This window comes from Chenopodium album, chromosome 16, assembly GCF_948465745.1.
Source record: "Chenopodium album chromosome 16, dcCheAlbu1.1, whole genome shotgun sequence".
In the NCBI taxonomy this organism is placed as follows: Eukaryota; Viridiplantae; Streptophyta; class Magnoliopsida; order Caryophyllales; family Amaranthaceae; genus Chenopodium; species Chenopodium album.
The window spans coordinates 49,763,966-49,836,054 of record NC_137849.1 but is presented as its reverse complement, the minus strand read 5'-3'; the positions used below and the strand labels follow the sequence as shown (position 1 = coordinate 49,836,054).

At 35.5% G+C, this 72,089-nt stretch overlaps 6 protein-coding genes across 6 annotated transcripts; 3 read left to right on the top strand and 3 right to left on the bottom strand.

Annotated features, from left to right (window-relative positions):
- Positions 1-5,978: 5,978 nt before the first annotated feature.
- LOC145586886 (protein IQ-DOMAIN 18-like) lies at positions 5,979-8,501 on the top strand. Its single transcript, XM_081643844.1, has 5 exons — positions 5,979-6,187; positions 6,328-6,666; positions 6,756-7,001; positions 7,090-7,233; positions 7,333-8,501. The coding sequence occupies exons 1-5, from the start codon at positions 6,038-6,040 to the stop codon at positions 8,212-8,214; spliced, it is 1,761 nt and encodes a 586-aa protein (XP_081499970.1). The 5' UTR covers positions 5,979-6,037; the 3' UTR covers positions 8,215-8,501.
- A 24,677-nt stretch (positions 8,502-33,178) lies between these two features.
- Positions 33,179-36,226, top strand: LOC145585826 (putative L-gulonolactone oxidase 6). The gene is made up of 5 exons (XM_081642540.1): positions 33,179-33,484; positions 34,281-34,703; positions 34,784-35,039; positions 35,118-35,219; positions 35,327-36,226. The coding sequence occupies exons 1-5, from the start codon at positions 33,209-33,211 to the stop codon at positions 36,037-36,039; spliced, it is 1,770 nt and encodes a 589-aa protein (XP_081498666.1). The 5' UTR covers positions 33,179-33,208; the 3' UTR covers positions 36,040-36,226.
- A 558-nt stretch (positions 36,227-36,784) lies between these two features.
- Positions 36,785-40,839, top strand: LOC145586885 (putative L-gulonolactone oxidase 4). The gene is made up of 5 exons (XM_081643843.1): positions 36,785-37,115; positions 38,550-38,975; positions 39,082-39,340; positions 39,528-39,629; positions 39,792-40,839. Exons 1-5 carry the CDS (start codon positions 36,846-36,848, stop codon positions 40,517-40,519), a joined length of 1,785 nt encoding a protein of 594 aa, XP_081499969.1. The 5' UTR covers positions 36,785-36,845; the 3' UTR covers positions 40,520-40,839.
- Positions 40,840-40,993: 154 nt separating this feature from the next.
- Positions 40,994-41,497, bottom strand: LOC145584509 (death domain associated protein). The gene has a single exon (XM_081641335.1). It carries the CDS (start codon positions 41,495-41,497, stop codon positions 40,994-40,996), a length of 504 nt encoding a protein of 167 aa, XP_081497461.1.
- A 3,268-nt stretch (positions 41,498-44,765) lies between these two features.
- On the bottom strand, positions 44,766-47,096 carry LOC145586884 (3-ketoacyl-CoA synthase 1-like). The gene has a single exon (XM_081643842.1). It carries the CDS (start codon positions 46,715-46,717, stop codon positions 45,140-45,142), a length of 1,578 nt encoding a protein of 525 aa, XP_081499968.1. The 5' UTR covers positions 46,718-47,096; the 3' UTR covers positions 44,766-45,139.
- Positions 47,097-60,046: 12,950 nt separating this feature from the next.
- Positions 60,047-65,686, bottom strand: LOC145585824 (CBL-interacting serine/threonine-protein kinase 9-like). Its single transcript, XM_081642539.1, has 14 exons — positions 65,245-65,686; positions 64,503-64,565; positions 63,518-63,589; positions 63,260-63,367; positions 63,027-63,107; positions 62,840-62,893; positions 62,631-62,756; positions 62,459-62,548; positions 62,247-62,369; positions 61,671-61,778; positions 61,006-61,122; positions 60,841-60,897; positions 60,612-60,686; positions 60,047-60,497 (listed from the first exon to the last, which is right to left on the bottom strand). Exons 1-14 carry the CDS (start codon positions 65,419-65,421, stop codon positions 60,420-60,422), a joined length of 1,329 nt encoding a protein of 442 aa, XP_081498665.1. The 5' UTR covers positions 65,422-65,686; the 3' UTR covers positions 60,047-60,419.
- Positions 65,687-72,089: the final 6,403 nt, after the last annotated feature.

Sequence of the window (72,089 nt, the reverse complement as noted above, 5' to 3'; positions counted from 1 at the left end):
CTCCATGCGATTCTCTTACACCATTTTTTTTTTTTTTTTTTTTTAAGTTGGGCCTAATATTAGGGCTGAAGACTTTTAGCGAACTACACAATCGTAAATTAAGGGCCATTTTGACTTTTGAGTCCAACATTAACTCGCGAGCCATTTTTGCATTTGTCATAATCTGCTAAATCAAACCCTTCAACTTCAACTTTCAACTTCAACTTCAACTTCAACTTCAAATTCGACTTCGAGAGCAAACGACCAAAAGCGACGCCGTTTTTGCTACTACCCCTAATTTTCTTCGCTCAACTCACAGCTTATTCTGGGTGAATTCTTCATACCCTGGCATTTTTTATAACTTCAACCTTTCAATTATCTTCTTTAATTTCATTTTTTGGTAATTTTTATAGTGAAAATATTACCTTAGGTTTAATATTGATCACAAATTATGCTTAATTATCTTGTGTTTTTCTTGATTGCATGATTGTTCCTCAAAAACTAATTTTTTTTTTTTTGCGTTATTGAGATGTTTTTCCCGCCTCAATTTGCAATTTAAATCGTATAGGGTTTGGCTAAAATGTGCAAAATCACTTGCAAGGAGTAATCAATTTCAATTGAGAAATTTGTTATAATCTGCTAAACCAAACCCTAATTTTTACCATCTTTATGCTGGACATTACGAAGTAGCCAATTTTTTATTTTTGTGTGGCCCTTTTCAACTTTTTTGTAGGTTTTAATTTGGCAGTTTATTAGACTAGTTGTTAGGTGACTAACATGTTAATCGTACTTGTATTTCCTGTAAGAATTTAGGCTGTGAGTTACCGACTAGTCTTATAGAAAATCATCAGTTGTCCGAGGAACGACGTAGGAGGTATTAAGATGAGGCATTATGAGAGAATATGCTTCATGTTGGGTTCAATGATGTGCAGTTTAGCGATGTTTGCTATAAGTGACATAGCTACATCAACTGACTGGGTAGATAATTCACTACTAATAGACTATATTTGAAAGTGATGAGTTAGATTCCACTATCACTAATCTCTAATAAAGGTGCGTGCACTCAAATGATTATAAGATGTGATCATATGTGATGTTTAGGATAAATATGGAAAGGGTTGTGCACGTTATGTAACAAATGGATTGAGTAATCTATGAACTCGTATACACTTGAGAGAATAGATATTATATATGATGCATTGATATTGTGATCATGTCCTTACACTTGATTTTTGGATACATAAATTAGCTCTGCTTTGTAGACGGAGAATGAGTACTAAGAAAATGAGAACCTCTGCTTAGGACCCGATCAACATTGAGATTCAGGAGCACAGGGTTGTCTTTAGAATGAGCTACGAGTTCTAGTGTAAAATGTGGTTATCTGTATGAAAGTCGTTGCATTTTAAAGTAGTCGAGGGAAGCAATCTAAATGTATTATGTAATGGATGTAGCTAGGTGAGACTTCAAAAATCAGTATTTTCTGTTGGTATATAAGGGACAATTAAGAGGTCGGTCAGTAGAGGTATGATTTGGTTGATTCAGCTGTACTCGCTGATGTTGAACTTTGTTTTGTTGCTTTTGCATTGAGTCTGGGAAGAGAAATTTTGAGCTTTGTTTCATGTTATGTTACAATCCAGGTGGGAATTAGGGATGTGTTATTGTAATGTGGTCCTCTAGAATACATTATTGTTGGAAAATTACGAGGCAACTTTTTATGTTCATTTAGAGGCCTTATGCATCTACCCATGCATGAGGCCATGAGGGTATTTAATTGTTTACAGCAATGTTGACTTTATATTGATTCTGACTTAATTTTGTTTCTGTCTTTAATATTGACTACAACAACCTATGATATCTAGACAAGATATATTTTACATTAAAATTTATTTTATCATCTTTTTGTGTTGGGGGAGAACCAAGCTTGTGATTGACTGATTGTTGTACAAGAGCAGTGTATGTGACCAAACCACAATGAAAAGTGTTGACATTGCGTTATTATGCTAGCACCTGTTGGGTTATGTATGTTCTCGTATAATTTATGAAAAATATCCTCAGATTCTGCTGTAGTATTTTTTTTTTTTTTTGGTTTTGTTGATATTAGTGTCTTGCCAAGTTAATATCTTGAATTTTTTGGACAATTTATGAATCGAAGTTTCTAATGTGTTCTACAATGCAGCTGGATCACTTTTGTTCTGCATCGTGAAGCTACTCTCCAATCTCTTTTTATCTTAAGATTATGATTGCCTCATTCCTCAAGGTTAAATTCAATTTTGTTTTCCGTCTTGCAACTCTGCTCTGAGTTAACTGTTTTCTATCTTGTTAATACACTCAACTTACATCTTGCAGATCCTAATTACTTAATTAGGCAAGTTCTTCTCACCTTATGGATCCTGTATGTATGACAGCTCTTATCTCTGGGAAATCAATTTTTACAATGAAGTATGCAGAAGGCCCCCCAAGTCTACACTAAACAAGATATATAAGTATGAGCTTGCAGCACAGTTTCTCAGAACCAGTCCTTGTATTGTTCCATTTCTTGAATTTTAAAAGATGTGCATCTCTTATCTAAGTTCTTGATCAGGAAAAACCCTGATATTCAGACGTGGAACACTGGCCCAGAGAACCTTTAAACTTGGTCCGTGAAAGTTCTTTTTCTACAAAGCAGTTAAGCACATTTGAATAATTGGAAAATTATGTGCGCTATAGCTTGACATAATTCAGAGCTTTGGCTGGCACCGGATGAGGCAGAGGCGGCAACTTTATTCTGAAACCTAAGAGTACTGTAAGTTTTTCTCTTAGAAATAAGCATCTCCATCTATTATGTGTTCTTAAGTCTTTGTTTGTGTGACTAAAGTGTTATTTGCAAGAGTAAAGATTTTTCACATTCATGAAATTCAAGATTGTGGTTCAAGACTAGAAATATAATCATGTAATTGTAAATGATTGAAATTGATCTCGCTGCGTATGGTGGATTGGTGGTTGGATGTTGCAGTGATTGATCTTGGCTTAGCAAAAAAGATAGGAAAAGCTGATATTCACTAAAAAGTTTGATGTACAAGATTGCATGTGCTCAGATTTTAGTAGGGAAAGCTTGGAGGCTTGGATATGTTAGCCTCGTATTATTATTGTAAAAGAGGAAACAAAGAAAGCTTCAATAGATTGGTAAAGTTTTAAGCCCTTAAAAAGTACCATTGCAGCATACGTTAGGTGCTCCTTAATATCTACTATCTCCATCTCTGGAAGTGTTCTCCATTCCTGTAATGTGACTCTAATAGGAGTTCTATTGAGTTAGTTTGTGATTTTGTTCTTTAGTGTGTTAGTTTTGTGGTAAAGACAGTAGAGATCGTGTTATAACTGTTATCTATAAAAGGAATTGAGACGATCTTTTAAAAACAATCCAAAATGAAATTAAGGGCATATCTTTTAGCAATTGAGAGAGTATTCCGTATAAACTATATAATACGAAGTATTTCATATAGGACTTGTGACAAATCGTACACTATAATGATGCTTGAACTTAGATATGACTCATATGAGTGCTAGATTCACTCTTACCTGAAGATGCAAGAATACGGCCGTGACTCATGAGTGTCCAAAGTTACTCGTTACGGGCAAGGAAGCCAAGGAGGTACCGAGGTATATTAGTGCTATTTTATTTATTTATTTTTATCAAAATTGAAGTGTCTAATTGTCCGTACCCATGACATGAAGAGACAGAACACTTATGAATTATGATTTGGACAAACTTAAATGAACTGTATTTTCTTTTCAACCTTTGAAGAGGAGTTTTACTCTACAAGGACTAGTACTTCATGCATATCTTAGACCCAAAGATTTTACTGGCTGGCCCTCTTAATTCATTGCACCCGACCCACCACTGCAGATTTGTATTAATAACTTACTACATTTGTTAGTGGCATCAAATCATGAATTTGTATTATTCATAATTGATGGATAGGATATATTACCTTAATGATAAGGGAAGCAACCAAGAGGTATTTGAGGACAAGATGTAGGTAGTTCTTATATTAATGGAAACTTAGGACAGTTGTTCCCAATTATGAATTTTGTATAACATTAATGACTGATTCATACAGATAAGATCATATTAGATGCTACTTAACAAAAGTTTTACTGTAAAAGATAATCTAAAACAAGTATCTCCACATGTATACTTTGTATTTTTAATTGATACATCATCATTTCTACGGAGTAGTTGTCGCACTTGTCGATATTAATGTTGGTAAGGATGACGGAAAGGTTAGGGAGAAAAGGTAGCTTAAAGTAGAATGTTAACTTAAATAACTTTGAGCTAAGCAATCTTTATAGGGCAATGTTAACATTAATAAGTTACTGAAAGAGTAAAATTTTGAGGAAAGTAAAGAAGGGAAAATGGAGCCCGTATTTTCCGGTTAAAAAACTAGTGCCTTCATAGTTGCATTAACATTGATGTAAAACATAAGATTGGGAGAGAGAGTGAGGTGAAGGTGATATATTATTAAACTTGGCATATAGCATGAGCTCAGAATGATTTCACTGCATTATTACCCTGCAACCCAGAACCCAACCTGGAGAATCTTAAATACTTTTGACCAGTCATTCTTGCTCTGCTATTGAAAGCCACCCATTAACATTTTTATATTTTGTAACTTACAATTAGTTAGAGTAATTAAATAGCTGCTTCATTTTTTAGTGTTTCTGTTTTTAAGTGGAGAAAATGCCAACAGTGATACAGCTGCTGCCAAGTTTATAAGTACAGGAGTACTTGGAGTGTTATTTGTCATGAAATAAGTCTTACAAAACTTGGGACAGCTTGCCAACATGCAACGCTCTTGAATGACCCCGCACCCCTAAGCCTAGGGCCTCTCTTATTATTCATGTAGCCATGTGTGGTTTTTGTGACTCTAAATTTAAGTGTTTTGTGGGTGTAATTTTGCCTTACTTCCCCCCCTGATCCACTACACGTGATTCCATGAGAGGAGTCACCAGAATTGGAGAGACACTTTTTAGCTTTTTTCCCACTCATCAATTCTTCTTATTGGGTTTTGGTATACTGTAACCCGTATACGCAGTATTTCTTAATATAGCTCTCCGTATTACTTTTGGAGTATCTAATTACTTCACGCATCGATTAGTGTATTAATGCTTAATACTTAAGTACTTTTTTGTTTAGAAGAAATTAATACTTAAGTACTTATTAGTTATTATATGTAATCGTGTTTATATATATGAGTAATCTTTAGAGCTAGATTAGCATCTTCATAGGTGAAGCTGGAAGCTGATTAAAAAAGGATACCCACTAGTGCAACTGTCTTGATTCCTGTGCATGTCATCTCTTCCCTGTTTATAGTTTTTTTTACCAAGTTTACCCTTCTCTCTACTCTTATGATCTGTTATTATTCTCTCTCTCTCATTTCACTCTCAAAGCTTTCAAAATTCTCGATTTTATCAGTTATCAGTGAGCTTGCTCTCTATAAGTCGCTACCTTCAATGCCTGCCTTTATTTATTCTCATTATCCTTTTCCCCAGAATAAGAAACTTAACTTAATTAATTAAAGAAAGAGATCTGTAGTACTTTTTCTGTATTATTGTTGCTGACTACTCTAGAATCTAGATTTTAATAATTTATGAAATAAAAACTTTGTGTTATGATTATTATTGTTATTATTATAGTAGTTGCAAGTAAATGACGCATCCTCTGACACCCACCACGCTTATGCCCACTAAAAACCTCTCACCTTTCCCAGTGAATTATTTTTTTTGGTATTCAACTTTCATTTAGTCTTTCTTTCCCTCCTACAGTCATAATTTGAGTAGCTCCTGTTTCCCTCCCATCTTTTTCTTATTTGCATTTATTAATTATCAAACCAAACCTCATTCACCAAATATTAGCTGCTGTAGAAAGATCTGATATATATAGGCTTTGTCTTGTAGTAGCATCCCACATAACATTGTTTTACTAGCCAAATATTGATGGAATATGCTGTAGAATAGGGGGGTGGGGTAAAAATATAAACATTTTGGGTGGGTTTTAAGATTTGAATGAATGTAATGATCCATGGGAAAGAAAGGGGGTAGTTCTTGGTTGACTGCTGTTAAGAGAGCTTTTAGATCTCCTACTAAAGAAAGTCATGACAAAGTTAGGAATTGCAGAAGAAAAGAAGATCATCATGATACTCCCCTATCAGAGGACCAAGATGATGAAAAGGTTTTTTTTTTCCCCTTAATTAGCTGTTCAAATAAGTGAAAAAAGTTTGAATCTTTCCTGTAAATTAATTTGTGGGTTGTAATGGGTTTTTTTTTTTTTTTTTTTTTTTTTTTTTTTTTTTTTTCCATGTGGTTTATTAGAAGAAAGAGAAAAGGAGATGGCTTTTCAAGAAGGCAACCAATCAACAAGAATCACCATCTACTACAGCTGTGCAGCAGAGCCCACATGTAAAGAGTAGTAATGGTAGTAGTGGTGTTGGTGGTCCTGTTGTTTCTGCAGCCACAGGAAGTGATGTGTCTGAGCAGAGGCACGCTATTGCGGTGGCAGTGGCTACAGCGGCTGCTGCTGATGCCGCTGTCGCCACCGCACATGCTGCAATGGAGGTGGCAAGGCTTACAAATTCATTGCCAACAAATGCTAACTACCTTAGAGAACATTCTGCAGCTGTTCTCATTCAGACTGCCTTCAGAGGATATTTGGTAAGCACTGCTTTTCTTGTATAACAGAATGAAAAGACTTGACAAAAACATGATTTATTGATTGATTTTATTGGGTTTGGGAATGAAAGGCTAGGAGGGCGCTCAGAGCACTGAAAGGATTGGTAAAGTTGCAAGCTTTAGTAAGAGGGCATAATGTTAGAAAGCAAGCCAAGATGACATTAAAATGCATGCAAGCTCTGGTTAGAGTTCAAGCCCGAGTTCTTGATCAACGCTTGAGATTATCTCATGAAGGTTGCAGGAAATCTACTTTCAGTGATACCACAAGTGTTGTTGAATCGCGCTATCTCCAGGATATAGCAGAAAGAAGATCACTTGTAAGCCTCAATTAATTTCCCTAGTTTTCTCCCTAATTTCTTTCATCTAATTGATGTATTAATTGGATTGGATTGTTAAATGTAACAGTCACATTCAAGAGAACCAAGTAGTTTAGCAGATGATTGGGACGAAAGGCCGCATACCATTGAGGAAGTCAAAGCCATGTTGCAGAGTAGAAAAGATGCTGCTCTCAGACGAGAGAAGAACCTTTCCCAAGCTTTCTCTCAGCAGGTAGTTCTCCTTCAATATCTCTCTCTCTGTTCTTATGCACGCGCGTGTGTGTGTTATTGAGCTTATTTGTGTGCCATATGATTTGATTTGGGCAAGAAGATGTGGAGGAGCGATAGGAGTTCAGTGGGAGAAGAAGAGCTAGAGGAGAAACCCAGATGGCTAGACAGATGGATGGCCTCTAAACAATGGGATTCCAGCATTGCCCCTTCCCCTGCTGTTAGAGCCAGAGCTTCAACTGATCATAGAGACTCAATCAAAACTGTTGAAATTGACACTGCACAACCTTACTCTTACTTAGCTCCTAACTTCAGAAGATCAGTAACTTCAACATCAGCAAGCCATTACCATGCTCAGCACCATAATCAACGCCCATCCTCGCCTCTCCACAGTCGAGCTCATCACAACCAATCCCAGTCACAACATCATTACCACCAGCATCAACATCCACCATCCACCACTCCCTCTCCATCCCGAGCGCGGCCTATTCAAGTCCGTTCCGCTAGCCCACGGTGCATTAGAGAAGAAAGGAGTTACAGCAGTCAAGTGTCTCAAACACCAAGTTTAAGATCAAATTACTTTTATAATGGCAGCGTCCAACCTAATCACAAAGGAGCTGCCACCAGTGCTACCACAAGCACTAGCAGTGGTGGACCCAAGCCCAATTACATGGCAGCCACCGAGTCTGCTAAGGCACGACTCCGGTCTCAAAGTGCTCCCAGGCATCGGCCCTCGACACCAGAGCGAGACCGACCTGGAACCGGGTCCGGGGTCAAGAAGAGGCTGTCATTCCCCAATCCTGACCCATACAGTGGGATGGGGTATGGAAACTACAACTTGAGGAGCCCAAGTTTTAAGAGTGTGAATGGTGTTCAATTGGGGATGATGGAGCAACAATCAATCTACTCATCTTGTTGTACGGATAGCCTTGGGGGTGAGATATCCCCATCTTCAACCAGTGATCTTAGAAGGTGGTTGAGATAATTTGATTTTTCATTGATTGTTTTAGGTGGTGTTTAATTTGCTGCTAACTTTGTTTGACAGTAAAAATCAGGTGAGAAGGAAAGTTTCATTTATTTTTTCTGATCTGCGAATCCAATGATTTGATATTGGTAGTTGGTTCATAAATGTTTCTGTTTGTAGCTGTATTTTGTATCTGAGTTACTGGGGTTGGTTTTTTTTTTTTTCATTTAATTGTGTATTAATTATCCATGTAATCATATAATTTGTGACATTCTAATCGAGTAATTTTACTTGTTTTCTTTTTGTCCTGATGTTATTTGCATTATATGAAATGTAATTTACTTTTATGTGGATTTTTCAAAGCCAGATTTTTTTAGCTCATTTCCAGCGGAGCATAAGGGGACTCTCTGTGCTCTTTGTCCTTCTCTACAATGGTGGGGGACTGGGGGTTCTTATGTCCCCTTCTATGCATGCCATTATGCCAATTACATTTATTGAAAGAATTCCAAGAGAGGTCTTTGGTTAGTTTATGATAAGATTAAAACGCTTATCCACTAGGCAAGCTGACAAATACCCTATTACTCGATACAAGCTTCAACCTAAAACATAACGCGTGTAGTTTCGGAATAAGGTTACATCATTTAAATTCGAATAAATATTGATGTAATCCAAACTAATTGGCATAAATCTAAAAACATCTAGAACCAAAACCGAACTGTGATTTTAGCAAAAGAACATACGGAGAAATACAAACTGCATATGTTAGACTAATCCGTTGGCAAAGCCTTGATGCATCAGGGAGTTAAGATTGTAAATCCTTGAAAAAGGGAGATTGCTAGTCATTTTGGAGAGAAATTCAGTAAAAGATTCTGAGTGCTACATGGTTGATATATGTAGAGTTGTTACAGAAAGTAAAAAGGCTACCAAGAATGAAAAAGGACCCAAATATGTGCAAAGTTACGAGTCAAATAAAACATAAATCTTTTGGTTTCACTGAAAATAATGAAAGACTTGTACAGAAATTGATAAAATTCAACCAACATCACTACCAGCTACTACTACACGACTACTAGGCACTGAATATCATCATCATGAAAAATAATCTTTTACGTAGCAGACAGAATCTTCATATTATGTCATTTGCTTAAAATTGACAAATGTTCCTACTAAAAATGTTTCTATTCCGAGACAATCATCTCCAAATTGAAAAATTATTTAGCAAATGTGGAGTATTATTAATTCAAACTTAACAAACATCTTACTCTTTAATTACATCAGAATCTGTTTTACGAAATTTAAGGTATCCATGTCATGGAATCTTTGGATGTAATGTAACCCACTTTTTGAAGAGGTTGACTGAGGATTCTTGGATACAGTAGAGATTCAAGTAATCAGAATTTGGGTTATTCAAGCCTTGAGTGGGCTCCGCCCATTTTAGAGATTACAAGCCATGCATGGAAGATGGGCTTTTCGCCCCCGGGCCCCTTAACCTAAAAAATTCCTCAAAAAGCGTGGATAATAGCCTTTAATTTTGGAATTTTTTGACTTTTTTTCGCCCGGAAATAAAAATTGCCGAGATGTTTACCATGGTCCCCAATACCCTCCGGGAGTCCAATTAGGTGGGTGGAACCATCCAATTTGCCTTACAAGAATCAATTTACCAATCCGCAACTTGCACCGATTTTGTGAATTTAAGCCTACCACAGACATTTATGACATCATCTAATGGTCATATATGGTTCCAAACGACATTATATGACCCTAAGATGTATTTCCTAGAGTCTCAACACTTTCCGCCACCAGGCCCCGTAACCTCAAAAATTCCTCAAAAAGCGTGAATTATAATAGGCTTCAATTTTGGAATTTTTTGACCTTTTTTTGCCCGGAAATAAAAAGTGCCGAGATGTTTACCATGGTCCCTAATACCCTCCGCGAGTCCAATTAGGTGGGTGGAACCATCAATTCTCCTTAAAACGATCAATTTACCAATTCGGAACTTACACCGATTTTATGAACTCAAGCCTACCACGGACATTTATGACATCTTTAATGGTCATATATGGTTCCAAACAGCATTATATGACCCTAAGATGTATCCCCTAGGATCTCAAAACTTTTCGCCACCGGCTCCAATAACCTCAAAAATTCCTCAAAAAGCGTGGATAAATAGCTTTCAATTTTGAAATTTTTTGACCTTTTTTCGCCCGGAAATAAAAATTGCCGAGATATTTACTATGCTCCCTAATATCTTCCGAGAGTCCAATTGAGTGGGTGGAACCATCCAATTTGCCTTAAAACGATCAACTTACCAATGCGCAACTTGCACCGATTTTGTGAACTCAAGCCTACCACAAACATTTATGACGTCATTTAATGGTCATATATGGTTCCAAACGACATTATATGACCCTAAGATGTATCCCCTAGGGTCTCAGCACTTTTCGCCACCGGGCCCCGTAACCTAAAAAATTCCTCAAAAAGCGTGGGTAATAGCCTTCAATTTTGGAATTTTTGACCTTTTTTTACCCGAAAATAAAAATTACCGAGATGTTTACCATGGTCCCTAATACCCTCCGGGAGTTCAATTAGGTGGGTGTAACCATCCAATTAACCTGAAAACAATCAATTTACCAATCCGCAACTTGCACCGATTTTGTGAACTCAAGCCTACCACAAACATTTATGACATCATTTAATGGTCATATATGCTTCCAAACGGCATTATGTGACCCTAAGATGTATCCCCTAGGGTGTTAACACATTTCGCCACCGGGCCCCGTAACCTCAAACATTCCTCAAAAAGCATGGATTACAATATGCTTTAATTTTGGAATTTTTTGACCTTTTTTCGCCCGGAAATAAAAAGTGCCGAGATGTTTACCATGGTCCCTAATACCCTCCGGGAGTCCAATTAGGAGGGTGTAACCGTCCAATTTGCCTTAAAACGGTCAATTTACCAAGTCGCAACTTGCACTGCTTTTGTGAATTCAAGCCTACCACGGACATTTATGACATCATTTAATGGTTATATATGGTTTTAAACGGCATTATATGACTCTAAAATGTATCCCCTAGGGTCTCAATCAACACTTTTCGCCACTGGCTCCAATAACTTCAAAAATTTCTCAAAAAGCGTGGATATACTCTTCCCGACGAGCCCCTCTTCTCCTCGGTCCACAGAGACAAAATGTAGGGCTGGTGCCAAGAGTTCATCACGGAAGAAGGGACTCACTGAGCCGGGATCACTAACAAATACTAATCTAATAGAAAATACTAATATAATAGAAAAGAATTGTCTTTTCTGTATACTTTCCCCGGTTCTCTTGCTACCGTGGGCTTTACGCAATCGATCGGATCATGTAGATATCCCTTCAACACAACATAGGTCATCGAAAGGATCTCGGAGACCCACCAAAGCACGAAAGCCAAGATCTTTCAGAAAATGGATTCCTATTCGAAGAGTGCACAACCGCATGGATAAGCTCACACTAACCTGTCAATTTGGGATGATACAATTCGGGATTTTCCTTGGGAGGTATCGGAAAGGAATTGGAATGTAATAATATCGATTCATGCAGAAGAAATAATAGCCTTCAATTTTGAAATTTTTTGATCTTTTTTCGCCTGGTTATAAAAATTGCCGAGATGTTTACAATGGTCCCTAATATCCTCCGGAAGTCCAATTGAGTGGGTTGAACCTTCCAATTTTCCTTAAAACAGATCAACTTACCAATGCACAACTCTCACCGATTTTGTGAACTCAAGCCTACCACGGACATTTAAGACATCATATAATGGTCATATATAGTTCCAAACGGCATTATATGACCCAAAGATGTATCCCCTAGGGTGTTAACACTTTTCGCCACTGGGCCCCTTAACCTAAAAAATTCCTCAAAAAGCGTGGATAATAGCCTTCAATTTTGGAATTTTTTGACTTTTTTTCACCCGGAAATAAAAATTGCCGAGATGTTTAATTACCATGGTCCCTAATACCCTCCGGGAGTCCAATTAGGTGGGTGGAACCATCCAATTTGACTTAAAACAATCAATTTACCAATCCGCAACTTGCACCGATTTTGTGAACTCAAACCTACCACAGACATTTATGACATCATTTAATGGTCATATAAGGTTCCAAACGGCATAATATGACCCTAAGATGAATTCCCTAGGGTCTCAACACTTTTCGCCACCGGCTCCAATAACCTCAAAAATTCCTCAAAAAGCGTGGATATAAATAGCCTTTAATTTTGAAACTTTTTGACCTTTTTTCGCCCGGGAAAAAAAATTGCCGAGATGTTTACCATGGTCCCTAATATCCTCCGGGAGTCCAATTGAGTGTTTGGAACCATCCAATTTGCCTTAAAACGATCAACTTACCAATGCACAACTCTCACCGATTTTGTGAACTCAAGCCTACCACGGACATTTAAGACATCATAAAATGGTCATATATGATTCCAAACGGCATTATATGACCCAAAGATGTATCCCCTAGGGTGTTAACACTTTTCGCCACCGGGCCCTTTAACCTCAAAAATTCCTTAAAAAGCGTGGATAATAGCCTTTAATTTTAGAATTTTTTGACTTTTATTCGCCTGGAAATAAAAGATGCCGAGATAATTACCATGGTCCCTAATACCCTCCGGGAGTACAATTAGGTGGGTGGAACCATCTAATTTGCCTTAAAAGTTAAAACAATCAATTTACCAATCTGCAACTTGCACCGATTTTGTGAACTCAAGCCTACCAATGACATTTATGACATCATTTAATGGTCATATATGGTTCCAAACGGCATTATATGACCCTAAGATGTATCCCCTAGGGTATCAACACTTTTCGCCACCGGGCCCCTTAACCTCAAAAATTCCTTAAAAAGCGTGGATAATAGCCTTCAATTTTGGAATTTTTTGACTTTTTTTCGCCGGATATAAAAATTTCAAAGATGTTTACAATGTACCCGAATACCCTCTGGGAGTCCAATTAGGTGGGTGGAACCATCCAATTTGTCTTAAAACAATCAATTTACCAATCCGCAACTTGCACCGATTTTGTGAACTCAAGCCTACCACAGACATTTATGACATCATTTAAAGGTCATATATGGTTCCAAACGGCATTATATGACCCTAAGATGTATCCCCTAGGGTCTCAACACTTTTCGCCACTGGGCCCCGTAACCTCAAAAATTCCTCAAAAAACGTGGATAACCTACTGTGTTTTATCATGATGATGGCTACTTCCTGGTGAAGTTGAATTCTATGGAGGATAGGGAAGGGAACCAACACTCTTGTTATAAATAATTTAGGCCCATAGCTTGCTGTAACACCATCTATCAAGTAATTTCTAAAAATGCTTTGTAATAGACTTCAACATGTCCTCCATGATATTGTGACAGATTGTCAAGGTGCATTAGCCTTCAATTTTGGAATTTTTTGAACTTTTTTTACCCGGAAATAAAAATTACCGAGATGTTTATCATGGTCCCTAATGAAGGAGTTATGTCTTCGATAAGTGCAATTACTAGATATATCATAGGATCACAGTTATGGAGATAATAAGTTCATACTATAAGGTTGCCAATGTCTGTTGCTAGATATGACAATTGGACTTTGGGCTTGTCAAATGGTCCAAAGCCTTATAGGATGGATCCTACAAGGTCACACACTAGAGTATTGGGTTAAACAAGTTGAAGGCCCATTATTGGGCCTCATGAGTATATGACACATCTTATGTTTGGGCTTGGAATGTAAGTAGAGTTCAATTAGGATTTGGACATGGTTTTATTTCTAGATATGATCTATAAATATAAACCATACCTAGGGTTGCATGACACAACAATTTGACACACTGTGAAATTGTCAGACAAGCAACCAAGAGATCCCAAACCCTAATTCTCTCTCTCACTTTCGGCCCTCCTCTTCTCCTCCCTAGATCCGTGCGTCTCCCCTCCATTGGTGGTGCGTGTGGTGGTGCGTGGGTGGTGTTGTGGTGTGCTCGTGACTCTAATCTCCGTAGAAGGTTGATTGAATCGTTCGGTCACAACTAACTAGCATTAGTGGAGGTTTAATCCGTGCTCGTGGACTAAGTAGAGGAATCACACGTGGGGTTCTTTGTCTCCCTTGTTCTTGCTCGATCACTAGTGGAATCACGCTTCAAAGGTATAATTCTTACTTCTTTATGTGTTATGCATGAGATCCTTGGTTTGGTGCTATATGAATATGATTCATGTAATTTCCGCATTTAGTACCTGTAATCTCCTACAGTGGTATCAGTTAGCCTCTTGCATTTACATATATTGAGTAATAATTTTTTTATAATCCACAATTTTAATTCAATTAGGAGGGAGAATAATTTAATTATGAGTCAATTGTTATTTTAAATATGATTTAACAATATAGAATCATTAAAGGTGTTTAATTTGCTCCATATTAGCCATCAATTGATCCGAATTTTGCCCCAAAATATTCGAAAAATTCGAACCCCTAAACCCTAATTTCGAAAATTTCGAATTTTAACCCTAATTTGTGAAATTTTGTGTTTAAATTTTGATTTATTTCGATGGTAATATGTTTAAGGAATTTAATCTATTTGATTACATGTTAAAATTATGAATTTTTCATGATCAAATTATTTAATTTAAATGTTAAATTAAATTGGGGATTAATTTCATCAAGAACCCTAATTTCAAAATTGAATGTGATTTAATTTTGGGATTAATTGGACCACATAAAGTTTAATTAATTTTACAAAAGTTGTTTTAATTAATTAAAATCAAAAAAAAAAAATTAAAAAAAAAAGGGGAAAGAACAGCAGCAGCACCGCGGCTGGGTGGCGCTGCCACGGTGGTGCCGCTGCTGGTGGTCCAGGAGGGAGGGGGCGGGGCTGGGTCAGGCAGCAAGGAGCAGCGCAGCAGTGCACCACCCCTTGCGTGTGCTGCTGCTGCTGTTCCTGCGTCACTGCAGGGGCAGCGCACACCGTAAGGTGTGCGGCCACCGTGGCCGGCTTCGGCTGGCCACACCACGGTGGCTGACGCGGCATTTCAAAAAAAAAAAAAAAAATTTGTTTTTATTTTATTTTGGATAAAATCAGTTTTCAAAAAAAAAAAATATTAAGGATAAGTTTAAATTTTGAAAAGATAATTAACAAATTTAAAGTTGTTATTTTTGTTAAGTTTGGATAATTATGGAGCAAAAGATTCTATAAGGATAATAATTGATTAAATAATGTGATTATCTCATAATTATTTATGGATAATAATTGATTTAAAATATGTGATTGGCAAGTAATTAGGATAGAATTCCTAAATTATTTAGGATAATCATGGAAAATAAATATGATTTATATTCCATAATTTCAAATAAGATTTGATTCTATCTCATACCTAAATTAAAATATATGATATTTTATAATTGGTTATGATTAATATATGATATTATCTAATTACAGTAATTAATTAATTAAAATATGAGATATTTATAGCCATGTTTCCTTTATTGTGAACATTCGATGTTGTAGTTTAGGAAAGCATGATGAGTGATTTATTATATGGCACTTTATAATATATGATATTGTTTATTGCTATATATAGACTAGTATGGCCCATAGATTCTAAATACGATCTGCGCATCGTGATGTATTTTTGTAATCTAAATACGGTCTGCGTACCGTTGAGTATTTTGTAATTTATTTTATTTTATTTAATTAGTAGATAGAGTAGAATAAAATTACAGGTTGCAATTGATCCAAAAGCCAATGAAGTGAAGGCCCAATGGAGCAAGATGGATGAGATCCATGACGTTTCAAGTGGGAGCATTTTGCTTTATTAGTTTTCTTAGGATTAAGGGGCCATACTATGTCATGTTTTATTGCATTAGTAGATTATGCATGCTTAGATTTATTTATGTTGCTTGATGATGCGCTAGAGTTCACTATATAATCACAACATAATAAATCTAGATCCCAGTAATATTGATGCAACTTTTCCAATTAAAAACCCGACGAAAACCTTGATCGTTTGTGATGGGTCGGCCTCAGCAGAGCATCATAATATATCTTGGGGAAGTGGGGGTAGGACCGCATATCTACATTTTTAATTGGTTATATTCAACAAGGTTACCTAAAGCGTTTAGAACCTTGAAGCTAAGAGTAATAATTAAACATGCGATGGTTAATTATTCAACCAAGAATTACAAGAGTTGTAATCAGTAAAGAGTTTACTCACCTTGAAAATGTAATGGTTGATGGCAGGGCCTCAGTCCGGTTAATTATTGCACAAATAAAGGATCTTGGAATCATTTTATTTGATAGGGGTCAATTTTAAAATTGAATAAAATGCTTTAAAGTTACCAATAAATTCTAAAATTACTTATGGTACTTTAAATTTAAACATAATTATTGAATTTTGCCTCGTTTTGTTTTTTGTTTGTAGATGAATAACTTATATGACAACACAGATTTACCAATGAAACTCAATTTAAGGCTTAATCTCAGAAATTACAGGCAATGGGAGGGCGAATTGAGAAATGTTCTCACAAGCTTCAAGCTTGATGCTCGCCTATATGTACCCGTTGAGAACAAGTGTGCTCCTGGTCAGGACCCTGAAATGCATGCAAAATTAGTTTTGGATGCAATAAAGGTCAAGAACCTAATACTGGAATCTATTCCAAACTGTTGGTATAATAGGTTCAGACGGTATGAGGTGACCAACTTATATCAATGTCTTCGTACTATCTGTAGGGGTGGCATGGGGGCATTGGGTAGCGGAGGTGTCAACGATCCAAATGTAAGAGAGATCGTTAACTCGATCCCTCAGATTTACTATTCCTGGGCTGACAGTTTAAGGTATGAGACTTACAGGATTCATGGTAAGATAATGGCTAAGAAACTCTTACCTGGTCAGTCAGTGAGGCACCATGTCAATGAATTGGTTGATATGTTCAATCAAATGGATGTCCTCGGGAAACCGATCGATGATGATTCTGCACGTGACATTATTTTGTTCTCACTCCATGCTGGTTTTGACATTGTAAGACTTTCTCATAATGACGAGGGATCATCTGCAAATTTGATCAACATCTTACTCAACCATGCTGAGGAGTACCTAATAAGGAGAGATTGACAGTGCTTCTATTGTGGTGGATGGCAAGCCCATACACCAGGGTGTCCCCATTATGCACCAGTGAAAACAGAAGGTAAGGAGTTACTTGATGTTTTTGTTGTAGAGATTAATCTTACTTCATCTTCCACTTGGGTATTCGATACCGGTTGTGGTGCTCACATCGTCAATGACGTGCAGGGCTTGAAAGGAAGTAGGAAGCTAGATCCAGGAGAAGTAACACTTCGAGTAGAAAATGGAGCAAAAGTTGCTGCACTTGCTATTGGGAGTTATCATTTGAGACTTCCTTCTGGATTAATTTTAGTACTTAATAACTGTTATTTTGTTCCAAGCATTACTAAAAACATTATTTCAGTTCCAGTTTTAGATACTGAAGGTTTTTCATTTGAAATAAGAGACAAACGTTGTTTTATTTCGAAAGAAAGTATGTTATATGCTAATGCTAAGTTAATTAATGGTTTGTATGTCTTAGAATATACAACTCATGTCTACAACATAGATCATAAAAAGCAGAAAACAGATGGTTCAAACCCAACTTACCTATGGCATTGTAGGCTTGGACATATTAACCAAAAGCGCGTCCAGAAATTACATAAGGATGGACTCCTTTCTTCTTTTGATTATGAATCATTTGAAAACTGTGAGTCATGCTTGCTTGGAAAAATGACTAAGTCACCCTTTACGGGTATAGGTGAAAGAGCTAGTGACCTTTTGGGACTCATACATACAGATGTGTGTGGACCAATGAGTTCAAAAGCTAGGGGTGGGTTTAGTTACTTCATTACTTTTACTGATGATTTAAGTAGATTTGGTTACATTTACTTAATGAAGAACAAGTCGGAAGCCTTTGAAAAGTTCAAAGAATTCCAGAATGAAGTACAAAACCAGCTTGGGAAAACAATCAAGGCATTACGATCTGATCGTGGTGGCGAATATTTAACCCAAGAATTTGATGAACATCTGATTAATTGTGGAATACTTTCACAATTAACCCCTCCAGGGACACCTCAATTAAACGGAGTGTCAGAAAGGAGAAATAGGACTCTACTAGATATGGTTAGGTCCATGATGAGCTTTACTGATCTTCACATATCCTTTTGGGGATATGCATTAGAAGCAGCTTCCAGATTACTAAACAGAAGCCCATCCAAAGCAGTTGAAAAGACTCCATATGAGATGTGGAATGGAAGAGCTCCAAAGTTGTCTTTTCTCAAGATTTGGGGATGTGAAGCCTATGTAAAACGTTTACAAAGCGATAAACTACACCCTAAATCAGACAAGTGTTTCTTTGTGGGCTACCCCAAAGAAACAAAAGGGTATTACTTCTACAATCGCGAAGATAACAAAGTGTTTGTTGCTCGCGATGGTGTCTTTCTAGAAAAGGAATTTCTATCTAGAAAGCCAAGTGGGAGTAAAGTGGTTCTCGAAGAAATTCGAGACGAGCAACAAATGGATGTGGATAACACCACATCAGAGGCGAGGGCGCATGAAACGATTAATCATGCGTCGGAGCAAGCTAATTCCACCAGCGAGACTCCTATCGTCCCACTTGAATCTAATTCATGCGAAAATCTTCAAGAAGTTGGAGAGAAAATTTCTACTGTTGCTCCTACCCCACGTAGGTCTGTCAGAATCAGAAACAAACAGTTTGTTGAGGTTCTGTTAACTGAGGATTCTGAAATCTTCTTATTGTAGAATGAGGAACCCACAACCTACAAGCAAGCTTTGGTGAGCCCCAACTCAGATAAATGGCTTGAGGCCATGAAATCCGAAATGGAGTCAATGTCTGAAAATAAAGTGTGGACCCTAGTTGACTTGCCTAATGGGGTAAAACCCATTGGTTGCAAATGGGTCTACAAGATTAAAACAGACAAGGATGGAAATGCCTACATCCATAAAGCAAGACTAGTTGCAAAAGGGTACAGACAGATTCATGGTATTGACTATGATGAAACTTTTTCCCCAGTAGCAATGCTTAAGTCCATTCGGATTCTTCTAGCGATTGCCGCATTTTACGATTACGAAATTTGGCAGATGGATGTCAAAACCGCCTTCTTGAATGGGTTCTTGACGGAGGAAGTGTACATGACACAACCTGAGGGTTTTGAAGATCCAGAAAATCCTAGAAAGGTATGCAAGCTTGAGAAGTCCATTTATGGATTAAAGCAGGCATCCAGGAGTTGGAATCTTCGTTTTGATGAAGCAATCAAAAGGTTTGATTTTGTCAAAAGTGAAGAGGAACCTTGTGTATACAAGAAGTCTAGTGGGAGCAGCATAGTTTTCTTAGTCTTGTATGTGGATGACATACTTCTCATGGGAAATGACATACCAATGCTTGAGTCAGTCAAGGAATGGTTGAAGAGTTGTTTTTCCATGAAAGACTTAGGAGAAGCCGAATACATATTAGGGATCAAAATCCATCGAGACAGGTCTCGAAGGATGATTGGATTAAGTCAAGAGACTTATATTGATAAGGTTCTTGATAGGTTCTCCATGAAAGACTCTAAGAGAGGATTTCTCCCCATGTCTCATGGCATCACTCTCAGTAAATATCAGTGCCCTAAAACGGCAGAGGAGATGAGAAGAATGAGTGATATACCTTATGCTTCGGCAATAGGATCAATCATGTATGCCATGATATGTACAAGGCCGGATGTTGCATATGCTCTAAGCATATGTAGCAGGTTTCAGGCAAATCCAGGAGAAGCACACTGGATAGCTGCCAAGAACATCCTTAAGTACTTGAGAAGGACTAAAGAGATGTTTCTAGTATATGGTGGCGAAAAGGAATTGGTTGTCACAGGTTATACGGATGCGAGTTTCCAAACAGACAGAGATGACTTTAGATCTCAATCTGGATACATTTTCTGTCTGAATGGAGGAGCAGTGAGCTGGAAAAGTTCGAAGCAAAGCACTGTCGCAGACTCTACGACAGAATCAGAGTATATGGCTGCTGTTGAAGCAGCTAAAGAAGCAGTTTGGATAAAGAAGTTCCTGATTGAGCTGGACATTGTACCAAGTGCTCAAAAGGGAATCGAGTTGTTTTGTGACAATAATGGTGCTATTGCTCAATCAAAAGAAGCTAGGTCACATTTCAAATCCAAGCATGTAGAGAGGAAGTATTACCTCATTCGAGAGATCGTTGACAGAGGAGATGTCAAGATGTGCAAAATTCACACGGATGAGAATATCGCTGATCCACTTACTAAACCCCTTCCAACTCCAAAGCATGAGAAACATGCTAATGAAGCTGGATTGAGGCGAATGATGTAATTAAAAGTTGTATTTTGTTTTGAGAAAATAAATTACATATGTAATACATTTATTTGCAGAATTATGTTTAATCAGAAATTCTATGATTTCTCTTATTTAATTGTGGTTTTAATATTAAATAAAATGTCCAAAATAATTATGAATTGATGGGCTCACTAGGTTGATGACCTTTTGAATGAAACCCCACAGGTGAACAAAATTCATACATTATTTAAGTTCCTAGTTCGAGATCATTAAACTGGACATAAATGATTTCACAAATTAGAACTAGCATGAAAGATTGATTGGATAGTGCAGTTTCATGGGCTATGGGAGCATAGTGATAATGCTCGGTCAATCACATGGATATGCATGAATGATGCAGGATCGAACTATAGACCTACTTTGAAGTTCAAGTATAGAACTTCCGGATATATTAGTGGATTCCTTTGACATGAGTGGAACACTGATTCTATTCAATGATTGTTTTGACTGTGGTACATTCAAACGTCTTGCCGTAAATGGGGATTATAAAGGATGTTTCCCGGTCGCTTCATGAATTGAGTGGGAGCTTTAGTTGCCACAAGATTGGATTGAGTCTACCTATTGACTAGGAATGTGTCTTGGCCCCTTGAAGAGGGAGAATTCAGAAAAATGCATGGCCGTGCTCAAGTGTGTTACATATTAACCATTTGTTTTGTAATTCTAACTCAGTTTTCAAGATAAGATTTGTAGACTAATATGATCATGACATGAGATGCAATCATATTATCAAATCGACACACATTGACTTAAGGAATTTGAATATTGCACACTTGTCTCAGACAAGTGGGAGATTGAAGGAGTTATGTCTTCGATAAGTGCAATTACTAGATATATCATAGGATCACAGTTATGGAGATAATAAGTTCATACTATAAGGTTGCCAATGTCTGTTGCTAGATATGACAATTGGACTTTGGGCTTGTCAAATGGTCCAAAGCCTTATAGGATGGATCCTACAAGGTCACACACTAGAGTATTGGGTTAAACAAGTTGAAGGCCCATTATTGGGCCTCATGAGTATATGACACATCTTATGTTTGGGCTTGGAATGTAAGTAGAGTTCAATTAGGATTTGGACATGGTTTTATTTCTAGATATGATCTATAAATATAAACCATACCTAGGGTTGCATGACACAACAATTTGACACACTGTGAAATTGTCAGACAAGCAACCAAGAGATCCCAAACCCTAATTCTCTCTCTCACTTTCGGCCCTCCTCTTCTCCTCCCTAGATCCGTGCGTCTCCCCTCCATTGGTGGTGCGTGTGGTGGTGCGTGGGTGGTGTTGTGGTGTGCTCGTGACTCTAATCTCCGTAGAAGGTTGATTGAATCGTTCGGTCACAACTAACTAGCATTAGTGGAGGTTTAATCCGTGCTCGTGGACTAAGTAGAGGAATCACACGTGGGGTTCTTTGTCTCCCTTGTTCTTGCTCGATCACTAGTGGAATCACGCTTCAAAGGTATAATTCTTACTTCTTTATGTGTTATGCATGAGATCCTTGGTTTGGTGCTATATGAATATGATTCATGTAATTTCCGCATTTAGTACCTGTAATCTCCTACACCTAATACCTTCCGCGAGTCCAATTAGGTGGGTGGAACCATCCAATTTGCCTTAAAACGGTAAATTTTCCAATTCGCAACTTGCACCGATTTTATGAACTCAAGCCTACCACGGATATTTATGACATCATTTACTGGTCATATATGGTTCCAAACGACATTATATGACCCTATGATGTATCCTCTAGAGTCTCAACACTTTTCGCCACCGACTCCAATAACCTCAAAAATTCCTCGAAAAGAGTGGATAAAATAGCCTTCAATTTTGAAATTTTTTGACCTTTTTTGGCACGGAAATAAAAATTCCCAAGATGTTAACTATGGTCCCTAATATCCTCCGGGAGTCCAATTGAGTTGGTGGAACCATCCAATTTGCTTTAAAACGATCAACTTACCAATGCGCAACTCTCACCGATTTTTTGAACTCAAGCCTACCACGGACATTTAAGACATCATATAATGGTCATATATGGTTCCAAACGGCAATATTATATGACCCAAAGATGTATCCCCTAGGATTTTACCACTTTTCGCCACCTTGCCCCTTAACCTCAAAAATTCCTCAAAAATCGTGGATAATAGCCTTCAATTTTGGAATTTTTTGACTTTTTTTCGCCCGGAAATAAAAATTGCCGAGATGTTTACCATGGTCCCTAATACCCTCCTAGAGTCCAATTAGGTGGGTGGAACCCTCCAATTTACCTTAAAACAATCAATTTACCAACCCGCAACTTGCACCGATTTTGTAAAATCAAGCCTACCACAGACATTTATGACATCATTTAAAGTTCATATATGGTTCCAAGCGGCATTATATGACCCTAAGATGTATCCCCTAGGGTCTCATTACTTTTCGCCACTAGTCCCGTAACCTCAAAAATTCCTCAAAAAGCATGGATAATAACCTTCAATTTTGGAATTTTTTGACTTTTTTTTACCCGGAAATAAAAATTACTGAGATGTTTATTATGGTCCCTAATACCCTCCGCGAGTCCAATTAGGTTGGTGGAACCATCCAATATGCCTTAAAACGGTATATTTACCAATTCGCGACTTGCACCGATTTTGTGAACTCAAGCCTACCACGGACATTTATGACATCATTTAATAGTCATATGTGGTTCCAAACGGCATTATATGACCCTAACATGTATCTCCTAGGGTCTCAACACTTTTCGCCACCGGCTCCAATAACCCCAAAAATTCCTCGAAAAGAGTGGATAAAATAGCCTTCAATTTTGAAATTTTTTGACCTTTTTTGGCACGGAAATAAATATTCCCGAGATGTTAACTATGGTCCCTAATATCCTCCGAGAGTCCAATTGAGTGGGTGGAACCATCCAATTTGCCATAAAATGATCAACTTACCAATGCGCAACTCTCACCGATTTTGTGAACTCAAGCCTACCACGGACATTTAAGACGTCATATAATGGTCATATATGGTTCCAAACGACATATATGACCCAAAGATGTATCCCCTATGGTGTTAAAACTTTTCGCCACCAGGCCTCTTAACCTAAAAAATTCCTCAAAAAGCGTGGATAATAGCCTTCAGTTTTGGAATTTTTTGACTTTTATTCGCCTGAAAATAAAAATTGCCGAGATGTTTACTATGGTCCTTAATACCCTCCGGGAGTCTAATTAAGTGGGTGGAACCATCCAATTTTCCTTAAAACTGTCATTTTACCAATTCGCAACTTGCACCGATTTTGTGAATTCAAGCCTACCATGGACATTTATGACATCATTTAATGGTCATATATAGTTCCAAACGACATTATATGACCTAAAGATGTATTCCCTAGAGTCTTAACACTTTTCACCACCGGGCCCCGTAACCTCTAAAATTCCTCAAAAAGCGTGGATAATAGCCTTCAATTTTGGAATTATTTGACCTTTTTTTACCCGGAAATAAAAATTACCGAGATATTTACCATGGTCCCAAATATCCTCTGGGAGTCCAATTAAGTGGGTGGAACCATAGTCAATTTACCAATTCGCAACTTGCACCGATTTTGTGAATTCAAGCTTACCATGGACATTTATGACATCATTTAATGGTCATATATAGTTCCAAACGACATTGTATGAACCTAAGATGTATTCCCTAGAGTCTCAACACTTTTCGCCACCAGGCCCCGTAACCTCAAAAATTCCTCAAAAATCGTGGATAATAGCCTTCAATTTTGGAATTTTTCGACTTTTTTTGCCCGGAAATAAAAATTGCCGAGATGTTTACCATGGTCCCCAATACCCTCCGAGTGTCCAATTAGGTGGGTGGAACCATCCAATTTGCCTTAAAACAATCAATTTATTAATCCGCAACTTGCACCGATTTTGTGAACTCAAGCCTACCACAGACATTTATGACATCATTTAATGGTCATATATGGTTCCAAACGGCATTATATGACCCTAAGATGTATCCCTTAAGGCTTCAACACTTTTCGCCACCGGGCCCCGTAACCTCAAAAATTCCTCAAAAAGCATGGGCTTCAAATTTGGAATTTTTTGAACTTTTTTTGCCCGGAAATAAAAATTTCCGAGATGTTTACCATGGTCCCTAATTCCCTCCGAAAGTCCAATTGAGTGGGTGGAACCATCCAATTTGCCTTAAAACGGTCAATTTATTAATTCGCAACTTACACCGATTTTGTGAACTCAAGCCTATCACGGACATTTATGACATCATTTAATGGTTATATATGGTTCCAAACAGCATTATATGACCCTAAGATGTATCCCCTAGGGTCTCAACACTTTTTGTCACCGGGCCTCATAACCTCAAAAATTCCTTAAAAAGCGTGGATAATAGCTTTTAATTTTGGAAATTTTTGACATTTTTTCACCTGAAAATAAAAATTACCTAGATGTTTATAATGGTCCCTTATACCCTCCGGGAGTCCAATTGGGTGGGTGTAACCATCCTATTTGCCTAAAAAGATCTATTTACATGTTTTTCGTACACTCTTCCTTTATTGGCTATAAGCTTTCACGGGGCTTGTACATAGTCGAATAATGGTTATATATGGGTCGAAACAATATTATATGTCCCCGGGATGCATCCCGTAATGTTCCGTGAAATTCAGAAACCAGGTCCCGACACATCCTAAATTGTTCCGATTTCGTGTGTTATAGCCTTCATATTTGGCTTCCGTATATCATTTTTTCACACGGCGAGATTATGCATCTAAGTACTTCTTTGGGTTCCCAAAGGCCCTTGGGAGTCATAAAAAGTGTCTGGAACCATCTAATTCATCCTTAACCTTCATGTCTTAAGGGCCTTGGGAGTCGTAAATAGTGCTCGGAACTCGGTATGCCTTGTCCTTGGGTGCACATGTCTTATGCACATGCCACACGGCCCCTTGCCCACTTGTACCATCCAACATCCCAACACTTAGGCTTTGTGATACCTCTTAATCCCGTACTTAGCCTTTTTTAGCATACGAGATGCATCGCTAACCTCGTTTTCTAAAATATAGGTGTTCTTAGGGAATAAGGTGGGGGGAGGGACGAATCGAAGTGACATAGCGCGGAATCTTAGTATCCACCGCGCGAGCTTAGTTACGACACGTGACGAAACCCCTACAGTAGGACGACATCGGGCGGTGGGCGCATGCGTCGTTTCTGGCCCGGATTTTGACTTAGAGGCGTTCAGTCATAATTTAGCACACGATAGTTTCGCGCCACTGGCTTTTCAACCAGGCGACGCATGCGCCACACGGACCCTTGCCCACGCCCAAGGAAGAAACCCCACGCCCTAGGAGAAACCCCACGCCTAATGTATCAACCCTACGCCCAAAACTCAAACCCCACGCCGAATCTCACCCCACGCCATAGGAAGAAACCCTACGCCGAAGCTCAAACCCCACGCCCAAGGAAGAACCCCACGCCCTAGGAGAAACCCTACGCCTATTGAATCAACCCTACGCCCAAAACTCAAACCCCACGCCTACTGTATCAACCCCACGCCCTAGAAAGAAACCCCACGCCCAATGAAGAAACTCCACGCCCAAGCTCAAACCCCACGCCCAAGATGAAACCCTACGCCCAAACTCCAACCCCACGCCTAATCTCAGACCCCACGCCCTAGGAAGAAACCCCACGCCGTTACTCAAACCCCAAGCCTAAAGAGAGGTCCCCACGCCGAAGGAAGAACCCCACGCCTTAGAGGGACCCCACACCTAAGCTCAAACCCCACGCCCAAGGAATAACTCCATGCCCATCCTGATACCCCACGCCTAATGTATCAACCCTACGCCCATCCTGAAACCCCATGCCTAAGCTCAAAACCCACGCTTAAAGAGGGACCCCACGACCAAGGAAGAACCCCACTCCCAAGGAAGAAACCCCACGCCCATCTTGAAACCCCACGCCCAAGGAAGAACCCCACGCCCAACTAGAAACCCTAAACGAACCAACCCCACGCCCTAAGACCAACCCCACGCCAACAAACCAACCCCACGCCCAACCAACCGACCTCACACCCAACTAATAAGCCCCACGCCTTAGGGAGGACCCCATGCTCAAGGGACACCACGCTTATATAGGGGCGGGGCCAACGCCTAAGGAAACCCCACGCTTATAGAGGGACCCCACGCCTAAGGAAACCCCACGCTCATAGAGGGACCCTACGCAATACTTCTTTTGGGGTGCTCAAAGTTTCCGAGATAGTAATCTTCATGCCCTAGATGAACAGAACAATATCTTTTTGTCATCAAATATATCAAATGTTATTAGGGAGACAATCTAGCAGAGTTTGGAACATCCTTCACACAGCTTTTAGATATTCTGCCTTCAAATGCTATAGGGGAGACAATCTAGCAGAGTTTGGAACATCCTTCACACTCATTGTTGCCATCAATGCACGTTGATGTGCATAGTAGCTCAACTTTTAGATATTGGAAATCTTATTCTTCTTTCAAATGCTACTGGGGAGACAATCTGGCAGAGTTTGGAACTTTAGCTTAGGTACTCTTCCTCGAAACCTTCCTGAATTTTTCACTTTATATGGTGATCCCAGCTATAACATCAAAAAATTTCAAAATTGAAGCCTAATATCCACACTTTTTTAGAAATTTTAGAGGTTTTGGGGCCCGATGTAGAAAAGTATTAATATTTTAGGGGATACATCTGGGGGGTCATATAATGCCGTTTGGAACCATATATGATCATTATATGTTGTCATACATGTTCGAAGTAGGCGTGAATTAATGAAATCGGTGCAGGTTGTAAACCGGTAATTAAATTGGCCGGTTAAATGAAAATTGTAGGGTTTCACCAACCCAATTGGACTCACGGAGGGTATTAGAGACCGTGGTATACATTTCGGCAATTTTTATTTCCGGGCGAAAAAAAAAGTCAAAAAATTCCAAAATTGAAGACTAATATCCATGCTTTTTGAGAAATTTTAGAGGTTTTGTGGTCCTGGGTCGAAAAATCTTGAAATTTTAGGAGATACATCTCAGGATCATATAATTTTGTTTGGAACCATATATTATCATAATTTGTTGTCATAAATGTTTGTAGTAGGCTTGAGTTAATGAATTTGGTGCAAGTTGTAAAACGGTAAATTGGTTGTTTAAAATAAAATTGGATGGTTCCACCCACCCAATTGGACTCCCGGAGGATATTTAGGAACATGGTAAACAATTGGGCAATTTTTATTTTCGGGCGAAAAAAAAATCAAAAAATTTCAAAATTGAAGGCCTTTTTGAGAAATTTTGGAGATTTCAGGGCCCGGTGTAAAAAGTATTGATAATTAAGGGAATACATCTGTGGGTCATATAATGCCGTTTTGAACCATATATGAACATTATATGTTGTCATACATGTTCGTTGTAAGCTTGAATTGAAAGAAATCTGTGCAAGTTGTGAACCGGTAATTAAATTGGCCGTTTAAAGGCAAATTAGATGATTCCACCAACCCAATTGAACTCCCGGAGGGTATTAGGTACCATGGTAAAAATTTTGGCATTTTTAATTTTCGTGCGAAAAAAAAGTAAAAAATTCCATATTTGAAGACTAATATCCACGCTTTTTGAGAAATTTTGGAGGTTTCGGGGCCCATTGTCGAAATGCCTTGAAATTTTAGGAGATACATATCGGGATCATATAATGCTATTTGGAACCATTTTTTATCATAATTTGTTGTCGTAAATGTTCGTATTAGGCTTGAATTAATGTAATCGGTGCTATTTGTAAATCGGTAATTTGGTCGTTTAAAGGCTAATTGGATGGTTCCACCCACCCAATTGCACTCCCGTAGGGTATTAGGGACCATGATAAACAATAAACTTCGGCAAATTTTATTTCCGGGCAAAAAAAAAGTCAAAAAATTCAAAAATTTAAGACTAATATCTACGCTTTTTGAGAAATTTTAGAGGTTTCAAGCCCATTGTCGAAATGTCTTGAAATTTTTGGAGATACATTTCGGGATCATATAATGCTATTTGGAACCATATTTGATCATAATATGTTGTTATAAATATTAGTAGTAGGCTTGAGTTAATGAAATCGATAGGTGCAATTTGTAAACCAGTAATTTGGTCGTTTAAAGGCAAATTGGATGGTTCCCCTAATCCAATGGGACTCCCGGACGATATTAAGGACTATGGTAAATAATTCGGCAATTTTTATTTCCGGGCAAAACAAAGTCAAAAAATTCCAAAATTGAAGACTAATATCCACGCTTTTTGAGAAATTTTGGAGGTTTTGGGGTCCATTGTCGAAAAGTCTTGAAATTTTAGGGGATATATCTCGGGATCATATAATGCTGTTTGGAACCATATATGATCATAATTTATTGTCATAAATGTTCGTATTAGGCTTGATTTAATGAAATCGGTGCAATTCGTAAACCAGTAATTTGGTCGTTTGAAGGCAAATTGGATGGTTCCACCCACCCAATTGTACTCCCGGAGGGTATTAGGGACCATGGTAAACATTTCAGAAATTTTTTTTCCTGGGCGAAAAAAAAAGTCAAAAAATTCCAAAATTAAAGACTAATATCCACGCTTTTTGAGAAATTTTGGAGCTTTCGGTGCCCGGTGTAAAAAAAGTATTAATATTTTAGGGGATACGTCTGTGGGTCATATAATGTCGTTTGGAACCATATATGAACATTTTAGGTTGTCATACATGTTAGACTTGAATTGAAATAAATCCGTGCAAGTTGTAAACCGGTAATTAATTTGGCCGTTTAAAGGCAAATTAGATGATTTCACCAACCCAATTAGACTCCCAGAGGGTATTAGGTACCATGGTAAACATTTTGGCAATTTTTATTTACGGGCGAAAAAAGTAAAGTTTTCCAAAATTGAAGACTAATATCCACGCTTTTTGAGAAATTTTGGAGGTTTCGGGGCCCAGTGTCGAAAAGTCTTGAACTTTTAGGAGATACATATCGGGGATCATATAATGTTGTTTGGAACTATATATGATAAAAAATGTTGTCATAAATGTTCGTAGTAGGCTTGAGTTAATGAATTTGGTGCAAGTTGTAAAACGGAAAATTGGTTGTTTAAAAGAAAATTGGATGGTTCCACCCACCCAATTGGACTCCCGGAGGATATTTAGGAACAAGGTAATCAATTGGGCAATTTTTATTTTCGGGCGAAAAAAAATCAAAAAATTTCAAAATGGAAGGCCTTTTTGAGAAGTTTTGGAGGTTTCGGAGCCCGGTGTAAAAAAGTATAATTATTTTAGGGGATACATCTGTGGGTCATATAATATCGTTTGGAACCATATATGATCATTATATGTTGTCGTACATGTTCGTTGTAGGCTTGAATTAATGAAATCCGTGCAAGTTGTAAACCGGTAATTAAATTGGCCGTTTAAAGACAAATTAGATGGTTCCACCAACCCAATTGGACTCCTGGATGGTCTTAAGGATCATGGTAAACATTTCGGCAATTTTTATTTCCGGGCGAAAAAAAGTAAAAAAATTCCAAAATTGAAGACTAATAACCACTCTTTTTGAGAAATTTTGAAGGTTTTGAGGCCCAGTGTCGAAAAGTCTTGAAATTTTAGGAGATACATCTCGGGATCATATAATGTTGTTTGGAACCATATTTGATCATAATTTGTTGTCATAAATGTTCGTAGCAGGCTTGAGTTAATGAAATCGTTGCAATTTGTAAACCGGTTATTTGGTAGTTTAAAGGCAAATTGGATGGTTCCACCCACCCAATGGGTCTCTCGGGCAAAAAAAAAAGTCAAAAATATCAAAATTAAAGTAAAAAATATCAAGTCGGGTTAGTAAAAGTCTAACAGATCGGGTTGAATTTTTGGGTCGGGTTAGTAATAGGTCTGGTAAAATTCGGGTTGGGTCAATAACAAGTCGGGTTGAATATGGTTCTGGTCAATAACAAGTCGGGTTGATTTCGGGTCGAGTTTGTAACAGGTTAGGTTAAATTCGGGTCGAATTAGGAACGGGTCGAGTTGAATTCAGGTCAGGTTAGTAACAAGTCGGGTGAAATTCGGGTTTTGACAGGTTAAAACGGGTTTGGGTCAATTTTGGTTCTAGTCGGGTTTGGTTCAGGCCATTAATTTACGGGTTATATTCGGGTCAGGTCATCTCCAAGTCAGTTCATGTTCGGGTTCGGGTCTCACATACTCGGGTCAACTCGGGTTTAGGGTTTATTTCAGGTCGGGTCAGATCGGATTTGGGTTACCATTTTTTCGGGTTCAGGTAGGTCGGTTAATAATCAGGTTTGAATTAGTATTTCGGGCCGGGTCAACTTTTGACAGCTCTATATGTAACTTGTATTGTGCACCCCTTTTTTTTTTTTTTTTTTTTTTTTTTGACGAGAACATAAAGATCATGGTTGATAAATGGTTTTTGGCTGATTTTTTGATAGAATTTTTGCTGGCTTTTATTTTGTTCAAACAGCCAAAAAATGTACTTTTGGTAAACAACTTTTTAGTTGTTAAGACTAGCCTTTTAGTTTTGGCTTTTCATTAACATAATTACTTTTTATCCATGCTAAATAATTCATAATTAAGATAATTAACAGTTAATAATTTTTATTGTGTTTAAAAAAAAAAAAAAAAAAAAAAAAACTGAAGTTAACTTAACTTATTAGAACTAAACTGAAAATAAGCTGAAGAGAACAGGCCCTTAGTATGGAGGTTACATGAAGTTTTTAGATTTTAAATTTAGTAGAAATTAAATTGATATTCCTTAGGAAAAATTGATGGGAATAATCCCACCTTTTGAGCGTCGGAGATTAATAATCCCACCTTTGGGATTCTTTTTAATAATCCCACCTTTGATATCAATCTGCTGAAAATACCCAACTGGTCATGTAACCTGTTATAACAAGTTACATGACACGTGGCGACATGTGATTAGTCAAAAAAAAAAATTTAAAAAAAAATTAGATTTTTTAAAAGGAAAAAAAAAATAATAATTAAAAAACCTTACCCACCCATACCAGCCACCATCCCTACTTCTGTTCCCCTGCCCCGCTTCTCCGACCACGACGCCGGCGACAGCGCAGATCCTCCCCCTCCCCTGGACCACCTGAATCACTAACCCCCTCCCTCACCCACGATTCCACGAAACCACCACACCTCCCTCCTCTTCTCCTCGCCCCTTCCCCATCGTGATTCCACGAATCACCAACCTAGGCACGTTTAAACCACCACCACGCCTCCCTCCTCTTCACCTCGCCCCTTTCTCGTCGCGATCCCGGCCGCCAAACCACCACATGCCTCCCTCCTATTCACCTCACCCCATCCCCGTCCCGATTCCGGCCTTCTTCTTCTGGGTCTGGTTTGGTGTTGGGATGGTACGGTGATTTCGATTTTTTGAAATCCTACCATTAGGGTTGGGATTGCTTTCGTCGGCGCGGTGGTTCAGGGGAGGGGGAGGGTCGGGCACTGGTGGGTTCCGTCCCCTTCCTCCGTCCTGATCTCGGTCTCCCTTTCGATTATTTAAGGTGGTTTTGGGTTTGGTGGGTTTTTGATTTTTTGAAGGTGGTTTTGGGGTTGGGTTGGTTGGGGTGGATTGCGGTATGGTGGTTTCGGGTGCGGCTAGTGGTGGCGGTGGTTTTGGGTCTGGTGGTGGGGTGGTGGTTCTGATTATGGGTTTGGATGGTGGTGGGGATGGTGGTGGTTGTGGTGTGGCTGAGGTGGTGTTGGTTTTTTTTTTTTATCTTTTTTTTTTGTTTTTACTTTTTTGTTTGTTTTTTTTGGACAAATCAAATTGTGACACGTGTAAAATAAACTTAATAAAATAAAATTACCTCTTCAACCGGTTATTGGTCACCCGGGATTATTTTCAGCGGATTGATATCAAAGGTGAGATTATTAAAAAGAATCCCAAAGGTGGGATTATTAATCTCCGACACTCAAAAGGTGGGATTATTCCCATCAATTTTTCCTTCCTTATGTCCCTATAAGATTGTCTTAATGTACTCGTTTTCAATGCAATATTTTTTTTAGTATCAATTATCTATTATGTTCACACTTGTAAAAATTGAAATATTTACGGTTTAATGCATCTTAAAAATCATGAAATTAAAAGTTAAGTGTATGCTTGGCTGTATACTCGTATGTACGTAGTTGCTCATATAAATAAAATGGATAATGTTTGATATTTTGGAATGTATTTAACTTCTAAGTTTTATAAAGAGTAAACAATAATTTTATTGCTCTCTATTCCTTAAACCTTACCATATATATCATTATATCAAGTTCTACATGTAAAAATATCCACATTCCACGAACATCATGGCCATTTTCCCACTCGATTGTATCTCAAACGAACATCAATTGTTTCATATAAACAACTTTATTATAAACTATGTAAAATACTTCACCTCTCACAGAAGTAATTATTATCTATATATAATTATATAAAATGAAATCGAAACTTATAAAAGATCGACAAACTTGGCTTAAAAGCATATTGTTACATAAAATGTGCATGTGTCTCACAATCACATCGATCTATTTATTTGGTCAGTTATTATGATATACGGATTAAAGCTAGCTTATTGTTTAAAAAAACTTCGTAATGATGTCTTTTTTCTCTTGCAAAATAAGTTGTATCTCACCAACAACAATTCTTTTTTCAACTAGTTTTGTCATGTTACTTGGTATTGCTGTATGTAGTCCTCCTGAAGATCCGATTAGGTGCTCGAACAATCGCTCCAATTGCACCATTACTAACTCCTATGGAGCGTTCCCTGATAGGACCACTTGTCGAGTGGCTGAAGTCGTGTATCCGGCCTCTGAGGATGAGCTCATTGAGGCCGTGGCTGTTGCAACCAAGAACAACAGGAAGGTTAAGGTATTGTAAATTTGTATTGTCTATTAATGTGTTAGTTGGCTCACTTGTATAATTGTACGTGTATATATGTAATGGAATTTGGTCACTTGCTGCATTTTTCTCATATGGTTTAGGTGTTTATTTGTAAATACACAGACTAACTAATAAATAAATTTAAGCGACATGCTGTGGATAATCCATGGAAGAAATGTGCATGTTAACCATAGAACAAGTACCACCTTCTTTTTATATTATATACAACATAAACTAATTGTAAAAGCAATCGCTACACATACATTATATCCAACAAATGTTTTCTTTTATTTTTAAACTACTCTGTATCATTTTACTCCATCTTTATTCTCATCACTATCTTTATCTCTCCCTTCATCAATCATAAATTATTTTGCATAGAACTCCGTGCAAACTCATTTGTCGCACTTAACATGAACAAGAGGTAATATGTGGGCAGTGGAACCTTGTTATAAGTATTTAAGGCTATGTGAGCGTGAATTTTATTATAATGCTTGTATGATAAATTATACAAGTATGTTCGCTTTAACATTACATAAAAATGGTTATCGAGAGTGAGGGATAGCTCAAGTGGTTAGTGCTTCCCTCCCGATTCCAAAAGATCATGGGATCGATTCTCATCTCCGCCCTTGTAATGGCTCTCTAAACAAAAAAAAAAAAAAAAAAAAAAAAAAACATAAATATGGTTATCTACTAATCTTTGATGTGTTGCCAAATGGTGCAGACTTTAATCATAGATAAAATTAATATTTTGCCAAAAACAAGTTTCTTATAATGACAATAGGTAGCAACACGTTACTCACACAGCATACCAAAATTGGTATGCCCCGACGGTGAAGACGGAATTCTCATAAGCACCAAGAACCTCAACATGATACGTAACGTCGACACGATGACCGGAACGATGACTGTGGACAGTGGGGTGACTCTCCGGCAGCTGATCAATGAGTCGGCGAAAGTGGGGCTAGCACTGCCCTATGCACCTTATTGGTGGGGGCTTACCATAGGAGGTATGATGGCCACTGCTGCACATGGGAGCTCATTGTGGGGCAAAGGCAGTGCAATACATGACCATATTGTTGGCCTACGGATCATTAGTCCCGGTCGTTTCGAAGATAGGTACGTTAAGGTTCGAACCCTTAATGAGACTGATGTTGATTTTGATGCTGCTAAAGTCTCCCTTGGGGTTCTTGGAGTTATTTCACAGGTATGACCAAAAGATTGAATATCTTGTTAGTTAGTTGTTGCATGACTGTAATTTTGATAGTAATAAATTTTGATTTGAAGGTGACCTTTCAACTACAACCTATATTCAAGAGGTCAATCACCTACACGATGAAGAATGATTCTGACTTGGGGGACCAAGCCTTAACCTTTGGCAATCAACATGAGTTTGCTGATCTAACATGGTATCCGAGCCAAAAAAGAGTCTTGTATCGTACTGATGATCGTGTTCCCCTCACTACTAAAGGGGATGCTCTCAATGACTTCACTGGATTTCGCCCAACACTTTCATCTGCGTTAGCGGTCATTCGGTCCTTAGGTACGCATTTCAAACTTCTAAATTATACATTGCAACAAACAAACAATTTTAGACACATTTTTGTTGTGGCTATCTCAGAGGAGAATCAAGAATCAAGAGCAGATGCTGAAGGCAAATGTGTTGCTGCAACATTAACAACGTCGTTACTCCGGATCAATGCATTTGGACTAACAAACAATGGTAATTTATTGACATATATTTGTTATTCTACAATCCAAGAGTATTTTTGTGTATGTATGTATATGTTCAATTAGTTACTTCAAAACGTATTATGACTTGAATGTTAGGAATCGTCTTTACTGGCTACCCGGTGGTGGGATACCAAAACCGACTCCAATCGTCGGGAACATGCCTAGACAGTCTAAACGACGCGCTTATCACAGCATGCCCATGGGACTCAAGAGTGAACGGGGAGTTCTTCCACCAAACCACATTTACTATTGGCATGTCTAAAGTGAAAGCCTTCATACAAGACGTCCAAAGATTGGTATCTCTAGAACCTAAATCCTTTTGCGGAACTGAGGAATATAATGGTATCTTAATGAGGTATGTCAAGGCCTCATCCGCTTACCTTGGAAAGGAAGAAGATGGCATAGATTTTGACATGACCTATTATCGAAGCAAGGATCCCCTTGCCCCACGACTCTTCGAAGATATACTTGAAGAGCTTGAACAAATGGCGATGTTTAAGTATGGAGGATTGCCACATTGGGGGGAGAATCGGAACTTGGCATTTGAAGGCGCGATCAAGAAGTATAAGAATGGAGGGAAGTTTATAAGAGTTAAAGAGAGGTTTGATCCACAAGGATTGTTTTCGAGCGAGTGGACTGACCAAGTTCTTGGGCTAAAACAAGGGTTAAGTATTGTTAAAGAAGGATGCGCCCTTGAAGGTTTATGCATTTGCTCTCAAGATAGTCACTGTGCCCCTAACAAAGGATACTATTGTCAACAAGGAAAAATTTACAATGAAGCAAGTGTTTGTAGTAGAAGAAAATCTTAATTTGGCAACTTTTGTAAAATCATAGTGTATGGTATACAAAAGATTGATACAATTCTGATCATTCCCTTTCTTATCATCAATTTTTAGATGGCCTGTATTTATGTTAGATTAGCCTGGTAGATGAGGATATGTAAGAAGTGATTTCTAATAAGCACCAGGCTAAAATCTAGCAGCTTGATTGGTCCAAAGCTCAACTATCATTATTGGAAGCAACGTCTGATTAGTTACGTCTTTCTTTCACATTAAGTGCTATCTTTGTATGTCATTATCACCGATCTAATGACTTTCCATAGTTAATTTAATTTGTTTAAAGCACATTTTAAAAGGTGCCAAATTTCAATTTCATATAAATAGTTTATGGCAGATATTTATAAATTTTACCAAGGGCAACCAGAGATCTGTGGTTGTTGCTTGCAACACACTTCGCACCATAATAATTAAGCAGTACTGATTTATTAATCACGGACGAGTGGACGACAGCAATGTAGTGTAACAGTATTTTAAGGCCAAATTTCTTATAACTTGTACAAAATCTGCAAGTTTTTAGACCCTGAATAAACATAGTATACATATTTTTTTTTAGCAAATTAATGAAATATTTCGCTTTCTTCCACTCATAAATGAACAAAAATAAATAATAAAAATTGATTTCTTAACCACTCCCAACCCATCCATATTCCATAACTAACGTGCATATATACAAGGGCTTCCAAAATAATCTGCCATGCCTGCAAAATAAACCTAACCATGTATATTTATACGACTAGTTATTACTAATTACTAATATGGAATTATCTTAATAAGAAATGACGATGTATAAGTCCAAGTGTTGTTTTCTTCTTCTAATTAGCTATTATTTGCTTCAATGGTATTGTACCACTGTTACCTGCAATTGTGTTGCTCCGGAGGATCCAATCAAATGCTCCTCCGGCAACTCCAACTGTATCATCACAAACTCTCAAGAGTCCTTCCCTGATCGAAGCATCTGTCGGGCAGCTGATGTCGTCTATCCTACCACCGAAGCTGAGATCATCTCAGCTGTGTCTACTGCAACGATGAAAAAGAGAAAGATCAAGGTATGTACATGTTACACCACATTCGTACGTGCTCACTTGGTCAGTCGGTCTATAGTCTCCAACTCTCGGATCCATGACCAATATTTTATGAAATTTTTCGGCTGCTGAATGTTCGAAGGATTGATCAAGCCAAGTATATAGCATAGTTTAATGTGATGTCATTGCGTCATTCATGTGTTATTAGATCATATTATGAGGCATATATAAGCTGTCAATGCTATCATATGCACGTTATCTTCTGCCTATCACACTGATATGTTTATTATTATTATTCAACTATATTGATTTGTATTAACACATTTATCGAACCCCAAATCGAATCGAACAACAAATCAACAGTTGGCTTTGATCACTACAAGAAACAATGAAATTTTTTGACAAGCATTTGTGAAAAAGTGTTTTTACAAAATCATTAAATAATTAAATTAGCTTGTTAATTAACATAACATATAATTTATTTTTAGCAACTCTAAATCTCTGGTAAACTGATAACATTTAATTAGTTTCGTCACTGAAAAAGTACAAATAGATAATATCATAAATAGCAGTATTATGAAGTACTCGTGTACTATTATTCGAATTTTCAAAATATATTCTTTTGCATTATTATACATTAGTACGTATCATATTGATCAAGATTTTTAAGAATATAGCTAATGTTCCTAACTAATTTTTGGCCCGGGGGCTTCTAAAAATAATCATTAATTTCTTTGTATTTGCAAATATTATTGAACATTAAGATTCATTAATTAATGTGTTAAAAGGATATTATGGTTTAGTTGGCATAAAATAATAAAAATATTCTTTATAAATGAAACGTATTTTGGGTTAAAAGAAAAAACCTTTAAGATTGCTATGCATTTGTGGGTTACATATTATACTTTTTTTTCTTTATTTTTTTTTTTTTTTTTTTTTTTTTTCTGAAAGAGGGTTGTATATTATACTTATAAGTTATAACCTATACGAATTATTAATGAGTATATGAATTAATATTGTAATTATGTTGTTAAAATATACTCATATAAGTTGACAATTAAAATTTAAGGATTCATGAACACAAATACGAAGTAACTTATGATAAAACTTCATTGTCATAAGTTGTGTCATTGAAGCAGTATTAAAGTTTAACTTTAATGAATGTGAGGTCAATTGATGATTGGCTATAGTATGATATAACGCCATATAAGCAATGACAACACGTGGCAAGATTACAATCCTATAGAATGGTTTCTTGGACCACATATTTTTATTATGTCTTATGTAGTACCTCATTACCTACTCTCGTCATAACTCGTAAGTTAATCCTAATTAAGAGTTTTTCCAACTCTTGATAAATTTAAACTTTAGTAAGTTAAGTAAGGTACGGAAAACAATGAAATTTAATATTTGAGCTTTTATCTAATTTATCAGGTCCTATTAAATCTAATTTATTAGGTAGCAACCAGATATAGTCACAGTGTTCCAAAGTTGGTGTGTCCTGATGGGGAAGACAGTCTAGTCATAAGCACAAAAAAACTGAATGAAGTACTGAAAGTGGATAAGGAGGCTAAAACCATTACAGTGCAAAGCGGCATGACGCTAAAGCGGCTGATAAAGGAGGCGGCCAAGTACGAGCTAGTATTGCCCCATACACCATACTGGTGGGGCCTTACTGTTGGTGGGATGCTCGGAACAGGTGCTCATGGAAGCTCATGGTGGCTGAAAGGAAGTGCGGTTCATGACTATGTTGTGGAACTTAGGATCATTAGTCCAGGCGGTGATGAAGATGGGTATTATAAGAATCGTACGCTTAAGGAAGGTGATGATGATGATCTTAATGCAGCTAAAGTCTCACTTGGGGTTCTAGGAGTCATTTCTCAGGTACTATTCAAGCTGATCTTTGAAAGTCAATGCTATATATGCATCATTGAATAACTTTAATCTAGGACTCATAACTTTTTTATTTATTTTTTATTTTTTCATGAAGGTAACGTTCAAATTGGAGCCTCTCTTTAAGAGATCAATTACTTTAGAGGAAACCAATGGCGACAGTGGCTTAGGGGAGGAGGCCTTAAATTTTGGCAAAAAACATGAATTCGGAGACATAACATGGTACCCTAGCCAACACAAAGTAATGTATCGTATTGACGATAGAGTTCCCTCCACAACTCCCGGCAATGGTGTCAATAACTATCTCCCTTTCCAGTCAATTGCAGCATCTCTGTTGGTAGCTAGCAGAAAAATAGGTAGTTTACTTTGTACTTGATTCAATTAGAAATTATACAATCATGTAATGACGTAATGTCAGGAGAAAAACGTGACATAGCATCAGTTTTTGAAAGTAATTTTTTTTTTTTTTTATTGGTACTAGATTTTCCTAATTGTGTCTCTAGTAATCTAATTAGCAACTTTCCTACATACATTTTATATTAGAGGAGTTGGCAGAAGCTATTAACTATGCTGATCTGAAATGTTTCGGGGGAAAGGCGGTATCAGCCACACTGAAGGGCATGGCATTCGGATTAACCAACAATGGTACTCATCTTCTTCAACTCATTCATTATTTTGGAATCTTTTTTTAATTAGTATTGGCAAATAGCATGCTTGCTGAAGAACCTTATAGCATGCTGTGCTGAAGAACCTTCAAATTTTGACTAAATGCTAAGGCTAATCCAAGTTATACTGATGTTTGATTAGGTAAGAACTTTAAAGGCTACCCTGTAATCGGTTATCAAAATAAGCTTCAAGCATCAGGAGGATGCTTAACTCCAGGGTCTTGTTTACTCAAATCATATTGCCCGTGGGATCCAAGAATTGACGGCGAATACTTTTTCATCCAGGGATTTAGTATAGGAATCTCCAAAGTGAAGAACTTCATTCAAGATGTACAAAAACTAGTTGAACTAGAGCCAAAATCACTATGCGGCTTATTAGACATGTACAATGGCATACTAATGAGATATGTTAGCGCCTCTACAGCCTATCTTGGAAAGGATGAAGATGGAATAGACTTTGATATTCCCTTTTATCGAAGCAAAGACCCTATGGCTCCTAGGATGTTCGAGGACATACTCGAGGAAATCGAGCAGATGGCTATGTTTAAGTACAGGGGAATGCCTCACTGGGGAAAGAATAGAAATTTAGCCTTTGAAGGCGCGATCAAGAAGTACAAAGACAATGAAAAGTTCTTAGATGTCAAGCAGAGATACGATCCCTCGGGTTTGTTTTCAAACGATTGGACAGACCAAGTATTGGGGCTTAAAGAAGGATTGAGCATTTACAAAGAAGGATGTGCACTCGAAGGGCTATGTATATGCTCTGAGGACATTCATTGTTATCCTAAAAAGGGGTACTTTTGTAAACCAGGAAGGGTCTACAAAGAAGCAAAGGTTTGCAGAAAAGTAAAATCTATTGGCATTATTTGAATTTACAGTCCAGTCCTAAGCTTGTTACATAGATAAAATTGTACCAAATTCAGTAATCAATACAAGAAATTAGCATTGTTAACAATTGTCTTAACACAGACACAATTCAATCTAAGAAACTTTTTGCAAATTTGATTATTTCTTGAAATAAAATTATGTTGGAGGTTGTCATTGTATGAAAATGTAATAAAAACAGTGAATTGAATCTATTATCAGCAAAGTATTACTAGGGCTGTATAATTATCACAAATTACATAAATGGTTAATTGATTATTTTGATGAATATTTTACTATGAAGAGTACATACTCACATTCATGTGTACTTATATATATACAAGAAATTACACTGCAACAACAGCAAATTATATTGCATATACTGATATAGTGATATACATAAACTCCTAACTATATTTCCATTGTGTAAAGTGAAGGGCAAAATAGGAAGAAAAAACGAACTCACGCAGAGTGGCAGTTTTAGAGATTAGAGAATTGTTGAAGACGTTTCTCTAGTTCATCCAATCGGGTCGCCCAATCACTCTTCACGGATACGGGTCGGACCTTATCATAATCGATTACTTGTTTTTTCCCATAATTCTCTGCTCTCTTGAATTCGGCGGACCCTTTTTTCTTCTGCTGCTTCTTGGTGTTTGCTTTTTTGACGGTTGCTTTCTGCAAAGCCCTTAAAATATCCGACCCGCTTATCTCATTCCCATTGTTGGGCTTTTTTTGTTGTTGGCTTGGATTAGAACCTGTTGATGGGCCGGAATTGATGGTGCTGAGTACTACTTGGCCCAGCCCACCAACGTCTTGTGGAGAGGCGGTGGCGAGGATTGCCGGGTTTTGGTTTCTACGCCATAACTGGGTGGTGGAAAGGGTTTTCGGCGGTGGTTGCGGGAAGGAAATGGAGGGTGTGTATGAAACAGGGGTTGTATTGGTTTTGGTTGGAAGGAAGGTTTGAGGGGAAGTGGTAACCCACATGGTTGTGAATAACCCACGGCCTAGAAATATCATCGACTTGGCATCATATAATTAAACCAAATTCAAATGGACTCCACATATTTGGTGCTTTCAAATATTGTGTGGTTGTCCTTTGCCTTCCAAGAGTTCCAAGTTTCAACCAATACATTTTTTTTTTCTTCCGGTTTTTCAACTTTATAACCCTAAATTTCCGTTTTCTACAATGTGCTCCTTTTTGAGAAATACACAATATAACCCTAAAATATATTTAGTTTGTATACAGTAACCTTCTTTAACAAATTTCGTTAGTGGGGCCCACTCTCCACTTAATAATATTTAATTATCGATATGCGTGTAAAAATTGTTTCGTTAAAGGTTTTGGCCGGGGGGTTATTTAATTGAGATCTTATTTGGCAAAAAATAACGTAAATGCCTCATTTAGGCCATTATGGGTTTAATTCTACTATTGGGTTGATCCTCCCATTGAGTACAATAATGGACTAAGTTAATAGGATGCCTAATGTACAAACGTTATGGCATCAAAAGTGTATGTAACAACAGACATAAGTTCTAGTCCTCACGATGTCCCAAAAAAAAATGCTCTAGTCCTAACCAAAAAAAATAAGCAAGAAACCACAAATTACAAACATGAAACAGAGTCAATGTTGAACAAAAATATACACAATTTTTCAAAGATACCTTATTAATATATTTGCATCATAACACGTTGGTAAAAATATCAATCACCAAAATTTCAAGAGCCCTCCTAAAATCATAGGTCCTCTCAATAATCAAATCAAATCAAATTAGTATCCTGGATCATTCTACAAACATACAGAAACTCTTGAATAATCTTAAACCCTCAATCCATGTTCTTTCCAAAAAAAACAGAGAAAACGAAATGAAACAATAAGAAAAATCAGCTAATTAAGTAGGTGAAACAAGCTGAGAACTAAGCGAAGATAATGGAGAAACAATACTATCAGAAGTTAAGCTACTACTACCCTGCCCACAATACCTTAATTCAAGCGAAACTTGCTTCTCGTACACTAGATGCCTGTAAAAATTGTCAATAAAAGTCTCAGCATACTTATCAATATCCAATTCTAAGGGATAGCTTGTTGCACGCTGCAGTGTTGGAGGTGAGGAGGTGCTACTAGACCCCTCCGATCGACGACCATTATCTTCTCCTTCAGCATCATAAGCATCATCACCATCTGTATGAGAACCATAATGATCTACAACCACAACCTCTACACAAGCTCTTAGTCCTGGACGATCATTGAAGCTATAGGCTCGCCGCCTAGTCCAATGGCTCGTTCTAGTGATGGCCGGTGTTCGAGCTCGAATCAATGATGCTACTCGCCATGTAGAGCTTGTAAGGAACTTTGTAAGATTCAATAGAAAGGTCAACTTCTTCACGGCCCTTCTTAGGCGACCTAGCAACTCCATGTTTATTTTTTCCTTCTTTTCTAATTGATCGTATAATACGGAATATAATACTTGAGTACTTAATTAAGGATGATCGATCAAAATTTTTTTTTGGATGTATAATGAAATAGAACTAGTTGTTTTGGTCATTCTTAATATATATGCTTTGAAGAATGAACGATGTTGAAAAGGAAGTTGCAACGAAATTTAATCATTTGATGCGTGCCTTGATGGATTAGGGGCTAGGAAATTCATATTGTTTTATTAAAATAAATTTAATTATGGTGAAATTTCATTGCCTCAAAAAAAAAAAAAGGTGAAATTTCATGATAATTCATCTCACTAGCGTCCACAGGTTGGATTCTATCTGTCTTTCTAGTTGTTCAAACTTAAAATATGTTGAGTGTCATTATATAGTCAATGCTCAAACGTTAACTTGCAATGGAAGAAGGAAAAGTGGTTAATTTGTGGGAGGAAAAGACAAAGTCAAACTTATTCATGCATGAACCTACTAATTTATGATCTCAATGTATGAATCAGATCTAGAACTTAAAATTAAGGTGGTATTTTGCTGGGAGGGGTATGAGAGAGATAAAAGGGCTAAAATTGAGGTTTGAGTAGTCCAAATTTGTATTAAAAATGTTTTTGTTATGTAAGAAGTAATTGTGAAAGATAAAATTAACACTCCATACAATAGTAGTCAAACAACTGTAGCATTAATTAACAATTAACAATTAATTCAAATAATCATTAGTAAACATATTTAAACAAGGCTAAAATTTTGTTTCTTGATATAATCTTCACATCTAAAAATATTGAGATTTCTTAATGTGTATACTCTAGACCTTTAGTCTTCGTTCTCAATAATTTCTTGCTAAACTAAACTTCAAATTGTTTAGATTATAATTTATTTACCTAGTCCATTATAAAATATTTGGACCCAATAATGTTAACCCACCAACCAACAATATTAAATAGTACGAAGAAGTAGTCATGATCTTCAATCAGAGTTTACAATAATACTCCATAGTAAAAGGACAGGAAAAGAATGAAGTGATGATCTGAGCCCATTCAGTCTAACATTGGGCCGGACTTTTTCAATGTTGTTTCTTATCCGCTATTTGTTAATGACTTCGCTGATTTGATTTATCACCTTTGAATTTTCTCAGCTTATGATTGATCACTTTTTCCTTAAAACACCCCATGGTTGTCATTTCGGCTTCGAGAGTAAACATTTATTAAGTCAACATTACTAAGTCATGCCTTACAATATACTAAACCGTAGTTTAATCATTGTTATATTCATTAATGGCTTAATCCATTACCTCACAAGCTTAATTTAACATTAGTTTGTGTTGATCTATAAGCAAGTGGTAGCATATTACTATATTAGTATCCCACAACTTCTCATATCTTAGCATACGGGTTCGAAGCTTGATATGTACCCTAATTTCATATCCAAGCATTTTATTACTGAAATAAGGCAGCCAATTTAACCGACATAACCTAAATTGAATGCCTTTTTCAATTTTTCAACTACTACCTCCGTTTCATATTATTTGCTATGATCAGACATTTTTCTTCTTTACTTTATGTCAAATTGTTGCAATTAATATGAAATGGATATAGAAGATTATTAAATGAAATACATACCTACTGTATTATTTGTAAGTATCATAATTGATCAGAATACATATACAAGCTCACACCAATCATTTGAGTAATAATAAGCCAATGTCCCAATAATGACAATATTACTAATAGGCCATGGCCCAATATTCACAGGAGTGGCCAATGGCCCAACAATTATACGAGTAATAATAAGCCAATGACCCAATAATCATAATTTCATAACCCACGTACAACTAAAAAATCATTGAATTAATCCGTACTATTGAAAAAACTTTCAACAGTTTTTATTTTTTAACATTAACACATTTTCTGAATCTATCAATATAGAATTTCACTTCTAAGTTAATGCAATACATACTTTTTTTCGAAATAAACTGATAATTTTCAGTTCATCATACACTTAAAAGTGAAGAATGGTTCTTCAAATAATCAAACAAATTACAAATATTTGCACCTCAAACAAACTTGAACTAAATCACTACAAATAAATCCAATAATTAGCCAAAAAAATAAAATTCTTGGCCAAACATGCACCCAACACATTACACCACCCTCCAACAGTCCAACCCAAATGTTTTAACAATTACAACCTAACCAAGATTAAAGCTTAACAGGATACTTATCCAACGAATCAATCCATGGGTTCGTCCTACACTTCCCAACCTCAACCTCCCTCAATGACTTCCAAACCGCGCTATTACACTTAAAACCCGAACCGAACGCGATTTGCCAAACTCGGTCCCCGCCCTTGACACGACCCTTAGCCTCCGTGTAGGCTAGCTCATACCAAAGAGAACTACTCGAAGTATTCCCGAACCGGTGAAGTGTCATTCTAGAAGGTTCCATATGCCAGTTTGTAAGCTGAAGATTCTTCTCAATCTCATCCAACACTGCCCTTCCACCAGCATGAATACAAAAATGTTCAAACGCCTTCTTAAAATCAGGTATATAAGGTTTGACTTTGACTTGCTTCAATACTTTCCTCCTAATCAAGGTTGCCAAAAACATAAGTTGTTCGGACCATGGTAACACAAGTGGTCCCAAGGTAGTTATGTTGGTTTTTAGCGCGTCACCCGCAACCGCCATCAACTCGCGTGCTAGTGAGACTCCAACTAGCCCTTTTTCGTCCTCGCGTTGGTACACACAGTTGTAACTGTTGTCGTCCGAACCCTTGTGGGTTCGGACTGTGTGGACCAACTCGTACTTGGATCGACTACGATCTTTAGCCTTGTTAGATAACAAAACAGCCGCACCACCCATGCGGAAAATACAATTGCACAAAAGCATGGATCGGTCGTTACCAAAATACCAATTTTGTGTAATATTTTCCGTGCTAAAAACCAAAGCATAAGAATTGGGGCGGGCTTTGAGTAAGTGTTTGGCTAGGTCAATGGATATTAGGCCCGCACTACAGCCCATCCCACCTAAATTATAGGTCTTAATTGATGGCTTTAATTTGTAGTGGTTTACTATCATAGATGAAAGTGATGGTGTTGGGTTGAATAAACTACAGTTTACTATCAAAATATCAATTTCCTCCGGTTTAACCCCGGTTTTCTCCAATAGGGAATCAACCGTGTTAAACATGACTGACTCGGCCTCGGCTCGAGCCTCGGCCATAGACAAATTAGGCGGCTGCGACGTAATTCCTCTTGCGAAATACGTCTCGTCCCCTAATCCGGACCGGGTTGCAATCCTTTCTTGAAAATGAACCATCTCATCGTTGAAAGCACCCGAATCAACAGTCATCTTAAGGAACGACTCAACTGACAATTTCCTTTCGTCTTCCGGTTTATAACACGCGAAATCAACGAGGTAAATATGTTTGTTTCTCTTGGCCCAGTACACTCCCAACACAACAAGCAGCACTACTAAACCTGTCAAACCAGTAGCGGTGTCCAGGAAAACAGCCCGGTTGGTCCAAAGATCAGAAACCCGGTCCATTCTTAGACCGGTAAGCTGAACCAAAGTAGACAGTAAAAGAGGTAAAGCCAAAAGGAACACCAAAAAAGAAGTGGGTGATTTGAAGGAGTATCCTAACCCTAACTTGACGTACTTAAGCTTCACTGACTGAAGAAAATCTGGCAACTTTCGACGGATTTTTATCACGATAGACGCTTCGTCTTTGAACGCCATTTCCGCCATTAATCTCTCCTTATCCATCTCAATGCTCGCCATTTTTTTTTTTTTTTGGCTAATAAATAAAGAATAACACTCTCTAGCTTAGCTTAGCTTAGCTTTTTAGGAGGTGATTATATGTATGTTTTTTGTATAACCTAAGGTTTTTTTTTAAAAAAAATGATGGTAGAATGGTTTGTGATATAATCTATATTAATAAAGATAATATAGAGAAAAGGGTGTGAATAAAAGTCTAAGAGAAGATGACCTAAAATTGGAGTTTTGATCAAAATCCCATCAAATGGGAGTTTAAACTTTTACGTCTAGGTGTGGTTGTTAGAATGAAACATGTGAGGCAGAAGCTAAAATGAGACTCTTTTTTGTAATTGGAGAATGAAAAAATGATAAGGAAAAAAAAAATGAATTGTTTGTTTTGGAGAAGGGTGTGTTTGGTTAGGGTATATATAGAATGCATTAACAAAGAAATATATGAGCTGCAAGAAAGCTGGATAATTTGAGGGAATTAAATGTGAGTAGTTCATGGAATTGGATAGATAGCTCAACCACCCAAACTAGGAAAAAGGCCGCATTTGAATATTAGAGGGGGCATATTAGAAAACTTTTTTTTTTTTTTTTTTTTTTTTTTTTTTTTTTTTTTTTTGTAGGAGCTTACTCGTTAAAATAGGTAAGCTACTAAGGTTTATTGACGTACAATATTTTTGTTGTAAATATAATTAAATATCTTATCTTATACTTTCTCCGTTTTTAGTTAGTTGCAACACACCCATTCGGCACGCATTTTAAGAAAGATATTAGATTAGGTAAACGAATAAATTAATTTACAAAATTTTGCCACCTATAAGAAGAAAGGGATAGGTTGATACGGTTTAAATTTTATAGCTTAATTCATTCGTTTACCTAGTTTAATCACCTTCTCAAAAAGTGTGATAAAAGGTGTATTGCAAGTATAAAAAAACAGAGAAAGTATTTTCGTTGTAATAAGAATGTCGTTTATTCGGCTTTTCACCACAACCCTTTAAAATCTCATCCTAGATAAGTTTATACAATCTTTTCTTCAAATTAGATAAATAAATTAGTTTAAAATAGAAAAAAGAAAGAACGACCTTATGTATTATGTCTACCCACATTTACATCAAGTTAAAACAAAATATATAAGTTTTATTTGCGTTTATTTCGATTTGTTCATTAGCACAAATACATTCTACTGAAATATACTCCCTCCGTCCCTAAATTATATTCCTACTTTCCTCTATTATGTGATGATTAAATGATAGAAATAAAAATGTAATTTAGAGACAGAGAATGTACTTCATACAAAAAGTATAAAAATTTGTTTACACCCTTTACACTCTGAGAAAAAGAAATGTAAGGAAAAAAGGAAGCAACTGACTAAGAAGAAGTAGGAACATGGGTAGTGGACTAGTAGGGTAAAAAAATACTTCGTAGTAGATTACGTTCAAGTAAGCCTTGAAGTAGGAACAATGATTTTCGATGAGTTTCCTTAGGTTTCTAACTTTCTAATGTGGGTGTTTTTTGTTCAGAAGAAGGAGTAATTTTTAATATGGACCCACGTGGCTTAGCTTGTTGTTGATTTACGAGTATTATATTAAATTAGTTAGTATATTTAAAATAATGCTTAGAAGTAGTGTTACAATGAGAAGAATTTAAAAAAATACTATAGTATAAAAGAAGGATACTCCATATTTTTATTTAAATCAGTGGGACTCAAAGAATAGGAAGGTTGGTGGGTGGATTATAGGTGACTTAGATTTAATGGAGGAAGAAGAGCATTGAATGGTGGAATTGGGAAGATTTATGGGGTTTACTTTATTTTGGGACGGCAAATTGGATCCTTTTTGTCTTAAACTCAAATTCCTCGTAATATGCCAAGTAGCTACAATGCAAGCTAAGCTAGGCCATGGAAAGGAAGGAGGATATAACATACAATGATACAAATTATTTATACGTAAACGAATTTTAATTATTAGCCAAGACATTTTCAAATGTTGAGATTTCCTTGAGCTCAAAAGCTTTCATATAATCAATCAATCAATAAACCTATACTAAAGGCGAAATCAAGAATGACACTTGTCATTTCCTGGTTAAAAATTTTCCCGCCTTTTTTTTCCTTTCCTTTTTAGTTTTTTGACAACATATTTAATTTAATCCAATTACATTCAATTAAATTTTTTTACATATATTCTATATATACTAGGAAACTTTTAGTTACAAAAATACTAACATTGATTAAAAATAATGTATTGGAATATATTCTTTTCCAAATTGTTATAATATTATCATATCAATTTTTTTTCTCCAACTTTTATCATTTGATAATAAAATTTATTTTAATTAAAAAAAGAAAAATCATTTTGGTAGCATACTTTGTATTAATCTTAAAATTATACGTAACATTTATAAGAACAAAATAAGTTTGTTATAGTATACTTTGTACACATATTGGAAAATTATTTAATTATTCTAAACATTTATGTGATTATTTAAAAAATAAAAACCCCTATGACTCACTAAAGATATATTTAAAAAGTTGATTATTGAATACTAATTATCCTAAAGTAAAATGAACTCAACTAAATTTTCATATTATGTCGATCAAAGTGTGTCAATAATTTAAGGACAAATGTATATTGAGTTCGTACATAGGTACTAACCTAAGCTAATATTTTAATTTTCTTATATAAAACCGTATAGCTTCTAAGTTTCTATTACTATATTTATTTATTTATACAATCCAATTAATAACCTTTACGTTAGTATTGGTATAAACTAATTAAAATTCAAGTTATTTTGTTATAAATAATTTTTTTGGATAAATTATCGTTGAATTAACACCATTATTTATTATTTATTTGTTGTAAAATTTAATTATGACCGTGCATGGCACGGGACTTAACCTAATTTTTATTAATTGTTGTTATTAAGAATTTTTACTCATTATTGATATTAGAGTTGTATAGAGGTTGGATTATTAAAATAAAATAAAATAAAATAAAATAAAATAAAAAAGAAAAAGAAAAGTGCTATAAGATGCGAATTTCAATTACGCGGAACAATGCAAGCTTTGCATTTTGCAAGTCAAACCATTAGACAAAAACTCATTCTACGCGAAATTATCCATATATATAGTTATAAAGAGTTGTGTGGGTGGCCATGAAAAATGAAAACACCACCCTAGCGGTCCCCCCTTAATTTGGCCTCTGAATAACATTTTTTTCATTTTTTCATAAATCATATTGCGAAACGTACTTTATATTTTATATCAAATTATGAATGCTAGTCAAATAGACATTAATATATCAACATGGGACATTTTTTTTTTTTTTTTTTATCAATTTTGCAATGATATTGGTTTTCACGAAATTCTATCTTACTGAATAACCAGTCTAATACTTTAATAAGCAAAAAAATGGTTGGAATATAATATACTGCTCCGGGCTCCGCTATAAAATTATGTTGATAGTGTATAGTATCTATTGTTGGTTCGTTCACATGAAATGCAACCTGCCATGAAAAATAAATTTCGACCTGCATAGTCCATTGTAATTTGATATATCTTATAGGAAACATTCCATAAAAAATACTCTGGAATGACAAGAAGAAACAAGTATCAATGAATGTCTCGCGAGTAATTGAAGTTTTAATCTTAGGAGCCAGACAACAAAATCCTCTAGAATAATATCATGTTGTTGTAAGGATATGATATTTGTGAGCTATCTAACTATGAAAACATACACCAGTCAAATCCTATAATCCATTTATGAAATTGTCAGCCAAATTTCTAATTAAAGGGTCACGAGTCGTGACTTTTATCAAACAATTGTCGAAAATAGTTGGATATCTACTCCGAATTACAATTGTCACTTCAATTTTCATAATTATATTGATGATACTCCACAATAGTCCATATATATATAATTTACAGTTGGCTTTGGTAGGTGTCTTACCGTACCACTTCACTATTGGCGCTGTAAATATTTAATCTTCTGATCTCTTGGGTCCATGGCTTTTATCACTTTCAACCGATTCTTCGTTCTATAATCTTAAATTAATATTGGATTTTTTTAGCTAGATAAGGTAAGTATTCAAGACTTAATGTACTATCTTAATTAGTAGGTGTTGCCTATACAACGGCGTTTTTATGTATTTTCACACTAGTATATGTGTTTGATCATCAAATATTTAATCTCGTTTCTAAACTGCTGGTCTGATCTGATCTGATCTTGTATTTTCCAACACTAGTTACATATACGCCTCTTTTATTTATTTGAAAAGGGATCAGAGCACCTGTCGTGACCTACTGACCTCCTACGTACTATACATATATACACATGATTAAAATATGTTCCTTCTATCTTTTTATCTATTTTTTTTGGTGCAAAGCCTTCTCTTGCTTTCCTTTCCCAGCCTGTTGCTTTCCCAGCGTAGACGGGCGAGCAGAGTACAGGAAAGAGAGAAGCTTATGTTCCTTTTATCCTATCCAACTCCTTTGTGGCCTGTTTATAAACTTGTACATCCATGTGGTTGTTATTGTCACCCTAGTAATGGTTGGTAATAATTTTATAAAGTGTAGTTGAGGTCTGTCTTAAAGTTTGAGATAATGAAATCTTCAACTTGGACTGTTATACAAGTATAACCCTGGCGAATCATACAAGTATACTGGTAAGCTGAGGTTGGACCGTTTACACTGTTTGGTTGACCATGCGTCTCTATGACGATCGATCATCATAACTCTTTACGTACGTTGCATTCTTTAATCACTACTAAAATTCGGTCAAATTACGACCGTTTTTTTTACGACCGTCATTAAAACGGTCGCAAAATATAATATTTGCGACCGTTTTTAAGGCGGTCGCAGATTTGCGACCGTTTTTAGGCTATTTAACGGTCGCAAAAGTATTTAAAATTTTTTTTAAAATAATATACACGTTAAAAATAATTCTAAATTTAAACAATTTTATTGCAACTGTCAAAAACGGTCGCAAATTGTGACATTTACGACCGTTACATAAACGGTCGCAATTTGCGACCATTTGCGACCGCCAAAACCAGTCGCAAATTGCAACCATTACGACCGTTATAGAAACGGTCGCAATTTGCGACCAATTGCGACCGCTAATAGTGGTCGTAATTAAATAATGATTTTTTTAATAAAATGGAGTATAAAAGTGCTGCCAACCCACCCTAACCCTAATTTGGCCTGTTGAAGCAGCCGTTTTTCTCATCATTTTCTCTCTCCTCATTTTCTCCATCTTCTCCTTCCTTCTCCCTTCTCACGCCCTCCTTTCTCGATCTTCATCTCCTCTTTCTCATCTCCTCTTTCTTTCTTTCTCATCTCCTCTTTCTTTCTTTCTCTTCATCTCCTTTCTTCATTAAATCACATCAGATCAAGCCCCACAGTCACAGCAAGCAACGAATGAACGAGATCGACGCGCCGTCACCATCCTTTTCAAGAATTTCGGTTTTCATGGTCAAATTCGACCATGAAAACTCCAGATCTGGAGTTTTCATGGTCGAATTTGACCATATAAACCCCATGAGGAAGAAATATTAGGAAAGGTATGTTGATTTTCTGATTTTTTTTTAAAAATAATTTTGTTTTATTTTCGATTTTTGTTGTTTTATTTCAGTTTTTGTTCGAATTTTTGTTTGAATGTTGGTTCGAAGTTTTTTTCAAATTTTGTTGATTTGTTTTTCGAGTTTTGTTCGTAATTTTTTGTGATTTTTGTTCGTTGTGGGTTTCAATTTTGCTGGGTTTAATTTTTTTTTATTTTTGTTCAAATTTTAATTAGTTTTTGTGGGTTATATTTTGTTCGAATTTTGATTTAATTTTTGTTACATTTTCGGTTTGATTTGTGTAATTTTGTTCGAAATTTTGTGGGTTTTTTTTTTGGGGGTTGAATTTTTTTGATAAATTTATACAATTTTTGGGTTGAATATGGGTGGTGGTTAAAGGTGGTTGAGGCTGGGCGGTGGTGTTTTAGGGTGGCCAGTGGTGGTGGGTAAAGAGGGTTTGGGTGGGAAGTGGTGGTGGGGTAGGCTGCGAAGTTCAGGAGGTGGCTGCGTTTTTTTTCTTTTTTTTTGTTTTTTTAATTTTTTTTGCGACCGCCTAGGACCGTCGCTAAATCCATATTTGCGACTGCTTTGTAACCGGTCGCAATTTGTAAAATTTGCGACCGTTGTCTAACCGGTCGTTGAAATTAATAAAAACGGTCGCAAAAAAATCTGCGACCTCCAAACGGTCGCAATAATGATTTTTTGCGACCACGTGAATAACGACCACCACCTTACGACCGTTGACGGTCGCAATTACTAATTGCCACCGTTTTTACTATAATCTGCGACCGTCAGAGACGGTCGCAATTTGGCCGAATTTTAGTAGTGAATCTTACTCCTGAGTGCTGAATACATGTCTATCGTCTATAAGTGTCTTAACTGTCAAGTTGCTAAGATGTCTTAGTCTCAAACTCCCAACTGCCAAGCTTCAATTATCAACGTTTACACTGCGTGCACACTCATCTCTAACTGATAATGCTACAAATCTGTACAAACTACGTAATACTGACATATTGTACATTTGTACTAAGTTGCTCCTAATTGGATTGTCTCGAAAAAAAGATAAAAACATTGGCCAAAAAATTGCTCAACGTTACTGTTAATTTGGGAGTTTAAGGTGGAAGAAATGAGAAGAGAGAAATAGCAGCCATTAATGGACCTTGAACAGAGGAAGAGAAGAAGAGGGAAAGAGAGAGAAAGTGAGTATTTTTTATTATGTAAAATGAATAGAATTGTACTGAACACTATTACATGTATTATATATACTACATACTAAACTTATTCTAGTATACTAATACTAATTATACAAGTATATTCCAACAGTTATCCTTAAAAACATTACAAATTGGGGAGGGGAATAATTAAAATATGCGACCTGTTGTATAAAACCTTTTAATTTGTATGCTTATATATGGACTGGGGTTTACTTAAAATTATTTCGATATGTTTTTTTAAAATATTAACTTAAATGAATTTTATAATACATAATTATAATCGATGATTAAAGATGTGTAGTTAAAATTGTAAAATAACTTGTTGGGGAAATTGGTTTATCGGGTCATAAAAATGACACGACATTGAACAAATTAACATTTTGAGGCCTGAACGAAATCAGTTTCCCAAAGTAATATTTCGAACCTGAATTTACACACCGAATATCACGAAATTACTAGGAGATACAACGAAGACAATCACAACAGTGTGTAGTATGTTTGTGGTCTAATGTAACCAAACTTATAAAAAATTATGATGATGATAATTAACATTTGCAAAATGATTTCAAGAAAGAAAAAAGAATCTAACTTTTCTTCCTCAAAACTCTCTGACAACATATGTTCCCAATGAACATATCCTATATATAAAGTGAAAGGGGGTTATGGGTGATAAATTTCACTTTCCCAAAATACCCTTTTTATTTTTGTTTTTCTTTAAAAAAAATAAAAAAAATAGAAACAAAACTATTCTTTACAAAAAAAACTACCACCTAAAATAAAAATAAAACTACCATCTGGAAAAAAAAAAAAAATCTGAAGAAAAAAAAAATAAAAAATCGAGCTTTATACCTTACTTATATTCACACGCACGAATTTCGTGCGTTTCTTAGCTTGTTTATATTAGAGCCAAACGTCATGACAATAACTGCCATTTTCAACAAAGCAAACCGTCAAACATCGTGAAATCAAGACATGCGCCCGATCGGGCTGTAGATCCCAAAACCGGGCAGCAGCTTTCAGAAATTGGTGTTCACTCTCGCGCCTGGTAAGGCGGCGACTGCCCGACCGAGCGGCGGAGATCCTTCACGCATTCACCCTCGCGCCCGGTCAGGCGAGCACCACCCTGACCGGGCGGCTGATTTGCTACTCTTTACCAAGGTCGTGCTTTTCCTTTTTCTCAAGGAAACTTCAATCCTTTCTACCAAGGACATTAACTCTAATAATCTTGATTAATTAATTCACAACACCATTGCCTAAGTAAATTAATTAATTAACATGTATTTAGTCCACAATACTCTAAATTATTCAACAATACTAATGAGTACAATACATCGAATATTTAAGACCAACATGTTTCATAACGCTAAGGGGTTGATGTAGATCAAGAAAAGATTAGAAAGAGTAGAGAATTCAGTATTTGTCCCAAATAAGAAAAATAGAAGAATTTTGTAAATTCATATGCATATTAAGTTATTAACCATCCCTTGTGTTCTCTTGCTCCCAAGTCCTTTCCTAGTGTACCGTCACCGTATAATGAATGACACTTGATTAGGATCGGCATATAATGTTGCTATGTTTTGATTGCCTCAATACATTAAATAATTGAATTATGTGAAGTTTAAGACGTTAATTAAAGTCTAATAATGCTAATTAATGAGCTTGGACCGTCCATCTTAAAGTGGCAAAGGGCAGACAGATTAGAAGTTAATTAGACATTCGTCTTTTTTATCATTAGATGAATTTGTAGCGAAATGTGTGATCATTAGAAGAATTTGTAGCAAAATGTGTTGTCGTGGTGGATGAGATTAGACACAACAATCATATGTTCTTGAGCAGAATATTCAATCGAGTGGCACATAAAGGCCTACTTGGCTTATAGTTAGGAAAATTGGTTATAAATCAAGTTGTTTAGAGATGAAAAGTTTAAGCTACAGACGGTGGTACCATACTTGGTACATATAAAAAACGCAGAAAGAACATGTAGCTATTTTGTAAAGAACGTACAATTTTTTTTAAAAAGAACATATATCTGTTTTGTAAAGAACAACAAAATGTTTTTATTTTTTTTATATATCTAAAGAACATCTGTAATATTAATAAAGAACATGATAATATTATGTAATAAACATTATTTATATATACCCACTATATTTTAAAGAGGAAATTCAAATAATATTTCTCAATAAGCAACGAACATAATATTACAAATAAAAGTACATTACACTGACAATCAAAGAACATGGAAATATGTTCTTTTCACTCTTTTTTGGTGAAAATATGTTCTTTTTACTTTAGGTATGTGTTCATTACAATTTAATAGTATGTTCTTTTCACTATAGATGTATGTTCTTTACATTTGTTTAACATGTTCTTTCCGCGAGAAACGTTTGTACAATGCATGGTACAGGCACCTGTAGGAACCACGCATTAGTTTAGAGATGGCACACGCAATAATTAATGGAATTTTGTGAGAATTGTTCTCTTACTTTTCTAGCTGGGCTGCTCTGAAGTTGGTTCAAGCAACTATAACACCCTTTATTGTATTGGCTGTTTTATGAAAATGACATGATGATAAATGACTAATAATATAGGGAGTAAGTGAGGTGTTTTTCTTGACCAATATGAACACCCACCTCGTTATTTTGTTTTCAAGGAGGATACATATATAAAGATACAAAGAAAATATTGGTGAGATTTGGGTTATCGGAATATTTAGCAATATGACTTATCTATATGCAATTTTTTTTATTATTGCTTCTGCTTATCGGACCCATTTAAATTCATGCTATTTTACAACCATATTATTTCTCCAATTTAATAATAAAATAAAAATTCAATTTCACACGCTATTAATTCTCATTTTCTTATATATGTATCGAGATGAATATAATGGAACGGCGAGTTGAGATAGTGGGAAAGTCAACTTCTTATCAGATCACAAGTTCAGACTTTATCATCTACAACTTGTATTGTGCCTAGGACTAGAGAGATCTTTAGATTACTTTAATTATTTTATCATCTTAAGTGTTTACGCATATAGAAGGGCTAGTTAACCTATTAAAGGTTATGGAGGTTCAGTACAAGGTATGGTCCTTGTAACAACAACCAAAAAAAAAAAAAAGAAAAGAAAAGATGTTTCCTTTCACGAAACTTCATTTGACCTTGCACTTGTCTATCTTAATGATTTGGTAGAAAGTCTATGTTTAAATTAAAAATATCTATGATCATATCTGTTCTCTCGAAATAATTAAGGTTTTCTTGTCTAATTTACATAATTAATGGTTGTTGTCTGGTTTGATGTCTAAATTCTGACTAAACTGAAGTAGAATTTTATTACTTGATCTCAGTATATATATTCGAAAAAAAAAATTGTATCAAATGCATGTTGATATAATTAGTATTTCGTATATATTATTGGCTTTTATTAAGTGCATTTAAGTACATACATCATGTTATCAAAAAAAAAAAAAAAAAAAAAAAAAAAAAAAAAAAAGGCATTTGCATGCATTTGTTGCATAAAATGAATGGAAATTGAGTAACTCACCACAAGCAAAGTTTGGCTATAAATGAGTTATAATTAGGTCAAATATATATATATATATATTGGTGTATGAAATTATTGTCACTCCACAAATTAAATACGAGACCTCTTATTCGAGCCACCCAAATGATGCGAAAGCTACCATGCATGCACATTGCGCATTTATAACAGACTTATTACACGTTTAGACCCCGCACCATTTATGTATACACTTTAACCAGCTAATTAATTACTTTGTACGAGAAATATATAAGCTAATGTATTTTGCTTGGTGGTTTATTAAAAATATAATAAAGTTAGTTGTATAAATGTAAAAATACAGTAGTAGTTGAGTACATTCACAGCATATCACTTAAAAGTCCATGCGCATCTAAGGAAATATACATTTATTTCATAAGTCCGTAAAATTGTACTAATATGAATTGAAGGATAAATTATTGTTCAACAACAGAACCAGGGTATCATCATTAATCGAATGAATCTAAATCTCCATTTAGTTTACTGACCAATTCCAAATTAGGATCGGTACAACTTCTTAGTCGCAATTTTTGTAAAATGTATATGTAGGGTTAGGCTCGAAAAGAAGCAAATTTATTAAATTAACTAGAAATAAAATGTAACCTCGCGAATCGCTACATCAGATCAACTTTTTTTCATGTAGGATACGACTCAAATTCATATAATTTCTTCTTATATTTAATTATTAGTTTATAGCTCTATTATCTTTTCTAGGGTTCATAATTAATGAGAGTAGGATACAAAAGAGGAAGAAAAAGTGAAGAATGACCCATTAATTTATGTAACGTAGTTCTTAATACCAAAGTTCTAAAATATAGTACGTGAACAAAATGATCTGAAAGCATCGGAGGAAACACATGCAAGTATGCAACGAAATATACAAGGATACAATCGCAAAGCAACGTCATAACAATCTAATATGCAACACATATATATTTTGCAAAAAAAATGGATCTACTAACTTACATACTTATATAGTCATAAATATATCATATATGTATATATCATGCTTCTTCACTTTGTTAATAGAACAATAGTTACAAACAATATAAATATAGATACAAGTATACATGGGAAAGATAAAAATTCTTCAATGATCCTGACTCGTTAAGCGCAGGAAACGCTACAACTTGATGGTACTAAAGAAAAAGCCAGGCTACTTTTGATACTCTGAAAACACCACATTAAAATATCACTTTCTAATTAAGAAGTACGTACTTGTATTGTATAAATAATAAATCTATCTATTTCTATATTTGATAAGTGGTGCAAATATGCTTCTTTCTAAACTGTCCGCAGTAGACAACTCAACTAAATAAATTCAAGTATCGAATCCTCAACTACCAAACCATTTACCAGAGTCATTCAATTTTAAGCCTTTAAGACTACTATTACACATACACCCAATGGACCATAGAGCGCAAAGCAAGATCTAAAAGATCAAAATTGTCATTCACCAATTCAATTCGATCTACACGTAGTACTATTAATTCAATTTTAGAATGATACTACGGAGTATTACTCAACTACACGTAGTATTATTAATTCAATTTTAGAATGACACTATAACTCAGGATATGATATCAAATCTCATCTATTTCAATTGTACCCTTTGAAAACATTCAATAGGGTCCATACTAGCTATACATCAAATCTTTAGCTTAGTACCCTTTTGAGCCAACAATCACATGATTGTAATGAAATTGTGGGAAATTTCTCTAAGTCTATCCAATGACAATGATGAATATCATCACCTTTGAGAACTCTTACCTTGTATGAACTGAAGCTAGGGTAACTAACAATTTAATCTTCAATGCAAAATTAAATTCCATGTGGATGAATAAAGAGTTTTCTTAAATTATAGTGAGTAATGACTGATAACAAATAATCAGCTAACAAGAAACCGATCCAATTAATTATGGATTCAACCAACTTGAACCACTATAATTTGATGGTACAAAAAATAAAAATCTTTTGTTAACATCAAATAACAAAGCTAATTCAATCAATTCTTAACACAGACACTTGACCAAATCTCGAGGTCAGCTTCATTCGGCCCATGCAAGATAATGGGCTGTGGTCCTTTTTTTTTGTGTTTAAAGTTTTAACTGTGACTTTGCCCGTCCTATTCTTTTTTTTTTTTTTTCTTTTTTTTCCTGTTTTTGGGAAATCCTTTTTTTGGAAAATCCTATTCTATTCAATTCATGCTTATCTAATTTTAGGCTTATAAATAAGTAGACTGTTTATATATTGGACTATTGCAATTTCAATTTTTTTTGTTTGGCTGATGAGGATGAAACCAAGGCCAAAGAAGAAACAAGGCTAAAACAAAATTACAAATAAATTAAGAAGTGAAACGGGACATTGCTATGCGCCTACACCTACCCTGTCATATCCTCTTCTAAAATACTACGGAGTACTAAGAGCTAAAGGCATGTTTTCCATGGTCTAACTTTTATGTGTTAGAGCCACTTCAAGGTTGGCTTAGCCAATCAGCTGCACAATTTCCCTCCATAATTCCATATTGATCATAGAACGACATTACAATAATTGATCAATTGCGGAAACTCACCAATCACCAGCCTAATCAACTTAGATTAGTTGTAACTCACTATGCCTAAGTCAACTTAGATTAGTTGTAATCTATTGTTTCTAGAGTATCTTATTGTTAATAGTCTGTTGAGTCTTAGTCCATCATTAGCTTAGTCAGTGTATCATTTAGCTTGTTAATACGAATTATCTTATACTGACAAAGTGCGCTTAAAAGCATGAACACATGCTAGATTATCAAGTTGGATCCATAATTTGTTTATCGCATTTATGTAGCTAGTTCAATCTCACAAATTAGAGCCATATTTTCTGCCCAAAAATAATTACAGGACTAACAATTTGCAGAAAAAGCCGAGACCATAGTTCCTAAATCCTTAATTTCACATTATTAGCATGTTTATAAGACTGTTTCAACATTATTTATCACCTGAGATAATTGTTTTCCTGGGGGTTGGGGGAAACTGATAATAATTCTTGAAGCAGTTACTATGATTAGAATAGGATCTTGGCGATATTTGATCAATTACAAATGTTTTAAAAGAAGTTTAAGCCTCCAAGACAAAGTTTGGTCTCCATACAAACAACTTCATCATTCATAGTTCAAATGAGAGAACAATTTCATAGATTGGTGCACCACATCGCGCCCCTGGTTCAGTGGGGGGATGGTTAACCACCACATGACAATTGCCATACACTAGCGTCTAACATTTACAGCAACCATCCATTTTTTGCATGGATGGCCCCATCTTCCCCCAGCCCCTTCCCTGGAATGAAAGGGATATATTGACACATTTTCGAAAAAAAATAAATTAATGGCCGGGGGTTGGAGGATCAAGGGTCGATTTCACAACTTTGAATCTTCATCATTTGAATCACTTTTCCAAACAACGTCTTTCAATCCTGATGAGAAATTCTTGAAGAACTGTCATGGAACAACAAATGTACATAGTGTATGTTAGTTCTATGTAAACTACCTCAGGCTAATAAAATTTATCAGAATTAATAAGCACTGAAGTTTAAAAGGAAAGCTGCTTACCTTGTGAAATTCCAAAGTATCACCTCCAGTTTTACGCAACTCTACTACATGAAAAGAAGGCGCTACTTCAAACACCTAAGGTCAAGGAGAATGTAACGTATTAAAGATTGATTGTCCCCAATCGAAGTTGTATTGATCTTCACAACTAATGATACATAGAGTTGTATACAACAAGCAATATACATATATATATATATATATATATATTAGATCAGATAAGAGAGGATACCTCTGTAGCCACAGAAAGGCGTCCCTTCCTTCCACTTGCATGACCTTGCAGCTTCATCTAGAAAGGATAAGAAAGAAGAAAACATATAAATCATGATTAACACAGGTATTGGGGCCAAGCATGCTACATCGAACAGAAAACAGATGAAGACAGAACGATAGTCACCTTATAATTTTGCTTACGAACATTGAAGTCTAAAGACTTTGCAGCTTCCTCAATCTTAGACACAATCTCGTTTGCAGGGCACTGGGAAGTAAACCTTGTTTCTCGCTTTACAGTGCCCTGTAAGGTAAATTTGAATAACAAAGAGGTTAAGAACGAACTTAGTAAAATATATATAATTAAAGGAACAACAAATATCAATTATGAAATAACTACTTCGGTTATAAAAGGTCAATTAAAAAAATTAGCATCCTGAAAGAGATAATGGTGAGACCAATTATAGAAAAGCTCGTCAAACCAGCCAAAGACCTATGATCCCAAATTCCCAATGGCACTAACAACGCAAAGCACGGTGGGTGAGGTCAGATGTATATATAGAGCTTTGAACATAAAAGTGCAATGAACCACTTGTAGCCTAATAGCAATTGTTCTAATATTGCAAAGAGTGTTTCTGTCTGTCAGATTCTTGATTTAAAAGACGAGCTCAATAGCCTACTACTACATACAAAGCTGCGCAACAAATATTTTATAAATTCATGAACAACAATTTAATCCCTTGTATCCACTACTCTTATTACATCCAAATTTCCACATCTACCAAATAATACAGCTTACTTCAGAGTTAGTTATGAAGATAAAACTCTGCAAGATGAGTAAGAGAAACATACGGGTTCCCTATTGAAGAGACTGTCAAGACTGAAACCTTGTGACCCAGAAATAAGCTCAAAAGCGTTCATTGATACAGGCTTCTCCCGTCTCTCTGTTACAAGATTTTCCTGCAATGAAAATAACACAAATGAGAAACCTATTCAAAATAATACTGTCAAAAAGAATGTCACCATACCATAATAAGCTGATTTTATTTCTCCTAATTGTCTTAAAACATTAGAGTAAAATTAATTATAAGTTTCAAGCTACCAAAATTGACACAAGCTAATTAACAAAAAGAATGTTCACATTTATTGGACTGAATAACATGACTCAAGGAATGTTTGATTAGTTTGAAGTGGTTTACTCGTTTTCACAAAACGCCATATATTTTTGAATGAGAAGATACAATTTGCTCTTAAATCACTAGCTAGCTCACAAGGTTAGAGGTTGGAAACAGATTCAATTCTATATCGCCATACTACGATGAGATAAATAGCCTATTAGCCTCTGTGATCACTATGAAAAAACAAAAGGAGTTTAGCTCTCATAATCAGACCAGAATCCAAATCTAATATTACAAACATAATGCTCACCTCTGAGTCGTCAAAAGCAGCATCTACATCATCAAGATTCACATCACTTTCCTCAGCAAAACTTGGTGGATGGTAATCCTTTTTAAACCATTCATCTTGCAAAATTTCTGAGATTGTAATTCTCTGCAGATAGATAACATTCTCATTAAAGAGAGCCAACTTTGACCAAGTGTGAGTAGATGCACAAGAGTTATTCATTGATGGGATCTTACAGTCAGAGGATTAGGATCAAGAATACGTTTGATAAACTTCCTACCACCAGAAGAACACCATGGAGGAGTAACAAAGGTACCATTTTGGATCTGCAGTAGAAAAACAACTCCTGTCAATGATTTTTGTTAATAAGTAGTGCATCAGACGGTAAAAAATATCCTCAACGCTCACTTTTTTGTATAAATTCATGAGGTTTGGGTCATCAAAGGGCAAGTACCCTGCCATAAGGACAAAGAGAATGATCCCACAAGACCATATATCGGCTGCTGTACCGTCATAGCCTTTATCAGTGAGCACCTGATTGGAAATGCAGGAAATTAGAACATATGTAAACTTAACAATAATGGTAGATATAATACTGAGACTCTGAGAGTATATACCTCCGGAGCAACATAATTAGGAGTTCCACAGGCAGTGTGAAGTAGACCATCTTCCTGCAAAATTCCAAAATACTATGTTTAAAAGTACTTTCAAAAGACAAGGAAAAATTCAGTTCAGCAATCAGCACTTAGGTATTCAACTGATAAACATAGGTCTTTATAAACACGAGAAACCAAGTATTCTTACCCTCACTTGCTGTGAAAATGCACTTAATCCAAAATCGGCAACTTTTAGAACACCATAGGAATCCAAAAGCAGATTCTCTGGCTGCAAATTAAATTATGTGTGAGATAGGGAGAAGAAGTAACCAATACAGAAGGACAAGTAGGCATGTTATTACTAGACTGCATGCAGATGGAATTTTCTCTCAGAGAAGGAAAGGAAAAACTATAACCAAAGAAAAAGAGGAGAAGAAAAACCTTTAAATCCCTGTGGTATACACCTCTGCTGTGGCAGTAATCCACGGCGTTGATTAGCTGCTGAAAGTACATCCTGGCTTTGTCTTCCCTAAGTCTGCCTTGTTTAGCCTGTACACGAGTGAGCTCAGATAAGATTCCTTCTAAAACAGAACAATAGTACATGGCATGATTTCATTCAAACATACATTTGTGTGCAAGAGAAATTCATCAAGATAACCTATTCCGTACTAGGGAAGAAATTTTCATAAAAGTACTCACAATTAAGTCAAAGAGCTCGCCTCCATCAACTAGCTCAAGAACAATATAGATCTTTGTTTTGCTTCCCATGACCTGCTCAGACAGACGCGATTAATCACATTCAGATTTCAGACACATGTTATCGTAAGAAGTGCATACTACACGTTGCATTACATCCTAAAATACGATGGAAAGAAGTCAAGGCAACATCTAGGCGATACGACCTAGTACATTGCAGGTTAAACTTCACCAAGACCCAACCAAGAGAATGTCAAACAGATCACCTTTAAACATTGATGATGCAGTACTTATTTGAACTACTTCACTCTTTAAGTACTGCAGCCACTATGTAATTCAATCAATAATTAATCAGCCATAAAATTAAGCACATACATATGCACTTATATCTAAGCAAAGAGAGTCCCATATGACATCTAACCTACAGTAAATACGCCGAGAAAGATCAACTTTCTTTTCACAATAATCCTGACCATTTAATTTGAAGACCAGTGAACTAATATCGGACTGAATTTCACCTTTAGGCTATCAAATCAACATTGTGCACCACATTTTACCTCCGGCCCTTATGCACATTGGATTAGCAGGTGGGAGAGCCAAGTGAAGGCACTGTCTCAGCCTGATTAAATATGAAAATGCATGTCTTTACCAAAGTTATTCATATTTATCATGCAAAGGTCACTTTTATGTCAAAGACTCAAAAGTCTAAACTCTTTATTTTTTGAACTTATGTTCGGCTTTGAATTGTAAATTCTAGTCCTTATCTAAATTTATTCGAACTTAATCTAAGTTCGGAGAAGTTCAATTCAGGGCCTTTCAGGCTAATAAGGTGATGAAATTTTTCCGTGTCCTAGTTAAACAAGAGACCAATGTAACACGTCTTGATGAAGTTTAAGTAAAAATTGTAACTTTATACGGATTACTCAATAATTTAAAGCATTGAAGAATGAAGAATAGGCAAAGCGATAATAAACCAGAAGATTAGTACCTCATAAAGTTTAACAACATTAGGATGCTTAATCACCTTCATTGTCGAAATCTCTCTCTTTATCTGATTAAAATATACATTAAACAAAAATCTTAATTATTGAAAATCATTTGTACAATAACAATTATGCTCTATTATGATTACGGAATAATGTTTATAGAATATGCTTCAATTATGCTCATAACAATAACAATGAAAGTGAGAGTATAAGAAATCAATGATTCATACAAAAAATAAATATACGTACGGTCCGTAGAATACAACTGGAAGTCAAAAATCAAATCAAAATAAACATCATAAACCAAAATAAAAATTATAAAGTGAGGATGTTCCGAGAATTACAGAGCATAAAATAATCTTCCAATCAACTTTTGGATGTCATCATACCAGAATTAAAAAGTCTAATCATCCAAGATAATTTTTTTTTAAATAACTCGTTCCCAGAATTAAATTATTTAAAAAAAAATGAAAAGAAAAAAAGCAACCTCGTACGATATTGATGTATACTGATATTATACTGTATTGTTTATTCATGTAGATCAACCAACTCCAAATAATAATCAAAATTACAAATAAAAAAACGGTTGTTTATAAAGTTGGTTAAAAAAAATGTCAAATTTCAATAATCACATATATTTTTTTAATAAATAATCGAAATCAACATCATCAAATCATAATTCAATTGTTAAACAAAGTCAAATCAAAATTCAATAGTAAAACATCAAAGAAAAAAAAAAAAAACCTGTTCAACCATCTTGTGTTGGAGAAGATGTTCACGACTGAGAACTTTAACAGCGACAAAATCAGAAGTTTCAACATTCTTAGCTAATTTCACCTTGGCAAAGTTTCCCTCACCAAGCGTTTTTCCCAATTCGTATTTACCGACTCGAGTTCGAGTTGCCGGAGTTCTCCTGTTCATTCTCCGCCGATGATATATTTTTTATTTTTATTATTATTAATATATTTTTTTTCAAATACAACAGATACACAAGTAATTGTATTAATTTTGTTTTGTAACTTCACAGAAATAAATAGGAAAGAAATCAATGAGGATATGGTATTTAAAAGAAATAAATAAATGAATAAATGAATTGATTTGGTTTGGTTTTTTTTTTTATAAGAGGGGTATATGTATATCAGGTATGGGTTTGGCTTGGGGAAAAAATGGGGGGAAAAATGAATGAAATAAAAGAAGGAAATTAAATTGATAAGGGTGAAATAATAATTGAGAGAGGCCACAAAAATACTCGCACGGTACACGGTGTTGACGTGGCATGTGGGACCCAGGTTCATAAGTGAGTATGTTACAAAAGTGGGGTCTTTTGGATTTTCAATCAAGTATTACTACCAAGATGGTCCTTACTCTCATTTTTTTAAGGCAATCATAATTTTGTGTGTTTGTTGACGACATTCACGTTTAAATTTGTCACATGATGTATCATTATCATCTCGTTCAATCTATCTATGATTATTAGAGTTTTCATCTAATTAAGAGTGTGCATAATCGGGTTTAAAGACAATCATAATTTTGTGTGTTTGTTGACGACATCCACCTTTAAATTTGTCACATGATGTATCATTATCATCTCGTTCAATCTATCTATGTTAATTAGAGGCTTCGTCTAATTAGGAGTGTGCATAATCGGGTTTATTGTATGAGTTTATGAGTCTAATTTTTTTTTCTTTTGAAAATAGATTGAGAGTCTAAATTGTAATTGGAAATTCGGTTTAATAATGTGATTGGAATATTTAGTTGTTTAAATTTGGATGTTTGTGAGGAAATTTAATTATGAGTTTTGTTGGAGTAATGAAACTTGATTGTACCTGTCGTACGTTTTAAGATATATTTATTATGCATTAAATGTTAAGGTGTTATTGTAACCATAGAACATGCAAGTTAAAGATATGTTTAATGTACAAATGTACAAATGTACAATATAGCATTACTTGTATTGTACCATTGTACGTAACTGTCTGTAATTTGCTAATTCAGTTATATTACTTTGAAATATGAGCTGCTGACTTGTAATTGCAATAATCTGTATAATATGTTACTCGGAGTAAAAACTATTTAAATCCCCTAAACCAAATGTATCAATATAATATGAAGGAGAAATATCCAAAAAAAATTTATTTTTTTTTTAATAGAAATATCCACCTAATTCAACTTAACCATATCCTCCCATTTAAAATTAGCTTATCATGTCGAATTTTGAGTTTTAAAGTTTGTTACCAAGTAAGCATTCCATTATCCTTCTTTTGTAGGAGCTAAATTATTAGCCCATTAATTAGTCTTTTTTTTGTTGGTAATGTTCCATTACCTTATAATCTTATTAAATCTCTTTCCAATTTCGACTGTTATTTGGAGCTGAGATAGAACCTCCGTTTCATACTTTCATATTATGTGTAACAAAGGCATTGACATAAACTTTTAGGTAAAATTTGTTTATAAATATTAAATTGAGAGAGAATGATATAAATGTATGTGATAAACAGTCAGATAGAGAAAAATGATAACTTTAAAAGGAAATAAAACATTTGTTATACATAATGTGTAACTAACATTCATTTTTAATAAATGTGAAGCAGATGTAATTCCTCCATTTCAGAATAACTAAGACATTGAATTTTAGTTTTTTTTTCTAACATAATAAAAAAACAAAAGCTAACGAACGCCTCGAGAACGTTGGATAAGTTAGCTAAAAATTAAAACATTAAATTAAAATGAACATTAATTACCCCGATCGACGCGTGATTTTGTCATGTTTTCCCAAATTTATACCACTTTAGGTAGTATTTTAAATGTTTATCTAACGTCCCAGAGGCGTTCGTTAACAAGATCCTAATAAAAATATATTTTATCATAAAATATGTTGTTAGATACAAATTAATATGGTCATTGTGAGATTAAACCTTCAAGCTCCAATTTCATGGTTGGAAGATGCACTCCTTTTTGATAGACCAATCAAATTACGAAATTACCTTATCATGTGTTAGGTTGCGAATACATAGGGGTGTCAATTCGGGTAAACAATTCGGGTTTGGGTTGGGTTTATCAGTTTCGGGTTATAACGGGTCGGTTTATAACGGGTTGAAATAATTAGCGGGTTGATTTTGGTCGGTTTTGAAAATTATCACGTCAGTTCGGTTTGGTTTTTTTAATTGCAGTTTTTATTCGGATCGGGTCCTTATCGGGTCGGGTTCTAGTCGGTTCGAGTCATAATCAATTTGGGTTGAAGCGGGTCGGTTTAAAAACGGGTTTAGCCCGTTTAAAGTGGATTTCGGTTAAAAAGAGTTCGAGTCTTAATCAGGACGGGTCGTAATTGGTTCAGGTCATAATCAGTTTGGGTTAAACTGGGTTGGATCGAAATGGGTTTCGGTTCAAAACATATCGGGTAAAATTGGGTCCAATCGTTATCGTTTCAGGTTATAATCGGTTTAGATTGAACTTGGTTGGTTTGAAAACGAGTTTACCCAATTTGAAGCAGGTTTCAGTTCAAATCATATCGGGTTAAAATTAAGTAGGATGATTATCGAATCGAGTTAATCAGATAATGGGTAGGAACAGGTCATGTTATAATCAAGTTAAGTCATAAATAAGTTAGGTTTATCGAGTAGTGGATTGAAACGGATTAGATCATAAACATATTGGGTTACAGGTTGTAAATGACTCAGTCATGACAGGTTACTGGTTTTAAACGGTTTGGTCTCAATAGGTTACGGGTCGTACACGGTTCGGTCACAACGGGTTACGGATTATAAATGGTTCGGTTACAACGGGTTACGGGTTGGAATGATTTAGGTTTATCGGATTTTTGCCGGGTTTTAACAGTTTTCGGTTTAAAATGGGTCGGGTTACTATTGGGTTTAGACGTAAACGGTTTTGGTTGTTTTCAGTTTCGGGTTGTAACGGTTTGGCTTGATAACGGGTCGGGTTAGTAACGGTTCGCACAAATTCGGTTCAATTTAGTTCCGGGTTGGAAAAAATTGGGCCGGGTCAATTTTCGGTTTCCAAAAAACGGGTTTTAAACAGTTCAGTTCCTTTTCAAAACGGTTCAAAACAGTCGAATTTAACAATTCGGGTCAGAATCTGACAACTCTACGAATACATCATACACGAGGCTAGGAAGAGCTGAAAGAGAGGTGTGTACGTTCACGGTTCACTACATTGTCATTGACTCATTGTACTGTACGTCCGTGATTTAGAAGAATATCAGTTATCACGTGGCAGCGTCTTTCACATGCATTGGCTTTTGATTTTTGACTACTCCGTATCTTTGGTCTAAGACTCGTAAGTCGTAACTACTCCGTATTCAAGATCAGGTACACTCATATTAGTCATATAGAAGTCGTAAGCTCGTAACCATTCAAGATTAAGTTTAATGTATATCACTTTTTTTTTTTTTTTCAGGAAACTTGTATATCATATTTTAATATCTTACTAATATCAAATTAGATCAGAACAAAAAGATTTTAAACATTATATTAATAACATCTTTGAGTATATAATTAAAAAATTATGGAATTACTTAATAAAAAAAATAAAAAAAATTGTATAAGGTAAAAAATAATTGATCAAATCAAACAATATCAAATCAAAGCAAATTAAAAAAAATAAGTTCATATCGGATTTAATAAGAAAAAATAAGTTTATATCAAATTAAATAATAAAAAATAAGGTGAATTAAACATAGTTTAACCCTCAAAATCTCAAACAATAGACCAAGTAACGAGATCACGTAACCGGTAAATAGAATGACGCAAACTTAAAAGATATATCTGAAAAGTATTGGTGTTTACTTATAGGAACGGATGGATCTAATGAGGTCTAAAAAATAGAACTCGATTGGCAATATACATTCTCTAAATCTAGCGCTATGCCCCTTTGAAGTTTGAAACATCATATCCAATATGCCCATGTTAGAATAGATCTGGCATCTTTCTAAGTCCCTTGTTATTAAGTCAATTGGAACGCCATTACTCATAGAGCATTTTTTTCACATTGATCCAATAATAGCTAAGCTAGTAGCATACTTCTAAATAATTATGCAACAGAGAATCATAGATAACGGATCCTCGTGTTTCATTATTAAAAGACATTGTCGATTGAAGGGTAAGGTGATTTATAATATCATATGCATTGTTGGATTTGATGATGAGCATGGGGCTTGCTAGCCTGGAAAACATATCAATGTTATCTTTTTTGTAACCTTACGTGTCCTCTTATACCCCATTTTATTGAATTTAATTAACATCAAACAAAATCATAAAGATATGTCATAATGTCTTACATACATACATGGATCAAAGTCTAATAGATCGAATAAAGTTGAACTCCATATAACGAGCATATTGTATTATTTGTAGAAAATATTAAAATAAAATTGATATCTACTACTTGTATACAAAGATTGGGGAGAAGATGATTTCACAAGGCCAAAAGAGATTCTGATCCCAAAACTATATGAACAATAGGAGAAGTAGTTCATTGACCTTGTAAACTATTCCGGTATTTAACTCTATCTTCTTTTATCAATGTAAAGCACTACATGCATGATTTGAAAAGGTAAGACTAACAATTCAACAATATCACACAAAATCACGCCCATAAAATAGATAATTCGATAAAAATTTTAATACCATTACAAATTTACAATAAATAGAATAATTGTTATATAAGCATGAAGCAAGATATGAATAATGACATGTCGTGTCTATTGTACGTAACTGTTTATATGGTTGCTCATCATTATTAAGAAAATAATATAAAATATTTCCTTTGTCCTAGTAGTATTTAGATAGTGTCTAAAAACAGTATGTATGTTAATACAAAACAGCCGAGTACAGGAATATGCAGGGAAAGTGATCTAAAAAAAGAAAGACAACAAAAAGGATAATGAGATTAGTAAAGTAAAGACGTATAAAAATAGAGTTCCTAAAAATCTAAATTGTAATGAGGAAAGTGCAATTATTGAAAACGTCCAAATAATAGCGTCGCTTTACAAGGCTCTTTCTACAAATTCGGTACTTGACTACATCCATTTTTTCACCGTCCGTCATTCCGTATAACCCCTTTTTTTTTTTTTTTTTTTTTTATAGGAAACGAGAAAAATTTATTAACTCAAAGCAATAATATCAGAGGTTTAAAAAAAAAAAAAGAAAAAAGCAATAATATCAGAGAGTACAAAGCTAGAAACCTCCTCTGGCACTTCTTCAAGCCAGACCCCCAAAGAACCAAAAGACTTACTTAAGTTGGCTAATCTATGGGCCACAAGGCCCACAATATTACCTTTCCTTCTAACATGATAAAAGACAACAGCATTACAAGAATTAGAGATAGCTAAAATGTCATTCCGTATAATTTAATGACAAAATTGACAATAGCATTATAGTATTATATTGTAAGGTTTGTAGCAGTTGTTGTATAATCTTCCTCCACGTCATCCTTTTCATGACCATGCAAAGTCCACAAATTTTTTTTTGCAAAAAAATTACTCATTATTGTGCGAAACTATTAATAGTAATTGTATTAATTTTGTATTTTTTTTTTCTTTAAGGAAGTCGCATTGCATTTATAATTGAATTTATGTCAAGTTATATTTTTCTTTGTAAAAGCTACTCGATCCTTTAAATTATAGTGATCATATATAAATTCAACAAGTTCAGTCTTTAATTCAATTGGTGATAGGTGAAATAGTTCACCTCCTAGTTATTTTTCTCTATACTTTTGATATATGATAACTAAGGGTCTGTTCTGATTTACTGAATTGAGCTGAAATGAACTGCAGTGGACTGATTGGAGCTGAGTTAAACTGAATTGAATAGAGCTGAAATGAATTGTTAATGAGAGAAGGAAATTAGGAGCTGAACTGATTGGAGCTGAACTGAATTGAATTGAATTGAACTGAACTAAAATTAAGCTGAAGAGAAGGCCCTAATTCCGATTCATATGTGTGTTAGACATAATACGTAATATGTAAATATTATTTTTCACATAACAATACGTAAATATTATTTGTCCATATTAACCTCGTAATATATTAGGATATTGTATGTAAACCCTAAGATGGCAATGTATACATTTTTTTTTTAGAAAATGACAATGTATACATATACTCTGTGAATAATCAACAGAAGCCTCCACGGCTTCAAGGAGGATTATCCTATCTTACAATGTGGATGATTTTCCAAACTACTCATAGTTTGAAGAAAAAAAGGTGGGCCATTGGCCCAGAGTATCTTCTGGCCCAAAGAACAAAACAGGGCTGGTTGATTGGAATTCTGTTGACATATTGGAGGCGACAATTGGCTAAAATACAGTCCAATTCATGTGAAGCGCAAAGGGCTAACTTATCGGTTTCTCATACTGGTCTCAAATAATCATACAGATCAATTCGTTCACATCCAGCCCATATGTATAAACGGAGTTTTGATAAATTAGGAGTTTTTATTATTATTATTGTTATTTTTTTTATTATATATATATTATATATATATAGAGAGAGAGAGAGAGCGCGCGCTAGTAACATGTAACCATATATATTTATTTATTTTTGATGACGGTCAGAAAAGGGGTTAGCCTTCGGT

Coding starts and splice junctions, on each gene's coding strand:
- LOC145586884 (XM_081643842.1), bottom strand. CDS start 46,717: ATGGCGAGCATTGAGATGGATAAGGAGAGATTAATGGCGGAAATGGCG.
- LOC145585824 (XM_081642539.1), bottom strand. CDS start 65,421: ATGAACAGGAGAACTCCGGCAACTCGAACTCGAGTCGGTAAATACGAA. Junction 63,590..64,502: donor ATGTTGTTAAACTTTATGAG/GTACTAATCTTC, acceptor CTGTCTGAGCAG/GTCATGGGAAGCAAAACAAA. Junction 60,898..61,005: donor TTCGTAAGCAAAATTATAAG/GTGACTATCGTT, acceptor TATCCTTTCTAG/ATGAAGCTGCAAGGTCATGC.
- LOC145586885 (XM_081643843.1), top strand. CDS start 36,846: ATGACGATGTATAAGTCCAAGTGTTGTTTTCTTCTTCTAATTAGCTAT. Junction 37,116..38,549: donor TGAAAAAGAGAAAGATCAAG/GTATGTACATGT, acceptor CTAATTTATTAG/GTAGCAACCAGATATAGTCA. Junction 39,630..39,791: donor ATTCGGATTAACCAACAATG/GTACTCATCTTC, acceptor ATGTTTGATTAG/GTAAGAACTTTAAAGGCTAC.
- LOC145584509 (XM_081641335.1), bottom strand. CDS start 41,497: ATGTGGGTTACCACTTCCCCTCAAACCTTCCTTCCAACCAAAACCAAT.
- LOC145585826 (XM_081642540.1), top strand. CDS start 33,209: ATGATGTCTTTTTTCTCTTGCAAAATAAGTTGTATCTCACCAACAACA. Junction 33,485..34,280: donor AGAACAACAGGAAGGTTAAG/GTATTGTAAATT, acceptor TAATGACAATAG/GTAGCAACACGTTACTCACA. Junction 35,040..35,117: donor AGCGGTCATTCGGTCCTTAG/GTACGCATTTCA, acceptor TGGCTATCTCAG/AGGAGAATCAAGAATCAAGA.
- LOC145586886 (XM_081643844.1), top strand. CDS start 6,038: ATGGGAAAGAAAGGGGGTAGTTCTTGGTTGACTGCTGTTAAGAGAGCT. Junction 6,667..6,755: donor CTGCCTTCAGAGGATATTTG/GTAAGCACTGCT, acceptor TGGGAATGAAAG/GCTAGGAGGGCGCTCAGAGC. Junction 7,234..7,332: donor CCCAAGCTTTCTCTCAGCAG/GTAGTTCTCCTT, acceptor TTGGGCAAGAAG/ATGTGGAGGAGCGATAGGAG.